The 72,089-nt window shown below is 39.1% G+C and overlaps 1 protein-coding gene and 1 pseudogene across 1 annotated transcript; both read right to left on the bottom strand.

The window, feature by feature from the left end:
• Positions 1-16,848: 16,848 nt before the first annotated feature.
• LOC149012108 (putative beta-1,4-xylosyltransferase IRX10L pseudogene) lies at positions 16,849-19,364 on the bottom strand (annotated as a pseudogene).
• Positions 19,365-37,313: 17,949 nt separating this feature from the next.
• On the bottom strand, positions 37,314-58,713 carry LOC149012107 (Polynucleotidyl transferase, ribonuclease H-like superfamily protein). The gene is made up of 8 exons (XM_089159858.1): positions 58,439-58,713; positions 58,272-58,343; positions 55,000-55,123; positions 54,817-54,904; positions 38,428-38,565; positions 38,264-38,351; positions 38,047-38,167; positions 37,314-37,652 (listed from the first exon to the last, which is right to left on the bottom strand). Exons 1-8 carry the CDS (start codon positions 58,521-58,523, stop codon positions 37,478-37,480), a joined length of 891 nt encoding a protein of 296 aa, XP_089015984.1. The 5' UTR covers positions 58,524-58,713; the 3' UTR covers positions 37,314-37,477.
• Between the last annotated feature and the right edge of the window lie 13,376 nt (positions 58,714-72,089).

The raw sequence follows: 72,089 nt of genomic DNA, 5'->3' as shown, positions 1-72,089 counted from the left end.
GACCATTCGCATATCAGAAGCAATAATTATGAATTAGTACGATGGTTGGTAGCTACGAAGGCCTTGGAGAAATAATGGCTCTCATTCAAGACGACGTCTTAAAGTTTCTCCAAGAAGAAAGGAAATTTTCTAAGAAGCCTGGGAATAACATTCCATACGTGAGAAGTCAATCGCACGGAATGGGGGCGTTGTGGGGAACCAAGGTCCCGAGTCCCCCCCCCCTCGGGAGAGATACACCTCCCACGGGCTGGTGCATCTCTTCCCTCATAAAGGGTCCCGAGTGCCTCACTAGGGACAGATGCACCCCCTTGGGTTGGCTGATCTCTTCCGAGAGGGGGGACTCGGGACCTTGGTTCCCACAGACGGCGCCAATTTGTTGCGTCCAGAACTTCTTCGAGGGCCGGATATTGAGATGACCACCTTAAGAGCTCTCCAGCCAAGTTGGAATAACTGGGATGCCTGCACACACAAAGAAAGCAAGAACGGTCTGGCCTAGTTTTGGCCGGGGAACCGCCTCCGATGCTCAAGTCAGCCTAGGCAACAATAAGAGTTCTTGAGAGAGTTCTCAAGAACGTAATGAGTAATTACTCAGATGAAAGTTCTCGTACATTTCTCCATGTAGGAGGTGGGTTTATATAGAGGTTACCTGGAGGCGGCGATTCCTTAAGTTTCGGATCGATAGTTGAGGAGTGAGTGGAGTAGTGGAATATCGGCTCCTTCTTTGTCGCACCTGATAGTGCCATTATGCTGACTCACCTCCCCAATTCTCAGAATAGATATGCTGAGTGTTTATGCATAACTAACTCTTCTTGACTTGGTCAAGAGAGTCTTCTGAGAAATGCTAGAGTTGGATATATATCCTTCTCGAGGGAGGCACTCGGGACCCTTCTCCAAAGAAGAGATGAGCCTGCCTAAGGGGGTATATCTGTCCCGAGTGATGCACTCGGGACCTTCTTCAAGGAAGAGATCAGCCAACCCAAGGGGGTGCATCTGTCCCAAGTGAGGCACTCGGGACCCTTTATGAGGGAAGAGATGCACCAGCCCGTGGGAGGTGTATCTCTCCCGAGGGGGGGGGGGACTCGGGACCTTGGTTCTCCACAACAGGCGGATTGTAGGGAGGAACATCATATCGAGAGTGGGACATCACCATGTGATTACAGTGATGGATGCCTTGCTTATCTATCGGATCTATATGGGGTTCGAGATCGATCTGACTTACATTGTGCAGAAGGTTATGATCGAGGTTGTCATGCATCCGGGTGTTAGGAGCCTTTTCTTTGGGATCCTTTTGACACGCATCTTCAGATATTTTGGTGTAGGCCTGGACGATGAGGAGAGGGTTGTTGGAGGTGCGGGGTATTCCATCACCGCGAGGACTATTGGGCTGATGCAGTTAGATCAGGTCGGTAGATCTCCCAGTCCAAGGGACAAGTCAGAGTCTGAGGATGACGATGAGGATGTTCCAGCAGAGGGACAGGTTGGGGATGATGCAAGGATGCGGGATGTCGGTCTGATCAGGGGATTCCTGCGTCACAGTCCGAGATTGGGGGTCCATCACAGGCTGCACTTGAGACACCGGATCTATATGACCAGATGCTGACTATGACTTCCATGATGGAGAGGATGGGGGTCAGACAGGAGCAGCTATTCGAGAGTTTAGAGGCCAAGTAGACTCAGATGTACGAGAGGATGGAAGCGAGTTAGACACGGATGTATGAGAAGCTGGAGGTGAGGCTTGCACAGATAAAGTCTAGACAGGATCAGATGCAGTCTCAACTCACCCAGATTACCGAGGATGTCAAAGCACCCAGAGATCAACGGCGGTCTCCTAGATAGATAGATCGTACTAGGATTTCAGTTTATGCTTTCCATATGTAATATGTTGTAAAACTTACTTAAGTTAATGAAAGTCACTTTTGTTTCACCTATTATTGTGCATTATTCACTTTTCTTTATGTTTCATTATGTGATCATTGTTAGATTGTAGTTATTGTATGTTATTCAACAATTCACTTATGCTTCATTAATCAAGTTTCTAGTCCGGGTTATCTATTATTCACTTCTAAGATTAACTAAGTCACCTTGGATTTGTGACTCAGAATGTTCCGTTATCGTTTTTGTGGTTGGGGCCTTAATTGATCGTCGGCTGTAATACCACTCTGTCACATCCACCTAGCCGGTACCCTATCTGGCATACCCAGGAATGTGATCCACAGCCCGAGGATCAAGGATCGGGCGGCCATGCCTCCCACATACACAATAACATAATCACAAACAATATAATCAATGTTTTAAGCAAGTAATAACTTGATCAAAATGGATAAGAAACAGATAATCAAATCAGAGTGCGGAAAATTATAAGGTATCAAGTACATATAAAGGTAATCTCAAAAGAGAGAGAGCAATCAAAAGTCACTTCCTCCTAAAAGTAACGGAAAGTGGTTAATTAAGTTAAGTTACAATTCCAGTATCAAAAAGTAAATCCATAAAAGTTAACATCACAAGTCCAAGTTCAAAAATGATAGAAAAGGGCCTAAGCTAGGGTCTCCTCCATCTTGTATAAGGTGTCCTCGTACGTACACACAAAAGAAACCAAGCACGACCTCTCCCATAACAAGGTCGGGCTAGTCCTAGTACAGAGGGTAATCACCCTCGACACCTTCACTATAATCTTCGTAATAGCCAGGACCTTCACCATAGTATGAGGGATCCTGCTTCGCCTCATAGTAGGAGCCATCAATGTCTTCGGTACCTGCAGATAAGTCTAACAAAACAATTGCACAAAAGGAAATGAGTTCAAAGAAATCAGCAAGGCGAGTCCTTCCACAATACACAAATCATACGATACAAGTCACAATACGATGAAAGATGATATGAGACAATAATGCAATATGATTCAAACTCTGAGTATGCTAATCTCTAAGGTAGACATGCTTTAAGCCATAGCACCAAACTTCTTTAGGTCGTCTGTCACTCCCCCTCAATCATACATGATATCTTGGGTCTGCCGAGGTAATTGAGTAAAGTCCTCATCAGAAACCATGGTTGGGGATTAGGTCATCACACTCTCACATCACCATTGGTATAAGTATTGGCACATGTCACGGCAAAGCCTAGCCCAATGCAAGTCATCTACTCAGTCGTATCAAGTCAGATCCGGATACTTCCCATAAGGCACCGACCAACTCGGTTCCGTATCCTTCACACTAGAGTCAGCGTATCCTATGGCTACAATCAACTCAGACTATGGACTCATCAACCCTATTGGTCATCCACAAATAGTAGACGGGAAGCTCTCACGTCCCCTCACGGATATGACTCCCGGTCTCGGGCTGCCCGTGAGCCCATGTCTAGCTATTTGCAACCCTACCAATAAATGGCCCCTAACGGGTATCCATAGCATGATCTATGTCCTCTCACGGGGTGGTTACCGGTCTTGAGTGCCCATCAAATCACACTATTACCATGGGTTGTTCGGTCTCAATACCCTTCCGATTCGGGTCTGATACAACAAGGATAGTCCTAGCCATACATCTAGACAATCCTATGTATGTCATCCAATGATCCGAGAAAGCGTCAGTGGACACCTTCGAAAAACATCCCATACTATTCCCTCCGATGTCCAAGGACATCCCAATCCCAAGTCATACTTAGTCATTCACAAGCTCAATCTCATCATATCATACATTATCAATAATTCATTATATAAACAAAGGCATAATATAACATGATCAATCATATATGTAATCATAAAGAATAATTAAGCATGATATTCCGAATGACATGTAACATAATATTACTTATATAAAGTGCATAAAACAGTCATACATGGCTAACGAATACACTAATGAAGTATATCTACTAAGTTTCCAAAGTAGAAGTAGATTCACATAATCAGCGTACTTGGGGTAACAACCGTCCTTATCTTAATCGAGTCGGAAATAATACCAAGAATACCCCGAAAGTCAGTGTTTGTACCCTAGACAATACATAAGCAACATTAGAGAAGAAAACAATCGAATCGGAGGTCAAACGAAGCAAATCGGCCAAGGACAGAGTTGTTATCATATCTTGATCGACTGGCTGGTCGACTGTCAGTCAACCAAGCAATCGACCAGAGCAAAGAGTAATAAGCATAAATGGAGATTTGGCCCGAAACTGATCTTTCGGTGCTCCGATCGATATGAAACTTGGAGGGGGTGATCATGGCAATATGAGGACACTACACACTAAGTTTTATCACGATCCAACGGTCCAATTATGAATACCCAAATCGAAACCCTATGTTCTATATGCTAGACATCAAGAATTGAATTGGAATTGATTGCAATTGCAAGAAATGATGGGGAATCAATTAAGGGAATGATAAGAACTAATTTAGAATCTTGAAGCAATAGTAATTCAAACCTAGTATACATTTACACATTAGTTTGGATTAAAGAATAGGTTGAAATGAAAGAAATCATGGAATTGCAATGTAAGTAATCATAATCATAGCAAGAATGAAGTGAGATTGATGGAAATGAAAGGGGAAGGTCATGTCCAAGTGTTTGGAAGGTTGCAGCACTTCAGCCATGGTCCCCAGAGTAGAAGTTAATAGGGGATTGAGTAGATTAGAAGGAGAATAAGAGAATACATACCTTGTAGTGATGATTGAGATGGAAAGCCAATGATTGGAGCCAATAATCTTCACAAACACCAAGAGATGGCCTAGGGAATGTCACTCCTCGTTTTCTGAGGTGCCAATGATTAGGGTAGACCTTCATTCACAAGTTCCAAAAAGGTAGGGTCAAAATGGTCAAGATTTTTATGATTTTTCGGAATTAATAACTGCTGGTAGACTGTTCAGTCGACCAATCGACCAAGGCTGACAGCAACCTTAGAGTATGGATTTGGAAGGCCAGACTGATCCGAATTGAGTTGGGTTTTCTCCTACAAGTCAATCAACAAGTCTAGTTTCATGAAATACCTTCGTATTGAGCATGGGAGTTCATTAGGTGCTTCACTAATTCAATCTTCTTTGATGCGCAGATTTTCACTAAACACTGACAATGTGCTCAAGTAAGGGGCAACACTATCAATGTCCATAGGCTTTGGATCAAGCACCAAATCTTCAACTATGAGGGTCCACAAGTCTCTTCTACCCCCACTCCGGGTCTTCGAACCTACAACAGTACAAAATCCAAGCCGAGTCAGGGTTAGGATAAGGCTGGATTTACAATCTTCCTATGGTATTGCTGAGTTCGAGCGGCTGCCTTTTCTCGAACTTCGTCCAATAATTCAAGGCTATCTAACAAACCTTGCTATTTCGCCTTTTCCTCGAACTCCCTTTCCCGAAGGGTTCCTGCCATTACCTCGACTGGTGCTAATGCTTCTGAACCATAGGTCAATTTGAACGGAGTCTCTCCAGTGGGTGTCCGGACAGTGGTTCGGTATGCCCAAAGGACATTCGGTAGTTCTTCTACCCATAAGGTTTTATTGGTTTCGAGCCTTTTCTTTATTCCTTCGAGCAACGTTCGGTTCGTCACTTCCACTTGGCCATTACTCTGAGGATATGCTACTGATGACATCCGATGCTCGATCATATAAGTATTACAGAAGAGTTCGAACTGGGGATTATCGAATTGTTTTCCGTGATTGGTTACAAGTATTTTTGGAATCCCGAGCAGGTGGATGATCGATTCCAGTACGAGTTTTTCCATCTTTTTCTCTATGATTGAGGCCAAAGAAATTGCTTCTACCCATTTGGTGAAATAATCGATTGCTACGATTAGGTATTCTCTTCCTCTTGACGCTTTCGGGAACTTTCCCATTAAGTCAATTCCCCACATTGCAAACGGAATTGGATTAAGAATTGACGTTAAGGTCGTGGCTAGCAGTTTTGGTACATTCGAATGTATTTGACATTGATTGCAAAACCGAATGTACCTCATGGCATCCTCTTGTAACTTGGGCCAATATAACCCTTGTCGGAGGATCTTATGTGCCAGTGCTCAACTACCCATATGTGCTCCACATATTCCTTTGTGAACCTTTGACAAGGCAATTTCGGCTCCTTCTGGTCCAATACACCTAAGTAAAGGTTCAGAAAAAGACCTTCAGTATAGCCTCCCATTCTGAATTGTAAATCTTGCCACTTGAATTCTAATGGATCGAGCTTCTTTTAATTCTTCAGGAAGTTTGTCATCCCGAATGTTCTCAACAATCGGGTCCATCCAGCATCTTTTACTTTCTATATAAGATACTTTGTTCGCCTTAGCACTCAGGAAGCTCAATTCCTCAATGTAGACCGATGGTCCTAAATTTTTCTCCTTAGTGTTGGCCAACCTGGAAAGTTCATCCGCTATAGCGTTCTCCTTCCTTGGTATCTAACATACCTTAACATCTTTGAATTCTTTTTGGAGGGTTCGGATCAGCTCTTGGTATTTTTGTAATCGAGGCTCTTTTATCCCATACTCTCCTTCCACTTGGTTGACTATGAGTTGGGAATCGCTATATATCGTTACTTCCGCTACTGCCAGAGCTTTAGCGAGTCGAAGCCCTGCGACAAAAGCCTCATATTCCACCTCGTTGTTACTTGCCTCGAATCTGAACCTCAAAGCATATCAAATAAAAAACCCTCTTGGACTTCTTAATAAGACACCTGCCCTGATCCATATTTATTGCTAGAACCATCAACATATATATGCCACATATTTGAGAGGGTAGGTTCGTTTTCTTCTTCGATCGGTGTCATAGATTCCATTATAAAATCGGCCAAGGCCTAAGCTTTTATAGCGGTTCGGGGTTTGAAGTTTACTTGGAATTCCCCCAACTCTACTGACCTTGCAACCATTCTTCCAGATAAATCAGGTTTAAATAGAACTTTTTTGAGAGGAGAATTAGTTAATACCTCAATCACATGAGCCTAGAAGTATGGTCTTAGCTTTCGAGCCACTATCATAAGTTCCAACACCTGCTTCTCGATCTCCGAATATCTTGTTTCTAGATCCAAAAGTACATGACTGACATAATAAATGGGCCACTGCTTTTTTTCGTTTTCTCGAATAAGGACCGTGCTTGAAGGCATTCGTCCGTCCGTCGAGCCTCTTTTCTCCCCCTTAAATCTTTCAAGGCTTTGAAGAAAGGTAAGCCTTTTTCTCCCGATTGTGAAATGAATCGGGCTAATGCCACTATCCGTCTTGTTAGGCATTGCACGTCCCGAATAGTCTTTGGAGGTTCCATGTTGATCAGGGCTTGTATCTTGACAGGGTTTGCTTCGATTCCCTGTTGGGAAACCCTAAACCCTAGGAATTTGCTCGAAGACACCCCAAAAACGCATTTCTTTGGGTTCAACTTCATATGGTATTTTCTTAAAATAGAAAATACTTCCTTGAGATCCGCAATGTGCCCTGCCCGCTGAAGACTTTTTACTAGCATATCATCTACATATGCTTCCATATTTTTTTCGATTAGATCACTAAAGATCTTGTTTACTGCCCTCTGGTAGGTAGGTAGCCCCCGCATTCTTCAACCCGAATGGCATGACCTTGTAGAAATAACTTTCCCGACCGGTCATGAAGGTCTTAAATCTCTCATCCTCCTTATTCATCAAGATATGATTGTATCCTGAACAGGCATCCATAAAACTTAATGCTTCGTACCCCGCGATTGCATCAATCAGAAGATTTATTCGGGGAAGCAAATAACAGTCCTTCGGGCATGCTTTATTAAGATCTGTGTAATCAGTACACATTTTGTCACATCCACCCTAAGGGTACCCTATCTGGATTACCCGGTGGAGTGATCCACAGCCCAAAAGATCAAGTTTAGGAACGATCATATCCATTTAACACCATAATTTAATCAAAAGCAAGAACAAATCAAAATTTTCAAATAACTTAATAATAAAAGTCAAGGAAGAATCACAAAGAGCATCAGAGTGTGGAAAAATACTAATAATATAATTAATCAAAATGTGAAATGAGGTGGAAACCTATTCTACAAAAACAACGGAAGGTAGATCGAGATAAGGTGTAGGTTACAATCAGTTCTTAAAAGAAGGGAAAGGAAAGGTAAACAACTAAATTACAGTTTCTTCTAACTTATACAATGTTTCCTAAATAACAAAATTATAAGAATCTAAGCCAGGCCACATCTGCTCTTGACAAAAATCAGTCTCGGACTACTAGTCTTTATCAATGTGTTCACCGCAACCAGTGTGGTACGAGTCACCAACTTGGTCTTTAGAGTGTTGACCGTCACAGTCAACAATAGTAGTACCTGCAAAAAAGTCTAACAAAATATGTTGCAAAAAGTAGTGAGTTCAAAAGAACTCAGCAAGACAGTCATTCCATAAACAGGCGCACCCCAAAAGGGGCCACAGACACCCCCAAAAAAACAACACCCCAAAAAACACACAGCCACGAACACCCGAACCAAAAGCCCAAGCAAAAAAAGAAAAATTAAAAAAAAAAAGAAGGAACGGCCCCGCCAAAAGTCTTTTTTTTTTGGAAGAGAAAGATCGAAAAAAGCAAGGGAGAGACAAAAAGATACCAACAACCCCACGAAAGGACAGGTAACAAGGGGGGCGGGAGCCTCCTTTTGGGGGCGGCAGCTCTAAAACATAAGCCATATGATACAAGCCATAACATGATGCAATATGATATGAAACACATGATGCAAGTATGGTTCTAACTCTATGAATGCTGGTCTCTAGGGTAGACATGCTTTAAGTCATAGCACCATACTTCTTTGGGTAAGTCTAAATCACTCAAACCGGTGGGAATTGGGTCCTAAAACCTTCCGGACAACCTTGGCTGGGGTTTCGGTCACCGCTCTCTCACATCACCATTTGGTCTAAGTATTGGCGCATGTCAAGGTAAAGCCTAGCCCAATGCAAGTCATCTACTAAGTCTTATAATGTTAGATCCAGATACGTCCATTCCTCGCCCCCGGCGATCCTTTACGGTATCCTTCACACTAGAGTCAGCGTAATCCCGGATTACGGACTCATCAACCCTATTGGTCATCCACAAATAGTAAACGGGAAGCTCTCACGTCCTCTCACAGGTTGGTTACCAGTCTTGAGCGCTCGTGAGCCCAAGTCTAGCTATTTGCAACCCTACCAATAAATGGCCCCTTTCAGATATCCGCAGTATGGTTTATGTCCTCTCACGAGGTGGTTACCGGTCTTGAGCGCCCATCAAACCATACCCTACCACGGATCGTTCGGTCTCAATGCCCTTCCGATTTGGGTCTGATACGACAATGATAATCCTAGCCATACAACTAGACAATCTTATGTATGTCATCCAATAACCTGGGAAAGTGTCGATGGGCACCTTCAGAGAACATCCCATACTATTCCCTCTGATGTCCAAGGACTGAAGCTTCAATAGAACACTCCCCAATCCCAAGTTATAACTAAGCAACCACATACTCAAGTCCAACATCTCACATAAATTTGATACATCATCATAATAGAATTTCAGTCATAATATTGAAATGATTCATCATAAGTATAAGTGACAATAATAATCAATCATTATAACAAGAATATATGAAATCACAATACTACTATTCTAATGCATGTATAATATTCCTATGATATTCAAAAGCAGTAAAGAGACCAAGTTCACTAAGTTATGAAAATCAAGGCTTAAGCATATAGCCTATGTATTTATGGCGATAACCATCCTTACCTTAATCTAGTCGAAACTAATCCCAAAGATCACTTAGAATAGCCCAAAAATCAGTGTTTGTACCCTAGACAACACACAAGTAACATCAGAGAAGAACAATCGAATCGGAGGTCAAACGAAGCAATTTGGCCAAGTACAGGATGTTAACATCTCTTGGTTGACTGTCAGTCGACCAAGGCAGTTGACCAAGACTTGTTAACAATGGGCAGAATTGAAGATTCGGCCCGAAACTGAGCTTCCGATTCTCCGATCGACATGAAATTTGGAGGGCATGATTATAACAATATGAGGACACTACACACTAAAGTTCATGACGATCCAACGGTCCAATTGAAAACCCCCAAATCGAAGCCCTATGTTCTATTTGATAAATATCAAGAATCAAATTGGAATTGATTGAAATTGTAAAGAATGATGGGAATCAATCAAGTGAATGTTAAGAATTAAATTAGAATCATGAATCCATAGTAAATCAGACCTAGCATACATCTACACATCATTTTTGAATCAAGGATAGGTTGAAATGAAAGAAATCATAGAAATGCAATGTAAGCAATCATAATGGAAATATATCATAGCAAGAACGTAGTTAGATTAATGGAAATGAAAGGGGAAACTCATGGCCAAGTGTTTGCAAGGTTGCAGCACTTCAGCCATGGTCCCAAGAGTAGAAATTAAAAGGAGATTGAGTAAATTAGAAGAAGAAGAAGAGATCCATACCTTGAGTTGATGATTGAGGTGGAAAACTAATGATTGGAGTCAAGGATCTTCACAAACACCAAGGGGAGCCCAAGAGAGTGTCACTTTTCGTTCTCTGAAATGCCAATGATCAGGGTAGACCCTCATTCACGAGTTCCAAAAAGGTAGGGTCAAAATGGTAAAGATTTTTGTGATTTTCAAATTCCATTACTGCTGGTTGACTGGCCACGACCAGCAGTCGACCAAGACATGAACAGCAACTTTGGACAGGGATTCGGAGGGCTATACTGGGTCAAATTGAGTGGGGTTTTCTCCTACAAGTCAATCAAGAAGTCTAGTTTCCAGAAATACTTTCGGATCAAGTATGGGAGTTCATTAGGTCCACCAACTAAGCTCACCTTCTTCAGGCTGCAGATTCAAAACTAACACTGACAATGCATCCAAGTATGGAGCACCATCAACCATATCCATGGGTTTCGGGTCAAACACCATGTCTTCCATAAAGAGGGCCCACAAGGACAACTTCCATCAATTTGGGACATGGATCTACACTAAGGGAAAGATCGGACATGATTTCCTAAGGCTCTCAAAGTAATAACACTGAAATCAAGGTCCAACTTCAGGGTCAAACATCAAACAAGTCTTTCTTCACCCAAAACAAATAGGGTGCCCCGGGCTAGGTTTGGGCTAGATTTCACATTCTCCCCCCCCCCCCTTAAAATAATTACGTCCTCGAAATTGGTAGAGTACGAGGCTTTCGAAAGAGATGGTGATACATCGCTTTTACCTTGACTTTCTTCTCCCAAAATATACGGAAACAAATAACAATAAGTCTTTTGTAAGAAAACAAGGAATAAATCTAACATGCTTTGAAATCAAATCGAGAGTATGATCATGGCTTCATGAAGACTTCACAAGGATCACGGCAAAGATCAATATGAAGATCATAAAACCTTAAGAATGAAAGGAGATTGTAGAAGAGATGGTTGCAAGGATGCAGCATCTTCTTCATAGTCTCAATCACAAAGAATAAAACATAGTAAGAGTAGATCAATACAACGTAAGGGAGATTCCTAACCTTTGATTGAAAAACAGGAGGTGCAAAGCTTGAAGTCTTGAAACAATTAGAAGGAGTAACAAATCATGAAGATCACACTTGATTTCTCTTCGAAATCATCATGTGGAGAATTTACAAGGCTATAGAGTGTATGGAGGTCCACTTTACAACAGCAAGTATAGAAGAATCAATCATGGGAATGACTTAAGATTACCCTCTCATCAAAGGGAAAATAGAAGGCACAAGAGGAAATAGAAGGGAGAAAAGATTAACTTCGAGGTAAACTTCTACTAAATAAAATTAGGCAACTCATATGACAGAGAATAAATTGAACAATGTATATGGTAGGTATGCATTTGGCATAGCAACAAGGTTAGGATTAGGTGGGGTTTCACACATTCTCCACTTCCCGTTCGATTTCTTCAACATCATGACATTAGCCAGCCATGTCGGGCATTCTATGGTTTCAATAAAGCTTGAATTCTTCAACTTCTCGACCTCTCCTCTTATTGCTTCGTGCTTCTCAATCGAGAAGTTTCGTCTCCTTTGAATTACTGGTTTGACATTCTGGTTTATCCAAAGCTTATGTTCGGCCACCGCTAGGTCAATACCTGGCATATCATCGGCTGACCATGCAAACACATCTACATTTTCCCGAAGGAAAGTCTTTAATTCTTCCTTGAAATCTTCTGGCTGCTCAGACCCAATATAAGTTGTTTCATTTCGTCTTGCGGTTGCAACAGAATTTGTTCTAACTTTTCCACAGGTTCAGGTCTTTGCATGGCATCCTCGTCCCAATCATCCCTTACCTCAATTGGTAAGGCCGTGGCCTTTTCGGGTCCAACCTTATCCCTGAGGTATGCAACATAACATTGTCAAGAAAGCCTCTAATCCGAAGCTACCTGGCCAATTCCCTTTTCGGTTGGAAACTTTATCTTCATATGCCTTGGTGAGACTATCGCGCCCAACTTTGTTAGGGAAGGCCTGCCAAGAATGACATTATAAGTAGGAAGGTCCCAAACGACTAGGAAATTTACCCAAATGGTAGCTTCCTTCGGGAAATTTCCCACCGAAAGGTCCAACTGGACCGATCCTTCGGCACCTGTTGACGAACCAGCGAAGCCATATAGATGCGTAGACGACGGCTTCATTAAATCTTCCTCAAATTTTAGCTTTTGATAAGCTTCATAAGATAGGAGGTCAGCCGAAGATCCTGTGTCTACTAGGACCCTGTGCACCTCTTGCTGTCCTATTTCCACTTTTATTACTATTGCATCATTGTGAGGAGTGCACACATCTCATTCGTCCTCATCACTGAACATGATAGGATTTTCTTCTAATTTCTTCAGCTTCTGGCATTCTCCCGAACCCACAAATTTGGACCTTGCCATCAATTTTCTTAACGATTCAAGTTTAGCTCCCCAGAATATCATAAGAATAGGGGATCGACTAGGCCCTGCGACTTCTTTCCCCTTCTTTGACTTGGGGGCTTCAACCCGGAGCTCTCTACTTCTGAACGATCCCTCTTCTCAGCGATCATTCTCTGCTCATTTTCCCAACCTTTAACAAAACTGGCCAAGTGCCCCTAGTTTATCAATCTCTCGATATCAGCTTTCAAGTGTCTACACTCATTTGTGTAATGTCCGTAATCTTTGTGAAAACGGCAGTATTTCTCCATATTCTTTTCTCCTGATTTAGCTATTATTTTTGGTGGCCTTTTCAAAATGTCTTGGTTCTTGATCCACATCAAGATTTCCGATCGGGGAGCGTTCAAGGGCGTGTAGTCATCCTGATTGGGAGAGCGCCGTCTCCAAGTCGATCGTGGCTTTCTTGCCCAATCGTGGATGGGCTGCTTCGTCTCTTGACTTCTTTTAGGAGCCTTCGGTTCTCCTTGATGTGTGTCAAGTATTTCTGTTTTTGACACCGTTGCACCAAATCTGAGTAGGTGGAAGGCATGTTTTGAAGTAGTAACTCTAGCAACTTTCGGTTCATGAGCCCAATGAACAAAGCAGTTTTGGCCACCTGCTTGTCCAAATTTTCGATCTCCATAGTGACTTTGTTAATCTTTTTAGATATTCCTGAATCGATTAGTTCTTCCCCTGCTTGATTGTGAATGGGGTTTCCTCTGTCTTCTTGATTTGAATGCCACTTTGGAAATGATTGATAAACTTTTTGGCCAATCCCTCAAAATCGACAATTCTTCCCGAAGGAAGATTTGAAAACCCTAATGGGCGCCGGGGAGGAAGGAAGACTCTTCAAAGAATTTCACAAAATTTCCCCCCCCCCCCCCTAGTTTGTTGGTAGTAACTAATATGGACAATGGGATCTCCCGAACCGTCGAATGACGTAAATGTTGGGAGTCGAAAATTATGTGGAAACTCAAATCCGGCAATAGCCTCAATGAACGGAGTTTTTCTGATGATCAAATAGATGTCATCGGCTCTTCGCCCTCAGGAAAGTTGTCCCAATCTTTGATTGATATTAGCCAGCTCCCGATCGATATGCAGCGATCGTCCATCGTCCTCCAGAATGGTCCCTCGTCCCGAACGTCTGGAGGTTGGGGAATGAGTGTGAACTCCTCTCGGCAATCTCGTTATGGATCTGGTTCGGCTAGCTTGCGGCCTGTCATGCCGATCGTCTCTCCTGGGTAGTTCCCCAGTTCTGAATCCTCAAGCTTGCCCTCAGGGATCCCTCTGAGCTTTATGGCCAAAATTCTGGCCTTCAGCCGGTTGTTTGTCTCCTTCGTTGGAAGGCGCTCGTGTGAGAGGTGTATGCCCATCTGCTTCTCTTGCACGTCTTCTGGCCTCCACTTGATCAGGAGCTTGAGGAGCAACTACTTGCCTAACCAATGCATGGAGCGTCTGTTGCATCTCCAAGAACTAAATTTGCATTTGTTCCAACTGCTATTGAAAAAGGATTTGGATGGTTTTCATGTTCGTTACCATCTACTCCCCCATCTTCGCGAACTTCTTGAGCTCGGCTTCCTTCAGGAATATCCAACATATCAATCCCTTCAGGAGGACGGATATTCAATTCTCGCTAAGCCACCGCAGCTGCTGTTGATCTGGTTACCATGACTTCTTGAAGCGTTTCCCACAGACAACTCCAAATGATGCATTCAGAAATTGTTAAGCCTCTTGATCGCTGAAGATGACCTACAAAACAGAGTTAGACGTGGCCCGACCGTAGGGGTCGGGAAGCCACCTCCGAAGCTTAAGTCAGTTGCTGAACTGATCACAAAGCTCTGACTAGTTGTAGAGCATAAACTTGAATGAGAATAGTAGGGAAATGATTCAGATACCTTTCATGTGAACTGGTCACTCGTTAATATAGATTTTACCTTCAATCCTCGATCGTCCGATGAGTTCGTGATCTTTGCGGGTGACCATCCGATTGTAGGGTTTTTCCCTAAATATTCGGGGGTGCAGGTAGTTACCGAACTTCTCACGATTCCCTCTCCGTCTTGATGATAGTTGCTTCCTATAAGTAAGCTCCACCTACCGCAAGATTCGGGAGGTCATTCATGGCAGGTAACAATAGTGCGGCGTCCTCATACGATCGTAAGATTAGGTTAAAGTGGGTCCCGATTATGGTCTATTCGGAACATAGGGTGCGAACCCGGTTCGATGGGTTTGGTGTAATTTTCTTCATATCACTTGCATAATTTTTTTACATAAGATTCAAACTCATAAGTATTTTGGAAGACGATTGGAAGTTATAACATCTTTGAGAAATGGTTGAAACTCTTCTATTAAATTCTAAAAGCTGAAAGCCACAACGCGGTTGTGCCCAATTGGTAATTTGCATTTGCAATGAAGTTGATAAGCTTGATGTTTAACGTGAGTGAATTTATATTGAAGAACATAAGGGGGTGAATTTATACTGTGCATGCTTCTCCTTGGCCATGAAGAACAGCTTCTTCTGGATGTGAGACATCTTGGATGATGTCCTATAGTAAGTTACAGATGTATCTCTTTCAGTCTTTTAATTTGTTCCAAGGCGGTCCAATTGTTTGGCTGATGCCTTCGCAAAGGAATCCCTTTGGATCACATGTCCAACAGTATGACCAGAGTTGAATCCCTGGTTGTAGAGTGTTTTATCAGCCCAAAATTTTACCGATTGACATCCTCTACAATTCACAATCGTGCAATTTCCTACAATAATCATTAGGATTGTGACATGTGCCAATAAATTATCCAACGATCACAATTAAAACCCATATTAGAAACTACCTGATGCGTATCAATTATACTTCTGGATCCGACTGAGCCTCCTCTCGTATTCGGGACAATGAGCCCGCAAGAAAGGTTAGATGCGGGCCGGCTTGTATGCCGGGTAGCCGCCTCCGATGGCCAAGTCAGACGACGAATAGAGTGAGGTCTCGTGCAAAAGCTACACAAGATTAAACTCAAAGTGCATTGGATGCTTACCGGAGAGGTGTGTCTCCCATCTTATATTGATTAACTTACCTTATATGCATTTGGTAAGTCTATCTGACAGGGGCTATCATATTTCCTGAGATCACGCCTTCCTGCCATTAGCCCCATGCAATCGTCGATGGAGTTGACTTTCTTAAGAGAGAAAGGTTACCATATTAGTTGAGTGTTCATTGTGCCTTGGTCAACTTAGTCGACTATATCCCAATAACATGCGAAGCCCCATCCGGGTATAACCCGATGGCCAAAGAGACGAGTGCTAACCGGGTAGGACCCGAACCCGGATGTGGGAACCCGTTCGGGTCCTACCCGGTTAGGTATGAAACTTCCGTATCACTACCTAAAATAAATCTCTAAAATTTCTTCCAAATTCAAAATTCTCCTCCTCTTTTTTTCCACAGCAGGTAATCACATTCGAAGGGAAGAGGATCCATCATGAAGTCTTTGTAGACTCCATTTTTTACACTTAAAACAAAGTCCTTCACATTATTAATGTAGGGAAGAAGAAATTGTAGTAGAAGATTAGTCTTTTCCTAATATGGGTTTTAATTGTGAGTGTTGGATAATTTTTTCCATGTGTCAAGTTCTAATGATTAAATTTAGGAAATTGTAAGATTGTGAATTGTGGAGGATATGAATCTAGTGTTTTACACGCTAGTAGTTTCATATTTCACTTCAATAATTAAATTTGTTTTTTTTTTCAATCCAGATTTAATTCTACTAAATTTAATGGTACAATTTTTAGAAGTGTTCAGCTAAGTAATTTACACAGCTGTTCAACTACCACCTTCCAAAAAAACTAGTGAAGCTCCCTTCACCTTTTGAAAAATATTATAATATAATATGAGTAAGATGCGTCACAGTTGTCTTCAAGCCGTGTGGGGACTACTCTGAAGAAAAATTTATTCTTAGATCAAACGTGCACTGTTTAGTTTCCTTGCGGCAGCCAGCAGTAATTGAAACAATCCTAATGATAGTAAATTGAATTGACTTGGAAAAGAAAAATGAATTGAATCATCATTATGGTGAATTAAGTAACAAGTATTGACCCAAAAAAATAAGAAAACAAGAATTACGTACAAGTAAACCTCTGTATCAGAACAGCTAAGCTAACACCAATCCAATAAGAATTTTGAGAGTGGGGATGGGAATTTACACAACAAATCGATTATAAGCCTGATAGCCCCAGAAGGTGAGAGTAGAAAAAATAAAGTTTATCAGATTTGTGCAGGTCAAAAGAGCACGATGTGAGGTTGCAGGCCATCTCTATCTTTCAACATGAATGAAGAAGACCCAGGTGCTACTCCCATGGCCAGTGATCCTCCTCAGGTCCTGAAGTCCAGTTCAATACTTGCTCTCCTGGTTTCAGATATATCCTCTTGTCATGTGGCAATTTACTCGCAAGCCCACTGAGTATTTGGTGATAAGCATCTCCTGGGCAACCATTTTCTGAGAAAAGCATAGCCCTCTTCATTGAAGGATTTGCAAGTAGCCTCTGTTTCCTAACTATTACTTCTGCTGGAATCGAAGTAAGAATCGTATCTAATTTATAAATATCCTTCTCAGCCACAAACACCCCGATTTCTTCCCATGGGATTGTATCTGAAAAGGGTAACACAATCCCATCTGCAATAAAAACCGGAATACAACCAAATATCATTGCTTCTACCAATCTGGGACTCCATGGAGCCCAACCCAGTGGACACAAACAGAATATCGTACGCTGCAAGTCCTCATAATAAGTCTTGGTATGCTGAAAAGAGATATCAAAGAGGTGATTGTTCTTGAAATTCTCCCATAAGGTAGCTCGAGCACCTCTCGCATAATGAACCTTTTGTGTCTCATTTCCACTATCGTAGAAAAGACCTCTGAAATACACGAAGATCGAACGAGGTGTGCTTTGAGGGACCAGGTGAGATTGAAGCCTCTTTGGCGATGCATATGGAGGGATTATGATCGAACCCTTTTTCATACAAACATGGTTTTTCTGTCCAAAGGTTTGAACTAAAGTAGCTCTTTGAAGCAAAGGAAGAATCCCTCGTTGAATGGCTTTCTCTTCTTCATAGTGGAAACAAGCGCCAAAGTCATGTGGAACAAGAAAAAAATGATCAGCCCCTTGTGTTCTATTCCAGTAAGGCCAATTCGAAGCTATCAGCTTGATCGCACTTCGCATCATTCGTGGAGATCTGTAAGACATTGGAAGACCCGTTGTTGTAAGATGACAAGTTGTGTAAACTGGAACATAGAACCAATCTGCCTCTTCTGGATTGAAAGTTCGAACTGGGCTGGTCAACAGGTAACGATGCATATAGATCTCAGCAGCAAACATGTGGGTAAGACATCTTGGATCTCTCTTCACTACATCTTCATTATATTTGCCTGGTAGTTCATAAACGAACACTTTCAATGTTTCAACTCGATTATCTTTCAACACATCATGACCTATGAATCTCCTTTCAACTCGATAACCTTCGAAGAGGTGATCACCTGTGAATCTCTCCATCTGTTGTTGAACTCGATAACCTTCGAAGAGGTGATCACCTGTGAATCTCTCCATCTGTTGTTGAATCAATGCATTATTATCAAAACGGATTACGGAAACAGAAACATAGACAAGAAGAAGTATGAATGTCCAGGTACAAAGCTTCATTAATTATCTTCTGCAAAAGTCAGAACCAAACCAAAAGCTCTGACGATAGAGAATCAATCAATGAAGGAATAGTAGTTGAGGAAAATAATTGACGGAAGAAAATAAAACTGGGTTTTGGTGGCTTATTCACGAGATGACAATAACAATAATTTTTTGTAGTAGGTTCGTTAGAAGGTCGCATGTAGGGCAGTTGAGGCGTCTGAGTCTTCTATGACAAAATTCCATTCCCCCAACTTTTGCAGCCATGTTTTTTCCTCTTTAAATCGTCATGGGCTGTTTGAACTGGTAAAGTCCATATGGCTTAAACCAAGGATTAAATACTGCCTTCGGCTTACTTCTATGCTATGGACCATGGAGACTTGAGAGATCGATTAGTCTCTCTCTCTCTCTCTCTCCGCCGTAGAAGTTAGAAATCGCTTTCATGCTTCTTAACCTAAAATAAAATGTAAAAAATAAGTTCGTTGTCACTGGTTGTCCTTTATTTAAATGAAGAAAATGTATATTTGCCAATATCAAAATATCAAGCCCAATTTTATTATTATTATTTTTTTTTATTGATAATTTAGTGGCAAACGCAAGGCAGGCATGACTCATACAAAGATCAACCATCCTATCAGGGATTGGGATGGTGAGACTTTAGGCACTCAGTTGAGGGACCTTGTTAAAAGGACTGATCAAACATGTCCTCATCCTAGACTATCAATTAGCAACTCCAACTTCGATTGTTTCTTCCTTTGTAAGGTGTAAATAAGCTCCAGTGAGTCAGACTCCTAGATGATCAGTAGAAGTTCCTCTTCTAATGTCATTTAGGAAAGCAGAATGAAAGGCTACAGCCAGAGAACCAAGGTTGGAGGATGCCCTATTTTGCTCTAATATAGCTAATATACGATCCCAATTAGATTCCCTGCCAATTACACTTATGTATATTCCAATCCAAGGAGACCTCCCTTGAATGCTAGGTATTGTCTCTCCCTTAAATGCTAGGGATTTCATGGCACTCAATTGTGAACCCAATTTTTAAGAACCTAGAGCAGAGGAATCCCATAGGGGTTGGGAGTAGAATTCAGAAGATTTGGGAATTGGGGAAGAAGAAGAAGAAGAAATGCATAGATTCGAGAGACTTAAAAGTTTTGGGAAATAGTATACTTTATTACCTTTTCATGACATACCGTAATCCTTTATATGCTAGGACTCTTATGGTAGCGACCATATTAGCCTTCACTAGCAATGGCCTATTTGCCACTAGAACATTCCAGCCCACATTGCTTTGCAATAAACCTTATTTGAGACCCTACCCTTAACCAAGTTCATAACACGCTCATGTAAAGTATAATCCGAATCACAATATATATTATGGCACTATTGGCGTGGATAGGCCTGAAAAGTTTCTCCCTCTTTCTAACCTGCCTACCGTCATCCATGAGGACTACCCTCTTGTGAGGGACTTACTCACCCCCCCCACCCCCAAAATAAAAAAAAAATTAAAATAAAGAAAAAGACTTTGCTCCTATATCTCTTCCCAACCAAAGTGCATTTGAGTTATGCATCATGCATCATTTGTTTCCCTAGGAAATGTTTTGTTGAAAGAGTAGAGGTCCCTCCTTAAGCCCATATCTATTTGCACTGGTAATGGATGAATTAACCAAAGACATTCAAGATGAGGTCCCCTGGTGTATGCTTTTTACGGATGATATTGTGTTGATTGATGAGACCCAAGTGGGGATTAATAGCAAATTAGAATCATGGAGATTAGCTTTGCAATCAAAAGGCTTTAAACTTAGTAGATAGAAGACAGAATATTTAGTTTGTAACTTTAGTCATGATCGGGCAGATGATGAGGTGGTGATACTTGACAATAAAGAGATTCCTCAGAGCGATTGTTTTAGGTACCTAGGTTCAATCATAAGTAAAAGAGGTGATTTGGAAGATGAGGTTTCCCAATGAATTAAAATAGGGTGGATGAAGTGGAGAGGTGGAGAGGTACGTCCGGGGTCTTATGTGATCGGCGTATTCCATTAAAGCTTAAAGGAAAATTTTATAGGACTGTTGTTCGACCAACTATGATGTACGGTGCAGAGTGTTGGGCTGTTAAAAAGAATCATATAGATAAACTTAGTGTAGCAGAAATGAAGATGCTAAGGTGAATGAGTGGCAAAACTAGGATGGATAAGATAAGAAACGATCATATTAGAGTTGGTCTGGGAGTTGCTCCCATAAGTGATAAGCTTAGAGAAAGTCGTTTGAGGTAGCATGGTCACGTTCAACGGAGACCTATAAATGCTCCTATACGGAGAAGTGATATAATCCATATTGAAGGAACTAGAAGAGCTAGGGGTAGACCTAAGATAACCTTAGGAGAAGTGGTGAGAAAGGATATGTATAGCTTAGGCCTTGTATCTAGCATGGCCTCGAACAGAACTGATTAGAGGGCAAGAATCCATGTAGCCGACGCCATTTAGTTGGGACAAGGCTTGTTGTTGTTGTTGTTGTTGTTGTTGTTGTTGTAGAGGTCCCTCCTTATGCATACAAATCCTCTCCCATTTTTACCCAATTTATCCTAGATTTGGTTTCATTTGTCTATCCCAATTCTAGTGAAAAAATGAGACCAAATCTGGGATGAATGGGATAGAATGGGGGAGATAGGTTTTAGGGCGTTTAGTCTTTCAACAAAGCACTTCTAGCAAAAAAACTAATTTACACTTAGAAAAAACTAAGACTTGAGAATACTTCAAAATTTTAGTTTCTACCCCCCCCCCCCTTTGTAAATCCCTCTCTCAGTGCCTCAAAGAGGGTTTTTGTATTTTACCAAAAGAAAAAAAAGGAGGACTTTTATAGAGAGCTTAATATAAATTTTTCTTTAACTGTTGCTACACAATCCCTTCAGCCGGTTGAACCTGCAAGGATGAGCTCAACCGTGGTGGTCGAGTTTTCACCTCCGACGATCTAGTTAGGAATCCGACTAAGGAAGACAAGAAAGTAATGAACAATAATAATACGAATAGTGATCGTTCTATTCAGCGTACCTTTCTCTTGTGCTCCCTTACCTTTTTATAGATTTTCTATGTATGAGTTTGAGTGGGACTCAAACCTTTGTTAGGTTGTGATCTGACTCTTAGTCATTGAGTCCTACTCAAACATGAGTAGTTGAGTCCTGACTGAATGCTGTTCTTTGACTAGAGTCTTTACCTTGTTATTCAACCTTTGTGATTATTCGACCGACCTTGACTTGGTCGATCTGACTTGATCCGAGCTGGTCGAACTAGGCTCAAACCGAACTGGTTTGGTTCCGATCTGGTCGAACTGGGCTCAAACCGAACTGGTTTAAGCTTATTTATTCTTTCCTTATCATAAGCCCCCCAGTCTCTGAAGTCCGAGCTTTCTCTTGTTTGAGCTTTAGAGATTTGGTGACCGAACATATTTTAACTTCCAACCAGTATAACTTTGGATTTTTTACAATATCCAGACTGATTTGGGAGATCTTCAAGCCTAACGTCACCTGACAGACTGCAGCTTCGTGAAACGAGTATTGACGGCACACGACTTTTGGAGGTTCCACCTTTATAGACACGTGGCCTTGCATTTATGGCCATTTCATCATTATTTTTGAATTTCAAAAGTCATGAATTTCAACCGTTTTTTCCTGTTTATCTTATCCCTTCGATTGGAATCTTTTCAAGGGCAAGCTGTTGGTGTCTTCTCTTGGTCGTTGGATGGAAATGTCTTTGGGGTCGTTGGATCAATGGGCTTTCATATTCTTTCCTTCTCCCCCTTTAGATCTGAATCTTGTACGAAATATAAAATCTCTTCCTCTTTCATTTCTCTTCATCGTTTTAGTCTGAGTTCTGGTTCATGAAGAAGGTGAATAGTGCTGCCTACATCTTTTGCTCCTCCCCTCTCCACTGAAGCTTTGTTTGCTGATTCCGTCCCCAGTAAGTTCGTCCTCTTCTCCTGAATCTTTTGATAGTTTTCGTTTTTGCATTCATGCTTTAATCTGAATGTATTTTCTTTTTCCTTTTCTTTTGTCTCTGCTTGTCATTTCTTCCCTTTATGCCACTGTAACCATAGCTTAGTGATGGGTGTTAAAAAGAAAGTTGTTAGACCCTCTAAGACTTCTTCTGGTCATTCATCTTCTGAGCATGAGACTGTTCAACCTGGGGACAGTGAGGCTTCTTCCTCTGGGTATAGTGATACTGAGAATGATACCTCTGTTGACCCATCCTTGTCTCCTAGTGTTCGTCCTAACCTGCTTAGTGATGATGAGTTTAGGACTTTAAGTATCCGTACTCGGTTTAGCATGAACAGAAGGAAATGGCTGGAAAGTCTTTCTCCTTCCGAACTTGCTTTTGAGAGAAGTCGTCCTAGGACCTCCGAACATGTAGATTTCGATCCTAGTAGTTCAAGTCCTAGTTTTTACCCTTCCGAACTGACTGAGAGTGATTTGGAGCTCATCCGAGCTCGGTATGCGATACCAGATGACTTCGTGCTTAGAGTCCCTGCTTTTCATGAGCGTGCTCACTGTCTTCCTTTGGGTGAGTTTGTTGTGTATGAGGATGCCTTTGTTAGTGGCTTTAGGCTTCTCGTGCACCCAGTCTTTGTTGAAGCTCTCAATCAGTTTGGGATGTTAGCGCCAAATAGTTGGCGCAACATAATCTGTTTTTGGGGCTTCTGTAAACAAAAAGATGTCGGTGTGACTCCGACCTTAAATTTGTTCCTTCAATTTTTTATGCATAAGAAACAGGAGCAAAGTCGTTGGTTCTATCTTTCCAAACAAACTGCTCTGCAGTCTGGATGGGAGGGTAACTTTGTTGGAACAGGAACTCTTCCCTCAAATACTAAGGGTTGGAGGTCTAGATACTTCTTTGTTCACCCTCCTTCTCCTTCTGATTTTCCGTCCTCCTGGCCAAAAAGTCCTAGGGAAGGTTCAAATACTCCTCCTCCCCTTTCATCATCCGAGCAAGAAGCAAGGAATCGTATTTGGATGATCCCTACTGAAGATCGGAACTTGCTTGCTGTAAATGGATTTTGTCCGGAATGTCCCATTATTCTTCATCATCGGGGTTTTTTGACCGATAAGATGTATGTTTTTGCTTTGTGCTTTGATTCATCCTTATTTTGCCAAGTTAACTTACTCGGGAGATGATGCAGTGTTGCTCGGTGAGGATGATCTTGTTGATGTTGCTGGCACTATGCTAGAGGTGGAGGCAAAGCATCCGACCAAGCCAAATAAAATACAGGCTGATCGGGCTTCTCCATCTAAGGATAAGAAGACTACTGTTAAAGATAAGTCATCTTCCCGTGTTCGGAAAGATAACCCTTCTGACTTTCCTCCCCGACCAACAAAGAAAGTGGCTAGTAAGAAGATGGTGCCAATTATTGCTGCACAATCATGTTCGTCCCTTCAGCCGGTTGAACCTGCAAGGATGAGCTCAACCGTGGTGGTCGAGTTCTCACCTCCGACGATCTAGTTAGGAATCCGACTAAGGAAGACAAGAAAGTAATGAACAATAATAATACGAATAGTGATCATTCTATTCAGCGTACCTTTCTCTTGTGCTCCCTTACCTTTTTATCGATTTTCTATGTATGAGTTTGAGTGGGACTCAAACCTTAGTTAGGTTGTGATCTGACTCTTAGTCATTGAGTCCTACTCAAACATGAGTAGTTGAGTCCTAACTGAATATTGTTCTTTGACTAGAGTCTTTACCTTGTTATTCAACCTTTGTAATTATTCGACCAACCTTGACTTGGTCGATCTGACTTGATCCGAGCTGGTCGAACTAGGCTCAAACCGAACTGGTTTGGTTCCGATCTGGTCGGACTGGGCTCAAACCGAACTGGTTTAAGCTTATTTATTATTTCCTTATCATTAACCAAAAGAAAAAAACTTAGGCTGATGCTTTATGGATATCAAGCCTTAGTTGATAACGAGGTATATCATTTGATCTAATAACAATATTGATTCTATAATATTTTTTTTTTTTTTAAATCAGATACACCACATAACTTTGATACTCTAGTAAATGTACAATTTTTTTAATTTTGATCGTCTATTATATTCTAGATGTTTTGCTCTCTATTTTTTAAATTGATGTAAATGTTATAAGAAATCTTATTATTTCTTAAAACCATTAGTGATATATGTGGACCTTCAATTTGAAAATATGTGATGATGTGACACATCGTATAGTGTAGTACAAAGAATTTTAGGAATTCTAATAAATAAAAATTATTATTCAAAAGTGGAATGTCTTTTACAAGATAACAATGACACCTATTTATAGCTAAGAAACCCTAAAAATATTAGAAGAAAATAAAACAAAGCTAAAATGACTAAAATTAGGAACAAATCTAACTAATTAAAAAACTAAAAGTGCCCAAAAAACCCACAAAACGATGGAGTCCGGTGGTTGAAATGACTCCTACCAGGTAAACCTAGGTATGGTTGCCATTGTGCTCAAAAAGCCGTTTATTTTGATATGTTGTAAGTCCCATAACCCTTTCTGAATCAAAAGTCACGCCCATTTCAAGAATTACTACAAAATCGTGTCATTCTCCTCCACTTGAGAAAAACTTGACCTTGAGCTAGGAACAAGGTCCGGATAAAATAACTCACTCAAAGCATGAAAAGGAGACAGATCAATGACATTAAAAGTATTAGAAATACCCATGCTACATGGTAGGTCAATAACATAGGCATTGTTGTTGATCTTTCTGCTAACAGTGTTTCTTCAGCTGTAACTTGCTATTGGTATTAGCTAGAATCCTTTCTTTACAAAGAAACACCATGACCCGATTGCCATTGTGAAATCCAGCCCTAACCTTAACCCGGAAACCCTGTTGTTTGTAGGTTCAAAAACCCAAAATGAAAAAGAAGGTAATTATGGGCCATCTTAGTGGAAGACATGGTGTTTGACCCAAAACCCATGGAAATTGATGATGGAGTTCAATACTTGGAAACTTTGTCAGAGTTGGAGAAGAAACTGCACATTGATGAAGAAGAGTTTGGTTGGTTGACCTAAAGCCTATTTGGACATGGTTTGAAGGTACCACTCTATGCTAGGAGAGTTCCTTGTCGAGTTGGGAGAAGCCCCATTGAAAATGATGAGGTTTGGACCTTGAAATCCCTGATTGGGGCTTGCTGACAACCTAAGTCAACTGGGCCAATTGACCAACCAATCGACCCCCAGTGCAGAGGATCTATGCAAGATCTTCTGTTTAGGGTTTTGATGCTCTATTTAATAAGACTAGGTAATTTTCAACCTCTTTTTTTTCTAAAACCTCTGGAGAACATGTGAAGCCTCTCTCAAAGCCTCTCTCAAAGCCTCTCTTGGTGTTGTGGAAGAACTATTTGCAAATTCTCAAGTTCTTCATCCTTTGTTCCTCATTAAGGTTAGTAATCTCTTAATCTTCTATTGATTTACTCTTGTATTGATTGTTCTTCATCTCTGTGATTATGAAGATGGTGTTGCATCCTTACAAACACAATCTCTGTAGTTCTAAATGAATCTCCATTCATTCCAATGATTCATTGATCTACATAGTTGATTCTAAGAAGAGATCATGTGATATCTTCATGAATGTATGATCAATCTTATTGTTTCGATTTCTCTAGCATATTAGATCTATTTTCATTTTAGTTATTATCTCTAATCTATTACCGATATTCATCTAGAGTGAATCCTAATTCTCTCTAGTTTCTCCATTGAATCTATGGATTGTTTTCATTGAAAACCTTGTTTTTGATCAATTTAGAAAGTCATGTTTATGATCATTGTTGGTGTCTAATTTATGCTAGTTAATCTTAGGTTACTATTCTAGAGTTTCCCTTGAATTTTTGGACTGTTTTGAATCCCAAAAGATGAGTTTCATATCAAAAATTCTTATTTCTGTTGCATACTGTTCATTCAGTTGACTGAGCCAATTGACCCAACAAGCTGCCCAAGCTGACACTTGTGGTTTTTGTTGTCTGTCTTGATCCGTTTGACCTCTATTCTTCTAGGGCTTATTCCTAATGTTGTACTTATGCTTGTTTAGGATTTGTTTGCTAACCTTGGACCTATTCTCTTTGATCTCCGGAATATTCTTCAAAGCTATTTAACGTAAGGACGGTTGTTTCCATAATAACCTAGATTGCATGATCTTAGTTTACAATTTGGGAATTGCATGAGATTACTATTGTTCTTACATTTTCTTATTATGATATTACTGTTGTAAGTACTTTAAGTACAGTAGACCTTGTTCATGTAATTATCTCATTTAATTGATCATTTTTATATGATTATCTTCTATATATTGGAGTATCAGTTGTGTATGTTATGACTGAATTGGGAATGTGATTGTTTAGGTATGATTTAGGAATGGGGAATGTCCTTTTGAGATTTTTGTCCCTGGACATTAGTGGAAGTGGTATGGGACATTTTCTATAGTGCCCTTGACTCTTTCTCGGATTATTGGTTGTCATACCTAGGGCTCTTTTAGCAGTGTTTGGCTAGGATGTCCCTGTTATCAGACCCGATTCGGAAGGGTATTGAGACCGAGTAACCCGTGGCAGCAATGTGGGTTTGTGGGCGCTCAAGACCGATAACCAACTCGTTAGAGGACTTGGATCACATTGTGAGGGGCCATTGTGAAACCCAAGCCAAACCCTAGCTTGGACACCCTATTTGTTTTGGATGAAGAAGTGACTTGGATGGTATTTGACATTGAAGTGGGAACCCATAGTTCAGTATGATATGTTTAGAAGGTCCTAGGAAGTCAATTCAGACTTTTCCCTAAGTTGGTTGTAGGCCTAAGTGTTGGATTTGACCCTGATGATTTAAAATTCAGTTGTTTGAAGTTGGAAGACCCTTTGGTCGATCGACCAAAACCATTGACCAAAGCAGCCATAAAAGCTGAAAATTGTTAATTTTGGAAGTTTTGGATTTAGGATCTCCTATATATTGCAACCTCGTGTTAAACCTAATTGTATCAATTGCTGGTGAACGTGAGAAGAACCCTAGTGCCTCCTCCTCAAGCCAAGGAGGATCCTCAAGCATTCCTCGTAGTCCCTACTTCGATTTCTCATCAACAAGGTTAGTAATCTAGCTCTTTCTTCTCTAATCTCTTCTCCCTACTGTTCTATCTTATTGTTTTCATTATGAAGAAGGTATTGCACAACTGCAATGACCCAACCTCTGATCTCCTTGTGTCTTAGAGTGAATCCCCATTCACTCTATGCATTCCTTGAAGCCAAATGGTGAATCTCCTTGAATTTGATTAAGATTTGATGGTATGATCTAATTCTACTATGTTTTTCTAATTCTAATTAGTGTTAGATGTGTTTCTCATTAGTTTCTATTGTTGATCTACTGTATTCAATATTCTTGAATGATTTTCCATTAATTTTAGCCTTCTATGTTGATCCATAGTTTTAGCCTATTATGAGTTTTGTTAGAATTCTATTCTATTGACCTTTCTAGCTTATTTAATCTTCATAGATACCCTTAGTATGTTTTTGTGGTGTTTTCCTTCGAATTTCAAAGTAATCGGACTTCAAACGAAGAAGATATGACCAATGTAGTGTATTCTATCCGTACTGAAACTACTTGGTCGATCCTCTTGGTCGATCCCAGCAACCAAGGCCATTGACCAAGGCTGCTGCTGACACAGCAGATTTTGTCTGTTTTGCCTCCGTTTCGACTCCTATCTTTTGGATGCATCGAACTAGAAGTTACTCTAAAAATAATCTTATTTTTATTACTTGTTTCCATTTATTCCAATCGAACTAATTAATCACTGCCACAAGTTTCTCTAGATTTATAGCTAGTGAGAGTGTTAAAATCATCAGAATTGTCATCTTCATCCATGTCGTGTTGGAAGTCATTGTCCCCATCTCTCTCTCTAGGCCTAAGTGTTTTTTCTTGTGTTTGTTTTGGATGAACTTCTTTATTTATATGTGAATAGTAGTGTATTTTATAATATTATTATAACATAAGTATTATTATCACATTCATAACAATATTAGCATTACATTCATCATACATAACTTCCTCTGCCTGATCATACCTTCTTGTAAATTATTTTAGGTAATAAACAATACTGTGATTAAACCCTTTAGTCGTATATGTCTATGGTGTTTGAACAGATCCTTGTTGGAGAGGCTCTAGCTGTAAGAGCGGCTATGGTGTTTGCTCTTCATTGTCGTGTGTCTCAGGTGCATTTCCAATCAAATTGCAAAGAATTCATTCGGCTTCTTCACAACTTTGACAAATTGGATTACCCTCTCTTTGTTGCCCCGGTGGTTGAAGATATCTTCCAAATTTCCTGTGACTTCTCTTCATGTTCTTTTGAATATATCTCTAGGAAGTATAATGGATATGCCCACTCCTTAGCTCAGAAGACTCTCACTTTAGCAAGAAGACTGAGTGGCCAATTTCTATTATGAACTTCCATCCTAGTGGAGGCTCATCCTTGTCTTGCTATTTGGAATGAAATTTCCTTTGCAAAAAAAAAAACCCCACAAAATAACCCCCCCCCCCCGCCCCCGCCCGGGGGGGGTCACCATATTTTTAAAACACTAAAAAACCCATCTCTTGACTTATACCCTTTCAAGTTATAGACCCAATAATTGTAGAGAAAAATAATCAAACGTCAAAAAATCAAAAAAAAGAAATAATGATGGAATAAAATTGTGTTATTTGAAACACGCAAGAGAGGGGAGAACCCAATGGGGGTTAAAAAATGTCACCATGGGATCAGCCCCCCCAAAAAATCCCACGAAGCAAATTGGAAACCAAATAACTTGAATTTCGTCAATTCTCATTATTTAAGATAAATAAGTTTAGTGAAGGGGGAAAAAAAAAATTTTTTAAATAAAAATAAAGTAGATGGTAATTGCTTAATCTGGTGGGGGACGCCTTAATTTTAATGAAGGACACAGTGGACATACATATTCAGACTTAACGGCTAATTAATCCAAAGAAGTCATAACTTCAAACTTATGTTGCTCGACACCTTCCCCACTCCCTGAGCATGTTGGCCTGTCGTCATGACTAATTTGATGAGATAAAAATAAGTAACAAATAAATAATGAAAATAAAAACTCGCCTAATATTTTTTTTTTTTATATATATTTTCTCTTTCATTGGTAGGTGGTCCAAAAATAGCAACGGTGGCATAATATATCACTTTCTTACTCATACTGGGTTGAGTGCTTGAATGTCTACTGTCTAGGATGCCAATATATGCAAACACGAGCGTGTTGATCTTCTGACCATAATTTATTTATTTATAATTTCATAATCTTTTCGAAGGATATCGCGAGATAGTTTCTTAATTAATTGGTCGCCACTCGCCAGCCTGGTTTAAGAAACTTCGTCTTCATCCGGAAGGACTGTTACCTAATCAACATCATACAATATAAAATATTATTATATCAATATAATATGGGGGAAATTATTATTTTATTTTATTATTTTTTTTTTTTTTGGGTTTTTGGTTTTTTTTCACGAGGAGGTGAAAACTTGCAGCACTAGGGAAGGGTGAACAAAAATTACTTGTCACCAAACAGAATTTTTTTTTTGGTAATGATACGGAGAAAATATAATTGAATCGGGTTCATCCTTGGTTCGACCCTCGGCCGTGGTCGGGACGAAAGGAATCGACTTACTTCCGAGCGGGCCGGGTTCAAAAGGTAGCTTGCTAAGGAAGTAAACTAACTCAGTAATAAGCACGCCCTAATCCCCTATGTTCAGAATGGACTAATCGTCAAAGAGACGGGTAGCAGCATTTGCGGAAGATGCTTATCGCTATTATATGAATAATTATCATATAACGATCGTATCAACAAAGGAGTTATCTATTAGACAAACCTCATACAGATCTATCACTCAACGAATCTATTCGTTAAGATCTGACGGTTATCCGAAAAAGGCTCAAATACATCCAATAAAGGAGATTCGAAAGTACACCCTATATAAGACATCACCTACCCACAAGGTAAAAGGACACATACAATCTGAATCGTATTCTCACTATTCATTCTTTAGCTTTGTGCTCAAGCAGAGCCGTTTATGATCAGTTCATCAACTGACTTAGCCTTCGGAGGTGGACTCCCGACCCCAGCGGTCGGGCCATATCTGACATTCGTTTTTGCAGGTCATTCACAGAAGATCTAAGGGCTGAGCAGATTTTGGATGCATCAAGTAAACTCAGCAAACATAATTTACAAAACAAGAAGGCAGATGTAATCACTAAATCTTAAGGAAACCTAAGCCAACGGTCCATTAAAAAGATTATGGTTTCCCTATCACATTCCTAAGAATATATCTAAAAGAAACAAGAATGAATAACAGATTATTATTACTTATTAAACAAGAATGAGTAACATTTATCAAACAATAACGGAGACCAACGGGGTTGGTCCAAGTGGTAAGTAGCTTGGTTCGCTTAAGCAAGGTTCAGGTATCGAATTCTTGTGGATGCAAAAAATCCCCACTAGGAGACTCACCCACCACAGCCAGGTGTGCGACACGGGTCAAACCACCTTATAAACAGGGGTTGGCTAACCAAAAAAATAAAAATTAAAAAAAAACAATAACGAAGTGTCATTAGCAATTGCATTTTTTTTTTATAAAATTACTATTAACCTCTCTCTTCTAATAGTGTTTAGAGGCCATAAAGTTAAATGTGTAATGTCAATTATGCCTTTTGTTAAAATTATTAGTGCTCTCTTATAATATAGCTTAGTTATTATCTTATCCCATGTATACTTTTACATTACTAATCCAATTGTAGACTTCGCCTCAATTTCTGATGCTCCCTCTCGTTAAACTTCACTAGTTAACTTTTTATGTGATATCTTTGTATTTTTCAAAAGTTCCAAAATAGTTTTAAATTTTTTTATTAATTATTTGCCCTAATATCATCTCATCAAATTAAAAAATTGCTAGTAAGGACAATATTGGTAAACCCATATTGTTTTACTTTTCATTTTCAAATGAACATAATATCATTCTTTGACTTTAAAATTCTACTAAATGGTAAAATAGACATTGCATATCCTTTTGTACTAGCTTTTAAATACCATTAGAGCCGAGGGGGCATTAGTAATTTTATTAAGAACAAGAATCAATTAGTAATTAAGCTATAATACAAGAAACATTAGTAATTGTTTCTAGATAATGGTTGCATTAAAGTTTTTGAAAAGTACGAAGATATCAAGTTATCAGTCAACAGAAGAGAAGGAGATGATAAAATGGGGCAGAAGCAAATGACAGGTTGTCTTAAAATCATTTTTCGTGTTGTTTAATTTTCTTTTTCTCGGAAAAACTTAAAGTGCTTCTATAATGACCCAAATGTCCTTCACAGGTCACAATGTTCTAAGTAGGTTTAGAGTGTAGATCATCTCCCCTGTCTGTGCTCTTCCGAAGGTTGTAAAACCACAAACTATGTGGAGCCTGCAATTAAAAAATAATAAAATATATTTTTTTTAAACCTCCTTGTACGCCCCCCCCCCCTTTAATTTGTGGTCAATAACCGTCGAGGAGCACAAAATGCTCCACGTTAGGAAGATGATCCGGACTCGGTAATTATAGGACCTTGCATAGCACGTGGAGAAGCTGGAAGAGTTTGGATCATCACCCTTGTCCAAGAGCACAAAGTGCTTCCTGACACATCTAAACAGGAGTTCACCAATAAAAATACAATAAAAATTAAAAAGGGGTGGGACCCACACCAATACCTGTGCCCCCATATTTTCTGGTCCAAAAGTGTAGGGCGTCAAGGTTACAAATCCGGACTCAAGCTCAAGAACAAGAGCAAACCCGCCATAATTTGGGCTATTAGTAGTTTTTGGCTAAAGTCTAAAATTAGATTAATACTTTCAATAAGTACGAGCAATAAAATGTTAATTCTGTTACTGTTTTTAATATATATATATATATATATATATATATATATATATATATATATATATATATATATATATATATATATATATATATATATATATATATATCGTATGATGAAAAGATGTGTGGTTTCTGGCTGGTCGAGAATTATGTAGATTTGGTTATCCTGCTGGTCAGAATATGTTAGGTTTTATTGATAAGAAGTTTCTTCCTGCTATGGAGCCCTTTTAATTATAATTATTTGTTGGCGAACCTCTACTGTTGGCATTTTATTTTAATGGGGGCGAGGATACCTAGAAAGAGGGATGTTCCTGAATAAATGAGCTGGTGGAATGTTTTTATTGTCCAATAGTATTATTTTTAAGTAATCACCAAAAGAATATTAATTTTACTTGGTCAAAGGTTTTTTTTATCATATATATTTTAAAAAGTTTAATATTAAATAATAATAAAAAATAAAATACATATTTTAAATCGATAATTGAATCAAAACACAATTTTGTCATTGTCTTATCTAAATGATCTGCATAAATTTTAAGATCCAACGGTACCAAAGGTTGGTCCAAGAAGGGATCCTACATGAGTAATTAGAGTGTGGACCACGGATTCAATAAGTGAAGTCTAAAACCATATTTAATAGGCCAACTAACTTGGTTTTAATATGAAACAGATAAAGTGAAATGAAATGAGGAAATGACACCTCATCATTTATTTATATCTCTTTCTCTCTCGTGGATGATAGAGATGCCAGGAGACCACTATTAGAACTTACCTCTCCCTATCTTTGTTGGAGTCTTTCTCGGAGAGGTGGGGAGACACTGTGTTGTGAATAAATCACCCAAGACCCGGTTCGTGTTGGCTCAACCGGGATCGACCAATTGTTCAAACCAAACAAGGGGTCAACCCGAAAGCCATACAATGATCTAATCTTGACCATCGGATTTAAAATGTTCAATTGACGGCTGAGAAAAGCTCAAGTTAACAAAAGGAATCTATAAATAAGGTCAGAATCATATCCAAAAGGCAACACACTCTAATTCACTCAATCGCCCTACACTTGTTTCCCGCCTTTAGGCATCCGAACACTTCCTGAGCTCCAGGGAGCTCTACAACCAAAAACATTCGACACTCGCTGACTTGACCGTTGGAGACAGAGCGCTGATCCAGCTGGTTGGCTCCGTTTCTCACAGTCTTTCCTCATTCTTGTAGATTAGAGTGGATTTAGGTTCAAATCGAACCAAATCGAAGGAGTTTGGTGTGATTCACGGTTCATAGACCCTGACGAATTCCGCACCAACATTTGGCGTCGTCTGTGGGAAAATACTTTCATAACAAAAGCTATGATTTAGTAACCTGAGCAACTAAAGGAGATGCTAGTGAACGAGGCAACAGAGACTAGTCAGAGAGAATTAAGAGGAAAAAATCCAAAGAGGAAGACGAAGAAAGCAACATTACCGCCACCAACTCCGGCGATGCTTACTCGTCAAAAACAAAAAGTCCTTGGAGATCGTTTGCCTCACCTCCTTGAAGTCCATAATCGACAGGAGAGACAACTTTTGGAAGAAGTACCAGATGGACCAGCGCGAGAGAAAGGATTGATAGGAAAAGAAGTAGAAGGAAGCTCAGACTCATCCTCAGAACCAGAAGCAGTTCAGCGAGACACGTCGGGATCCTCCTCTACCAAAACAGACGAAGGAATTGCCGAATTCCCCAACTGGGAGAGAATCTTCACCAACCTAAGGACCTCATCGAACTCTTCAGGGTCATCATCATTAGGACTGTACCCAGGAGACCGTTCTAATAATTCCTCTTGAGGATTGCTCATGCAAATCCTTCAGACGATCCCCCGTTAGGTTAACAGCTCCCGTATGGTTGTTGTCACACTCACTCGCATAGCCCTCCCAAGGCAGACGGACTTTCTTCCTCAAGTTCTTGGCCAGGTCAAACTTAAACCTGCGATCGGGACCTAAACCGTGTTTCTTAACCATGATTGAAAGAGAACTTCCTGGTCGGGAAAAACGCAGAAGCAAATGAAGACAAAGATTGATCGGGAGCTTGATCGAGAGCAGTGAAAGCGATGTACCCTTACAACAGAGAATAAAGGGGGAAACAACGCGATCAACAACCCAGATTACAAGACGTTTGAGTTACCCGAATGAGTCATTACAACCAATCGTATTGTTAGATAACGTGTGAGCACAAGACAGGGGCTAGGACCTGGGAAGCCCAACGGTCATATATTCACCAAGCAAGATCGGGAGATAAATTGTGAACATCACACCAAACAACTACCGACAAATTCTATCCCGCCCAATGATAGCTACCATCGCGCGAGCTAGGGGGCTAGTGTTACAGATAAGATGCATGTGTGCAAACACACACGTGGCTGATTGGATCGGATCTTTACTCAGGTAGTCACCCGGCTATATGGTCAAGACTTATCCCGGTCAAACCTAACTAATATAGAATGCTCCATTCACGCTTAAGGCAAAGAAGAAAACTCCGACATAAACAAAAGGTCTACCCCAGAAACAGTTGGGCAGATGAGTGCTCGGGACCCTGTCGGTTCTAAGGTAATACACACACTATTTAACAAGGTCTCAATCCTTAGGTTTGGACACGAACATTTTCTAGTTAATCCCTAAGCAACACTCGTTCAGGACCTTAATCTGATCCCTGACTGACTTAGACATCAGAGGTGGTTGTCCGGCATCCAAGCCGGTCCGCGTCTAACTTCTTTTGCAGATCTAATCTTCTTCATAGTCGGGACCTCAATCGGGAGTCAATTCACTTAGGTCAATACTAGGGTCAGATCTGAGACGCAACACGTGGGTTCTAGAGCGACAGTCACGATAAGATACATTCTATTTAACTCAGAAGGGTGGAAAAATAATCTGAAAAACAGAAAAATCTGCTTTACGCTGATAACCCAGCATAGAAGAAATCAAGCCACTATTATCACTGGGAGAAAATATTCACCATCATCTATCTTTATCTTTTGTATTGGTTGGTTAATTTCAGTTTTAGTCAGTTGATGCGATATTATTGGTTCAGACTACTTTGGATACCAGAAAATCTGAACTTGCAATAAATTTTTGGGGTAATTTTCATCTGGACCCCTTGAGGTTTGGTCCAGGTCGCTTTTAGTCCAGTTTAAGTTTCCTTTTGCATATGGCTCCCCTGTGGTTTTGAAAAATATTAAATAAGGACAAATTAAACAAAAACTTTTAGTTTAATAAATTTTGTGACGAAAATATCCTTTTGTCTTTTAGATTTTTTTTATTATTTTAATTTAATATATTAAAATAGGTATTATAAAATAAATAAATAATAAATATTCATCGGATTTGTAATCCGATCGAAATACGTTCGCCGTCGACAAGGTGGATTTGGAGATTGCCACCGGTGCCGCTGCCACCTCCGCCACCTTCTTCCCACGAAGGCTTCTTCTTCAGGCTCACATTGATCCAACAGTGCTGACTTTTTTTTGTTACAGATGAGGACGACGAAGAGTCCGGTACTGGGGTTACAGCAGGGGTGGCATAGAGCGTAGGAGACAGATGTGGCAACTGAGCGTGTCTCGTTTCCGTCGATGAATGTCTTCTCTCCGGTTTCAGATCAAGAGGTTTGGCAACGGATTTTTGACTTCCTGTAGCTCCCGATTCCAGCAACCTATCAAGAGCGATTGCAATTGTAAAGGTCGGCCAAATAACAAAGGGATCAAATCACCAAAGATATATAGGTCACCACGAAACCCTAAATTCGTTTCTTCAGGGTTCAAGAACAGAAAATCCAAAACTCAAGAATATATTGAGTTCCATGATGGAATCCGAGAAAAAAAAGGGGAAGGAACAAGATGTAAGGCGAGTCAAAACGGACGCAAACGATTCAAATTCACGCCGCCTTAATAGCTGAATCGAATTGAATCCCAACAGACGTAGAGTGGTGACCTGTAAGAAGAAGATATTCATTACAATCTGAAATAAGAAAGATTGTTAAACACAAAGTGATGGAAGAGGTTAAGAATGACCATTCCGTTTATTAAAAGGACAGAGAAGAAAATTCTATAAATATTCGAGGAATTACTCGTCGGCTTGAGACACAGAGAGGAAAGACAAAAGCACATTACGGATCTGCGTAGGTTCTGCGGTTGAGAACTGAAATAATTATAAGGCGGCAGCAACAACTACAACCATCTAACTGGTGAGTATCGTCCCTTCTTATTCCTTCATAGGAAGTGCAGAGGAATAGAAACTCATTCTGGAAGCTCTCTCTCTTCAACCGCCAAACAACAACTGTAACAAAAAAAAAAGCGGTTGCAAGTTGCAAGAATTGGCATTGCACCAAACAAGGAGAAGAATGGGAAGCCAAAGGAGAATATTATCTATTTTATAAGATCAAGGAACCCAGATTTAATCAAACTTGGAGAAACGTTGTCAATGTTGATGACAAGGGCATCAGGCAGGGTTTCACATCCAACTACTGGTCGCCGTGCTTTACCTGCAACGCTCATATATGGTCTCCGCAGGACAAAGTTAGCCTGTTGTCGGATCAATGTGAGCCTGAAGAAGAAGCCTTCGTGGGAAGAAGGTGGCGGAGGTGGCAACGGCACCGGTGGTGATCTCCAAATCCACCTCGTCGACGGTGAACGTATTTCGATCGGATTACGAATCCGATGAATATTTATTATTTATTTATTTTATAATACTTATTTTAATATATTAAAATTAAAATTTAAAAAAAATCCAAAAGACAGAAGGATATTTTCGTCACAAAATTTATTAAACTAAAAATTTTGGTTTAACTTGTCCTTATTTAATATTTTTTGAAACCACAGGGGAGCCATATGTAAAAGGAAACTCTAACTGGACTAGAAGTGACTTGGACCAAACCTCAGGGGGTCCAGATGAAAATTACCCTAAATTTTTGTAACTCACAATACAACCATAACCTTGTTCCAAGTAAATGCGGTCAGTTAACATGGATCCAAATGATGGAGAGAAAATTCTGACTTTGGTATAAACCCAAAAATCCACCAAGTCAAAGCGATATATATCTGTTTCTCAGAAATGAGTCATCTGCTCAAGTTTGCGCGCCTGGAAGAACATGCAACGACCTTTACCACTAGATACCACTTCCTCGCCCTTCCTCTTAGATCCAGTGAAACCAAGATGACTCAACTTTAATTGCCGTTTTCGACTACCAGAGCTTTCTTCCTCATCTAGCTTATCAGATTCCCTAGAACCACCCAAAAAAGAAAAAGAAAAAAAAATAAAAGTCAGCACGAGAGAATGGGTCCCTAGCAAAGGATACATCGACACCATTACTTCCATACTGTAACAAGGGCCTCCAATAAGCCTACATAAACAACCCAAAGTGCGCCATTGCTACCATGAGCTATGTTACATCAAAAAACTGGATGGAACAAAATCAATAAGCATCCAGCATATTTGAGACTGTTACAACTAGCTGTGAAGACCAAGTTTGTTGCCTACTTTGGATCAGGATGGTAAGCTAAAGCCAGTATAACATTATGGGCAATCAACAATGGTATCTCACCAGGCATGAACATAAGCACAATACTCACCAAAATAATCTGATACTGAAACCATGTGGAGTAGGCTAGACTCACCATAGGACTTCAACATTGTCCTTGACGTAGTTAGTGCATGTACCCCAACTGAAACGAACCAATGTTGGAAACCCAAATACTGTGTGTTTGTGATGTTCTAACCAAGCTTTAGTCTCAGGATCTGAACACAAGAATCCAAAAGAAAAACTTAATAGATAAATAAGAAAAATAGATGCATTTGACAAGATACTATGAAAACCCAAAGCACTCTATGAACCTCCAGGGTAACCCGATCCGAAGTTCTTATGCATGTTCTCTGCTGTTTCCTCAAGCACCCACTCATGCAAAGCTCGGTCCCTTGTCACCTACACGGTGGAACGAATATCTGAGATGGCCATTAAAATTCTAATGGAGGGATTCAGAAGAGTGGGGACAAATCACCTTGGCGACTATGCTTGCTCCACTGACAACTGAATAGAGACTATCAGCTTTCTTTGCAACAATAAACTTGACACCAGGAAATTTTTCAGACAATTTTGTAGTATACTTCTCAGTGTCACCGACAGTATCCACATAGACCTGGAGAATCATGTAGGAATATGCAGAAATGATTCCAGGAAAAAGGGAGAAAAATTAAAAGGTAAATATTATCCAACCGAGAACCCTTCATAGATCCCAAGATATTAATATAGTATAATACAAGAAGAAAAGAGGCCAAAATACTGTTCACGAGAACAGTAACAAACCCCAAAAATCGCCTTGGTAAGAATATTACTAGAAGATCTTGTCAGGCCCAAGACCAGATTGTATGATGACTTATCAGAAGTGAATTTCCCTGGGAGATGAAGGAGGTTAATCATTTTCTATTTTTGATAGAGGCTTCATCTTTTTATTTATTAAGCGGTTCTTTTTCTATTTTAGAAACCTTCCAAAAAAAAAAGTTGGATTTTATTCTCATAATTAGGATGCTAATATTAGATAAGTGGCAAAACTAGGAAGGATAAGATAAGGAATAATCATATTAGACTTGGTTTGAGAGTTGCTCCCATAAGTTATAAGCTTCGAGGAAAGTCGCTTGAGGTGGCATGGCCACGTTCAAAGGAGACCTATAAATGCCCCTATACGGAGAAGTGATATAATCCAGATTGAAAAGACTAGAAGAGCTAGGGGTAGACCTAAGATAACCTTAAGAGAAGTGGTGAGAAAGGATATGCATAGCTTAAGCCTTGTATCTAGCATGACCTCAAACAGAATTGATTGGAAGGCAAGAATCCAAGTGGCCAACCTCATTTAGTTGGGACAAACAGAATTGATTGGAAGGCAAGAATCCAAGTAGCCGACCTCATTTAGTTGGGACAAGGCTTGTTGTTGTTGTTGTTGTTGTTGTTGTTGTTGTTTATTCTCATAATTAGTAGTTTATGTTTTAGAAACCTTTCTCCCCTCCTAAGGTTGAGGAAGCCTAGCTAGTATGTGTTTTATTTTCTCTCTTTTGCTCCCATTCAGACCATCAACCGATTCTATCTGAAAGGGTGAGTTGATGCTAGGGTCTTTGCCTTACTGCGATTGCTCACTTATCAACTGAGCTACACAATTTGGAAAGATTGTTCATTTTCCCACTGAGCAGTGGAATTACTTTGTTAAGAATTGTTTGATTCATCAATAGGGGAACATTTCACACTATAGGAAGTTGCTCCTTAGTATGTCGTCATTCAACCAAAGGCTGACCATTGATTCAATTTTTGAAGCAACTGTGCTGGTTTGCTATTGCTACTGTTGGAAGGAGACCACAGGAGGCTGCTCTTGATCATTCCCCATCCAAGCTATTGTGTTACTGCCACTACTCCATTTGAATGGGCCTGCAGCTGCTCTGTGATTTGGCTTTTGTGTTTTATGATCATCAAAACACTTCAAGGGTAGTTGGGTCAATTCTAGTGCTATTTCCCTCAGAGCAATTAGGTCACTTCCCTAACAATCTCCTCTTTTTGATGATGACAAACACAAATGATTCAATAGAGAGAAAAATTATGTAAAAAGGAATTGTCTAATATTGATCATATAAGGTGACATAAACCAATATTCTGGGGTTTACATTGTAAGAATGTCGTCCTAGATGTAGGTCTACTCAAAGATCCTCTTTAAAAGAATTAACAGCCAAGGGTATTAGAATACCCTACTGTAGAAGGGAATGGGTTAATCATGGACTTCTAGGGTTAGGTTTGGCTGGGGGTTTTGAGAATTTTGGGGGCATGGGGTTCCTTTGTGATAACAGTTTTGAAGAGAATATTTCTTAAGGGAAAGGTTAGGTTGATATATTAAGGTAAAAAATATATAAAAACAAAAACCATGGAAGATATGGGATAAATTTCTTGAGATGGAAGCTTTGGTTTGTAGGCATCAGAATGGGCTGAAACTTGGAAAGAATGTAGGTGCTAATACAACAAGATGATTCACAACTTCGGTGGGGGTTTGGATGGCTAAACTGAAGGATATTAAGGTCCTTGCTTTTAGAGTCTCAAGAAGTACGAAATTGAAGAAATTAATAACAAGTTAATGTTGGACAGCCAAAATGGGGTCAAATTGGGATCTAAGGTCACTAGGGTTGGGGGGATGAGGCTCCTAGAGTTTTAACGGTTAGATTGGTGTAAATCTGACCTTGAAATTTGAGTCTCTAGAAAAGTTCAAAAATTCAAATCAAGAAAATAAAAAAGGGCACAATGGATGTGGCAAGAAGAGGGAAGGCTAGGGATGGGATTGAGGATGACATTCACTTACTTGGAGACGGTTAATTGCTGCAGTAGTGTTAAACTGTTGCTGTACACTGAAGAACTAAGCTGCAGATTGAAGAGAGAGAGCTCACACAACCGCCGTGGCCTTCCCAAGAAGCCACAACCTAACATGCCTTCAAACTCATTTAATTTCATTCAATTCAATTTGTGGTTAGACGGTTTGCATGTTTTATTTATAGCCTTAAATAAAGAACTCAAAAAGGAATCGAAATTGGAAAACCAATTAGAACTCTAATTGGATAACCAATTCTAAGTCAACTACTAATCAACTAAGACTGAGTCAAATAAAAAAGCTCCATAAGTAACTCTAGAAGACTCCAATCCAAAATCCAAGGGAAGATATGAAGTCTTAAAAATAAGAAGAATTAAAATGGACTTAAATTAGGGGATCCCAACATCTAGGAATCTCACCTAGACAAGGACTCTTAAATAACTTGCAAAATACGAATCAGAAAAATAAAGTAAAAATATATCTAAGGTCCAAATAACACCCGAGACTCAATGGTACCTAGACCTAGTTGTCTCAAATTTTGAAAAAATTACTAAAATACCCTTGATCGAATTAGGGGTCCTAGGATCAGTGGAACCCCTAGAAATAATTTATAGAGTAAATTACAGATTGCATGCTTTAGTGGGGCATAAACTCTAGGATGCACACTTTAGTGACCTAAATTACAGATTGCACTCTCAAAATTACAATTTGCGCACTCATAATTTCCCATCCAAGATTCTGTTAACTCAAGAGTGAAATGTTCATATTACCCTCAATTCATATTTGAGTGTGCAATTACTCAAATATCCTCTTGATGTTAAATTACGTAAATACTCCCATACACCTCATTTTAAAATTTTCAAGTTCAATTACACAAATACCCCCCCCCCATACACTTCATTTTAAAAATTTTCAGGAATACTCACTTCATTTTAAAATTTTAGGTTCAATTACTCAAATATCCTCTGGAGGGTAAATAACAAAATAAGAGAATCAATGAATTTAGGTTGATTTGGCAAAGAAAAGGGATTTGGGAAAGAATTCAAGATTGGAACTTGTGGTATTTGAATCTTTGAATTCCCATAAGAGGTATTGGTTGATTAAAGTGATTAGAAACTGAGAAAGGGGAGATTAAGGGTTTCTGTAGATGATTAAAGGATTAAGGTTTTTTGCAGATCCACAAATTCACACTGGGGGTTTCAATTTTGGTTTTGAAGCCTGAATTTGTCATTTGGGGTTTCAATTTTGGTTTTGAAGCCTGAATTTGTTTGTTGCTACTACCTAAGACTCGATGATGTATTATGTAAGGCTCGATTCACATCAAGCATGGTTTGATGAGGTTGTGATGATATATTAAAAGTGGAGGCTAGCTTCATAGGGATCAAAGACTGTGACAATGGCATCAGATCATCACTTTGGGCAATCAGGCCTCCCATTCCATAACTCGATCATCATCTCCACCATCGATGCCTCTTTCAAAGCTGTTCCTTGGCATCTCTTCTCCCATACTCTTGCAGTCTTTTGCTTCCCAAATTTTGATATTAATAATGTTAATCAATCAAATGTGAGGTAGTAATAGAGCCACGAGTCTTCGGTAGTAGCAGAGCAAAGAGAGAGAGCACCAGTTGGCGGAAATCGAAGGAATTAGGGCTTTCCAAAACCACGGATCCATGTGTAGAGGAAAGCTAGAAAATTAAGGAAGATTAATAGGTAAACATGTTAATTACTTGAAAACGAAGAAATAGAGATTAAGACGATTTATGAACAAGGGAGACGAGTACAGACTACAGAGTCGAGACGAGAGAGAGAGAGAGAGAGAGAGAGAGAGAGAGAGAGAGAGAGAGAGAGAGAGCAAGAGGCGTTTAGGTTGAGTGAAGACAACGAGTGAATTAAAGATGGGGGTATTTAGGTAATTTATCTTTCCAAGGGTATTTGAGTAATGAACTTGTAAATTTGAAATGAAGTGTATGTGGGTATTTAAATAATTTACCATCAAAAGGGTATTTAAGTAAATGAACGTTTCAAATTCAAAATGAGGAATATGGGGGTAGTTATGTCATTTGACTTGAATGAGGGTAATATGGACATTTCACTTATGAGTTAACAGAATTTTAAATGGAATGTTAAGAGTGTGCAACTTGTAATTTTAAGAGAGTACAATTTGTAATTCAGGGCACTAAAGCGTGCGACCTAGAGTTTAAGCCCCACTAAAGCGTGCAATCTGTAATTTACTCTAATTTATATCATAAGGTCAACTTGAGAATAGAGATTTAATTTGCCAATAAGATATAACAAGAAATATCGTTTGCAATATCAAAATCATGGCAAAGAACCATATTGGATCATGCACAAGGTTGTCAAGGAGACCATAGCAGTTGGCGCAATGCTTAGATGCTTTGGCGACAAAGCAGTACCAAGCGGCAATATGGTGACCAGAGCGGTTGGGTGCATTTTTTTAATGCAACTATCTTATGTTGCACAAATAATATACCAAATACTAACATAATTTTACTATAAGCTAAACAAATATTAAAGAATCATAATTATGAAAGATTGTCATATATAAAAAAATAAATAAAGCATAAGTTCATCTCATTAAAACACAAACATAAAATAGCAATTAGAAATATAATGTAATAACATTATAAAATATGATTGTGAACTATATAAAATTGTACATATGAAAATGAAACAATGGGAAATTTTTTGTTGTTGTATGGGGAAAAGAATATGCATGAAGTGGTCTACAATATATTCAATTATTAGCTTGTTGCTTAATTTAAACATCTAACTTTTTTATCCAAATTTTTTTAACTAAACAAAGAATTCTCAAATCCAAAACCGAACTTAATTTGTTTGCTTATTTTACCGCTTTTTTTTTTATTGAACCAATAAATTAATAGATCACAATCTTCCAAAAAATTCTTCATCTAATGATTCCCGAATACAAAATGAACAACTATTATATTCATATATGGTTTTATAGAATAAAATTTAATGTTTTAAAAAAATCCAAAATAAATTTAGGTACAAAATGTCAAAAAAAATGACCATTTTAGCCCCTATGCAGCAATACGGTACACAAGACAACAAAGCGGGAGCGCCTAGGCGATGCAATAAAGCGGTTGAAATCTTGATGTCAAAAAAGCAGCTCATCTCCTAGGCTGTTAAAAAACTGCCTAGGTGGATGCCTTGATTATAGTGATCATGCATAATGAACTGTGCATTATTTTTTTCTCCCCTTTTTCCTCTTTTATATTATTGAATCATATGTTATTTCTTCTCCCCCTTTCATCACGCCAAAAAGGAAGGCCCCCCCTGAATGGATGGAGTAGCGGGAATGGTGTATGCTTCCCCTCAAAAAGACACTTGAGAACCTTTATAGGCTCCCTCTCAATAGTTTACAAACATGGACAGAAATAAGCAAAAGTGCAATTTCAATATCCAAAATAAAATTAAGCATGGCATCAATGAGAGCGAAGGTGTATCTCAAGCAACATCCATAGGGTACTGTGATGGACATATTGCAAAGAAAGTAATAGTAAAGAACATTTTGTCAGAATATAATATATATATAAGACCATAGTGTCTCAAGACATCACAATATTTATAGACATACACTGTACTCTTCGCTGAAACAGTCAATCCATTAATTCACATGACTGATTACATGATAATAGCATTAAAGTAATCATAATCTATGGAGCATAGCACATCTCTTTGGATCACTTCTATATCCCTTCAACCTTTTCTTCTTTCTCGATCTTCAGCATCTCTCCATAGGTGATCTCCATCTCTTTCTATAGTTTGTCAAAAGGAACCTTTTATTGGGGAAATTTTTTCTTGTCCTAGTATCTCCATCTCCTGATCTGACCTGCCCAATCAGGTTCTTTCTCATTCATGTGCTTCTTAGTGTTGTTTTCCTCCATCTTTTGCTTTTTCTTAGTGGGTTCGTCCTTCGGTGCCATTCGAAGAAAATGAAACAAAAACAAGTTTTGGGAGAGGAGAGGAGAGGAACATAAGTGTCCAAAAAGGTTGGAATGAGAATTAGCATGCAATATCTTGGGAGATGTAAGGAGATACTAGGTTAGAATCTTACAAGATATGGAGGACCATCTCCCACAGTACTTGTTGAAGGAATACAAAAGGTTTTGGCGCGATATAGGCAGTGAATAAGATCTTTTTTGCATGGGTGGCCTATTTAAAAACCTATAGCATTCTGAGCCAGTTGACTGTTACAGCTGGTCTTCCGGAACCAGTTGACTGCCAGCAGCAATTTTCCCTTCTTCAGGGTTTTTGCTTGGGGGGTTTATAGGCAGCAAATAAGATCTTTTTGCATGGATGGCCCATTTAAAAACCTTTAGCATACTAAGCTAGTTGACCATTACAACTGGTCTTCAGGAACCAGTCAACTGCCAGCGGCAATTTTCCCTCTCCAAGGTTTTGGCTGCATAGACCCAATTCCCTCCTTAATTCAAGAAGCCTTTCCAATTGGCATTTGGGTTTCTACAAATTCAAGCTTTAGTTCCCCCTTTTGAATGCAGTCGTGAAGGAAATGATCCCTGATAGCAATGTGCTCAGCAGGGGAATGAAGCACTAGATTTTTTTTCTCAAGTTGATGGCACTTGTGTTGTCACACTTGGTTTGTCATAATCCCAAATCTATTTCGGAGGCATTGGCTAGTTCTGCTGATCTGCCACTATACATGATGAGTTGCGTGATCTTGAAGAAAACTAGAAGTGGGATGTGATCCTTTTACCACCAAGGAAGATTGCTATTGGATGTTGTTGGGTTTTCACAGTCAAAGACAATCCGAATGCCAACCTTACTCATCTGAAAGCTAGGCTTGTGGCTAAAGGGTATGCTTAAGTTTGAAATATTTCAATTATTTAGACACCTTCTCAGCGGTGGCTCATTGTTGTCAAAGCCTCCACCTAAGTAGCTAGGCGGTTTTTTAACCGCCATATTTCCAACAGCTTTTTTGACGTGCAAACGGAGGATTAGATTAGCATCTTGGACTAGAGGATCTTAATAGGTAAAAGCTTACAGTTGATAGATGTAATGAGAAAAAGAAGGATTAATATAGCTTGCATTTAAGAGACTAGATGGAAGGGTAAAAAAGCTAAAGAATTGGGCAAATTTAAACCAAGGAACAAATTTCGATCGAAACTGAAGTTTCAACCGGGAAAATGCAAGATTTCTAGAAACCAACAACTTTTTCTTCTTTTTTTTTTTTAATTTCAACCCTAGGTTTCGGGCCTTATATGACCTCCATTTCATTTGATTTCTTGCCTCATACCTATTTAAAGAATAATAAACACAATGGAACTAGTATTTTGCCCAAAAAAAACCACAAAAAATTTATCATTCAAGTATACTAACAACCGACTGGTTCCGACAAGTGCAAATTGTACTGCATACAAGCATAGAATCATCAACATACATGATTTGTTCGATAGAATGGTTCCATATACAACAAATTAACAAAATAAAATGACCAACTAAATCAAGTGATGGTGTCTCACATATATTAAGTTGAAGCCCATATATCATATATGCATATGCATTTTTTTCAAAATACTTAATTTAAAAAATAGTTATTAAAATCAGAAAATTAAAAAAATGGCAGCAATAATAAAAAAAAATAAATTTAACAACACACAATCATAGATCATAGTCCTAGATTAAACATATATTAATCTCAAGGCAATACAAGATCATTTACGGCATTGAATAAACCAAAAATAAAAAAACGGGAAGTTTGGAACTGTTAGGTATGGCTCATGCTTCACATTCTATTGCTGCCAGAGTTTCCTTTGTAGTTGTTGTGGTTTAAGAGGTGTTTCAAGGGAAAAGATAAGCAAAAGCGGTGTTAAAGGCAAAAGAGTTATGGAAATTAGGTGAAAATGGGATGGAAATCAACAAAAACTGAGGAAAAACAAGTTGGAGTGTCGAAACTTGTGAAATTTAGGTCGAAACCTACAAAATAGTCAAAATCTGCAAAATTTCAGGTGAAACGAACCACTTCGACAAAACATTTAAAGTTCCGTTTCAATTTGAAAAAATGCAGGCATTTTGGTCAAAATTTCGACCAATTTGATCGAAATTTAGTCAATGCTTTAAACTCTGGTATACTAGGGATAAAACAAATAAAAATGGCATAGGTATAGTGGACAAAAATTTTAAGAATGATGTGGTGGATGTTAAAAGAGTAGGTGACAAGGTTATTGCTATCATCAAGCTTGTAATAGAGAAAGAGATTGTAAATATAATTTGTGCATATGCACATCAAGTAGGATTGGATGAAAGTCTGAAGTTAAAATTTTGGGAAAATATGGATGGATTAATGTAAGGAATTCGTCAAGGGGAAAAGATTATCATAGAGGGTGATCTAAATGGACATATTAAGATCAAAGAGGCTATGAGAGTATTCATGGAGGTTATGGTTTTTAAGAGAAGAATGAGGAAGGGATCTCAATTTTAGATTTTGTTATTGCTTTTGATCTATCAATTGTAAATACTTACTTCAAAAAGAGAGAGAGGAGCATTTAGTTACTTTTAAAGTGGACATCATAGAAGCCAAATAGATTTCTTCCTAACTAAAAGGACTAATAAATTGTTGTGCAAGGATTACAAGGTGATACTAGGGGGAAGCTTAACTGCACAACATTGACCTGTGGTCTTGGATATGTGCCTAACATCAAAAACTTATTAAAAAAAAAGTGTAAGGCTAACTATCCTAGGATAAGATTTGGAACTTTAAAGGAGAGTACTTGAAATCCTTCACTAATGAAATGGCCAAACAAGGAAAGTGGGTTTTTGAGGGGGACCCTAATGCAATGTAGAATGATATGGTTAAGTGTATCAAAAAGGTGGCTAAAGATGTCCTAGGTGAATCAAAAGGAAAGCTCCATTCTTATAGAGAGACCTAGTGGTGGGATAGTGAGGTTTAAGTTGCCATTAGGAATAAGAAAGCTAATTTTAAGACATGACAAAGGACTAAGGACTAAGGATGTTGAGGATCTTCAAAGGTATAGGTTAGCTAGAAATGAAGCTAAGAAAATTTGCGGTAAAAGCAAGGGAGAAAAAGTATGAAGAGTTACATAAGAAGTTGGGCACTAAAGAAGGGGACAAATTTATTTATAAGATAGCTAAAATAAGGAATAGAAAGAGTAGAGATCTTGACCATGTTAGATTTATTAAAAGTGGAGATGGTAAAGTACTAGTTTGTGATGAAGACACTAAGAAGAGACTGCAAATATATTTCTCTAGTCTACTAAACGAGCACACTTCAAGTATCTGTGAGTTAGACGATTACACCATATACTAAGGCACCAATTTTTGAACAAATGTACGGAGAATTTCGATGTCCGAAGTAAAAAAACCACCAAGGAGGATGAAACTAGGCAACACACAAAGCCCAGATGAAATTCCAAAAGCAGTATGGAAGAGCTTAGGAACCCACGAGCTAGCTTGGTTGACTAAGTTATTTATAAAATTATGAGCACAAGGAAAATGCCAAATGAATAAAGGAAAGGATTATGGTTCCAATTTACAACAATAAAGGAGATATTCAAAAATGTAATAATTATAGAGGCATTAAACTAATGAGCCATACAATGAAATTATGGGAGAGAGTAATTGAGAACTATTTGAGACACTTAACCTCAATTAAGGCAAACCAATTTGGATTTATGCCAGGAAGATCTACGACGGAGGCTATTTACCTAATTAGGAGACTTATGGAAAGATATAAAGAGTGTAGGAAAGACCTTGATATGGTATTCATTGACCTAGAAAAAGCTTATGATAGAGTTCCTAAAGTGTTAATTTGGCAAGTACTAAAGAAAAGAAGGGTTGCAAGTAAATACATGGACATAGTTAAAGATATGTATAATGATTCACTGACAAGTTTAAGAATAGTGGAGGGACAAAGTAATGAATTCTCAATTATAGTTGAATTACATCAAGGATCAACTTTAAGCCCATATCTATTTACACTTATAATGGATGAATTAACCAAAGACATTTAAGACAAGGTCCCTTGGGTTTTTTGTTGATGATATTGTGTTAATAGATGAGACTCAAGTAGGGATTAAAACCAAGTTAGAATCATGGAAAGAAGCTTTGGAATCAAAAGGCTTTAAACTAAGTAGAATGAAAACAGAATATCTAGTTTGTAACTTTAGTTATGATCGGGCAAACAATAAGGTGGTGAAACTTGACGATAAGGAGATTCCTCAAAATGATTGTTTTTAAGTACTTTGGTTCAATCATAAAAAAAATAATAATAAATAAATAAAAATTTTTAAAAAATAATAATAAAATAAAAAAAAAAAAAAAAAGAGAGGTGATATAGAGGATGATGTTTCTCAAATAATCAAAATAGGGTGAATGAAATGGAGAGGTGTGATTAGGGTCTTGTGTGATTGACATATTCCATTAAAGCTTAAAGGAAATTTTTATAGGACTATCGTTTGACTAACTATGATGTATGTTGCAAAATGTTGGGCTATTAAAAAGAATCATGTAGATAAACTCAATGGAGCAAAAATGAGAATGCTAAGATGAATGAATGGCAAAACTAAGAAGGATAAGATATCTAGTTATGATCATATTAGAGTTGGTCTAAGAGTTGCTCCCATAAGTGATAAGCTACGAGAAAGTCGTTTAAGGTGGCATGGCCATATTCAACGGAGGCCTATAAATACCCCTATTGATGCAGAATTGAAGACATTTACGAAAGAAGAAACCCATTGGGTCAAGCCCATCAAAGGCCTAAAGTTGTCACTTGAATCAGCCCATGGCTTTCATGGGCTAGGGCTGTTTTAGTGGGTTAAAGATAGCCCACATATGTTGAACTTCATAATCTAGACCTAAGCCTAAGTCTAGTTTTTGGAAAGTCCATAAAAGGGGCTTTAGTTTGAAAATAAGAGAACTCATTGTCAAAGGAGTTCTCCTTTGTCAAGAGTTAGGTAGTAGTTGAATTATTAATAGGTAGGTGGTGTTAGCTAGTGGTTGGATGTTGCCATTAATGTTTATGTCTCTTTAGAATGTTATATAAAGAGACTTATGTAAGTGGTGAAGACACAACTCATCTATTGAAATCAAATTGCTTTGTTAGCATTCCTTCTCTATGGAGACTCCTTGTGTTTGATCAAGGTAGGTTGGTGTTTGATCCAATCGATCCACCTTGTGGTGTGAAGCCTGGGTGTTACTTTGTAGTCCTTATTGTTCTCTTAATTCTCTTATATTGTTCCATCCATTTCTTCTTTATAATCTACTGCTGTTTTGAAGACCTATTTAGTCCTTGTTCTTAAACCAATATCCTTGTTCTACCACTCCGGTTTTCAGCCTACCTTTATATCTGAAGTTTATTTATCTTAAGTCTATCAAATCTGAAGTTGATTCCCTGTGAAAGGTCCTATTTGGCAATTGTTTTGATCATTCAAATACAATACTACATTACCTATATGAAGAAGTGATATAATCCAAATTGAAGAAACTAGGAGAGTTAGGGACAAACCTAAGATAACCTTAAGAGAAGTGGTGAGAAAAGATATGCATAGTTTAGGCCTTGTATCTAGCATGGCCTCAAGCAGTATTGATTGGAGGGCAAGAATCCATGTAGCTGACCCCAATTAGTTGGGAAAATGTTTATTCTTGTTGTTGTTGTTGTTGATAGGCTAGGCGCTACCGCTCTGTCGCCTTCTGTGTTGTACTGCCACCTAGGCGCTAAAGCAATCACTTTTTTTACATTTTTTACATTATTTTTTGTATTTCTTTGAATACAAATTTTATTCTACAAAGCCACATATGCATTTAATAGTTATTCATTTTGGATTCAAGAATCAATGAATCATTAAATGGAGAATGATTTGGAAATCGGAATAAAGGGATCTATTAATTTATCGTGTTCCAAAACCCTAGGAGCTTGAATCTTAACTTTATAACAACCCTAATTTCCAAATTCCCAAAACCCTAGGAGCTTGAATCTTAACTTTAAAACAACCCAATACCGTATCTCTCAGAATCTTGTTTCCCTTATTCCCAAATCCCAAACCCTATATCTTCCAAAACAGCCCCAACATCACAACCACAAGGTTTAAAGAACCCTAATTTCACTATTGATTCAATTAAATTAATCCTGAAGACAGGACCTCAATTTGGGGTTACATCACTTCCCTTCATGGTGATCCAGAGGAGAAAGTCTATATGAAGTAACCTTTGGAGTTTGCTGCTCAGAAGGAGGGTGGTTTAGTATGTAAACTAAAGAAATGGATTGAAGCAGACACCCAGAGCATGGTCCTGTCACTTAACTTCTGTACTAATTGATTTTGGCCTAACTAGGAGTAAGGGACATCACTCGGTGTTCTTCCATCATTCCAGGGTTGGGAGCTCTTTCTTTTTCTATATGACCATATGTTGATGATATTGTTATTACAAGAGATGACTCAGTAAGTATAGATAAATTGAAGACTTTCCTCCAGCAACAATTTCAGACCAAAGATTTGGGTCGACTCAAGTTATTTTTTAAAGTACTGTGGTAGCATAATCCAAGAAAGGTATTTTCTGTTCCAGGACAGTATGTTATTGATGTGCTGTCTGAAACAGGACCACTTGGATCTAAACCTTTAAGGACTCCCATGGACCCAAATTTGGAACTGAAGCTAGATGACTAAGAAATTCTTGATGATCTTGAGTGGTACGTATCAAAGATTGGTAGGCAAATTGAATTATTTGATGGTAACAAGACCTTACATTGTCTTTCCTGTCAGTGGTCTAAATCAACTTATGCCTACTCCTAGGACAGACCCATTGGGATGCTGTTATTAGGATTTTGTGGTATCTCAAGAGTGCTCCCGGAGTGGGGGTACTATATACAGATCTGGTTATAAGCGCATGGTTCTCAGATGCCGACAGGGCAAGTTCTTCAATTGATAGAAGGTCTACCACAGATTATTGTATTTTTGTTGGAGAAAATCTAGTGTAATGGAAGCAAGATGCAAACTATGGTTGCAAGGTCAAGTGTAAAAGCAGAGTATCACATAATGGCACAGGTTGCTTGTGAATAAATGTGCATTAGATAGCTACTTAAAGAGCTCAGTTTGTTGATGACTCTCCTATCTTACTATGGTGTGAAAACCCAGTAGCTATTCATATAGCATTAATCCCTGTGTTTCATGTGTGCACAAAGCACATTGAAGTAAACTCTCATTTTGTTTAGGAGAAGCTACAAGCAGCATTGATATCTCCCAATCATGTCTGCATACGGGAGCAATTTGCAGATCTATTCACCACGCCATTGGCGATTGCACATGTTGATTACATTTGTAACAAAATGAGTATGAACAACATATATGCTCCAGCTTTAAGGGGAGTTCTATTTAGAATATGAGTTTGTCTTAATATTTTGAGTTGAAATTCATTTTGGTTTCTTAAGTTGATTCAACATGTAGTTTCCTCCAATAAATAAAGTTAGAATGATATGGAGTCTTCTTCAATTCTGTGAAGCTCCATGACCTTGTTGTGGAAACCTTTTTCTTTTCTTTTCTGTTCTTTTCTTTTTTTCTTTTCTCTTCTCTCCTCCCTCTTAATTCTGAATTCAATTAACAGAGACAACAAACGAATATTCTAAGACTTGATACATAGACAAAATAATCAAATATATCAAATTCACACTTAGTTTGCCACAATTTAGGACCATTGATCACTTACAAGATTACATATTCACTTCTCATAAATTTAGTTGAGGGCTGCTCTAAAATGAAATAAGGGCGTACCCAGTGCCGAAGCTCCCACACTATGGGGTCTGGGGAAGGGACTTTCTAGGCAGCCTTACCCCTTTTTTTTTTTTTTTTTTTTTTTTTTTTGCAGAGTGGATGATTCAAACCCGCGACCTCCAGCGCACAATGGAGAGACTCCATCATTGCGCTAGGCCCGCCCTTCTGCTCTAAAATGAAATACACTATCTAAATGAACCTGAGTGCGGTTCAATATTGAAAAACTCTCTGTGATATAACCAGGAGGATCCCCCCCCTTCCAAAGAAGGCCCAAAAGCATAGAGAAAAGAAGGAACCGCAGCCTAAAACCATGCAGCCCTATAGGAAGGCCTAACCACATGAGGGGCAAGTTGGTCATTTTACCACTCCCTCTTGTGTCCCTTTTGGTCTTGTTAGGTTCAGTCTAATTTTAGGAGTCCAAACCTATTTTTACTTTGTTGATTGAGTCTTTGTTTGCTTAGTTATGACAGTCACAGTCCAAGTAGGAGAGTCAGTTGGAATCTTATTTCAAATTGAATTCCTTCTTAAATTAGGAGTTTCTTTTAATTCTGCAATTCTTACTTATTTAGGAGTCCATATAACAGAATTCATTCTTTAATTAGTTTCATAGTTGGGTAATAGTGTGAATATGAGTTCTATTCCATATAGAGCTCCTCCTTGTTTGTTGATCATATTAGGAAATGCTTTATATAAAGGCTATAAATAAATCCATTCATATGCAAGCAAGTTAAGTTGATGGTTAATAAATATATGATTGTAGGATATTGAGTGTTTGAGAGTTTCCAGAGAAAGAGCCTACAGAACTTTGAGTTCATGAATTTCTGGAAGTTTAGTAATCAGCCCTCAACAACAGCAAGTATTAAGCCCCCACCCCAGCCCTACCTTCCATTTCCTTCCTCTCCCACTCACAACCCCTCCCCCATCCCCCAAACCCCAAGTTCTTCTAATCCCAGCCCCCCAACCATATCGCAACCCTTCCCCCTAATCCCTACAACAGTAAGCCCTCCCCTCCATAACCCTTTCCTTCCAATCCACTCTCCAGCCCCCCCCCCCCTCTTTCTCATTCTCTTCTTCTTCCTTTTCTTTTTCTTCTACTTGCAACAGCCTAGGAAACCAAAATTTTCCCCAAGCCCTAATTCCTTAGATCTCCTAACCCCTACTCAAACCCTACCCCCTAGAGGAAACAAATCCCCCCCCTCCCTTTCCCTACCTTCATCCCCCTACTCCAGCCCTAACCCTTCACCCTAAACCCTAGTAAACCCTTATTTTCCTCTCTCTTAAAAACCCTAGAAACTGTAATCTAGTTTCCTTCATATTTTACAAACCCTTGTCCCAACCCTATTCTACTTCCGGATCATCTTTCCCTTCCCCTACCATAGCTCCCCCTTAGAAACCCTAGAAATTGAGAAACTTAATTAGTTAAAACCTAGAAACCTAGAATTGAACCTAAACACTAAACAGCAAAATCCAGGCTTCAATCTATCAAAACCCTAACCTTAAAGCTACTGACCGAACCATATACCTCTTCATCATTAACCTTAAACTCCCCTGGTCCTCTAGAAACCCTAGCCGCCAGGTTTAGGAGGCATGTCCATCCAACCACAGGGCATTTTAGCCCTGAAAAAACTGTCGTCCGCCACTGAATTACCTTAGAAGACCTAATATTTGGGGTTTAAGAACCCTAATATTACTGCTGATTCAATTGAATCAATCCTGAAAACTGACCCTCAATTCAGGGGTTACATCACTATGTCTAAAACACACACAATACATGACATATAAAGAGGCACACGTGCAGAACATGAAACCACACAAATAAGCATAATTTTCATACAAAAGGAGTTGTCCACTAAGGCTTCAATGGGGAGCTAACATGAGAGCCAAACGACACACCTAATAGCATATACATGGAGTAGATCAATATAATCCTAATCAGTTTGGTATCAAATTCATTTTCTATCTCCCTCCCCAGCCTAAAAACTGAAAATGCGATCAAGAAATAGAAATCCAGATCTCACCCGTATCTAATACATATTATTGATCCTTTTGGATGAAGACCAGGTCAGATCTGGATCCAAATTGGACAACATGCATTCAGGTCCTTAGCTAGACCCATGGAACCAAATCAGAGATCCAATCAGCTACAAACACATTCATCAACAAATTGAAATTTATGGAGTATTCCATCATATTTGTGGGCTCAAAATCAATTAATATTTATTGGGACATAAATTACTAGGAATTCCATCCAAGCATAAATTGAATATACCTCAGTTAGAAGAACTCCCATACCAAGTACTTGAGCAATAAGACCAATGGCAGAATCATGTGATATTTCATTTAGGTTTATTTTATTTCTGTGTACATGGAAACAGGAAACTCTTGTTAGAACTTGAAAGGTAAAGAGCAAGCACCTGACACTTTTAGTTGGCACATGTTAACCAAAACTCACTTCTTTAACATTTTAGCTGAAAGCTCCTTCGGATCTATAACATCAACAGCCCACCCAATTGAACTATTAGACTTTAAACTATCAAATATTTCCTCCCTTTTTTCCGCTTTTAGAGTCTTCGAATCTGCAGGAAAGAAAAGAATCATCTGTAACAACTGAACACAGAATTGTTTTAAAAAAAAAAAAAATTTGGTGGGGGGGGGGGAAGCGGGGAGTGTGTGGGGAGACCTGATCCATACAAGGTTCAAAAGCGATGAAAATCCAATGGCATTTGTCTCCCATAAACTAGGATTTGACCAATATAGAACATTAAAGGTGAAAATGATTGACATAACCTATGCTAAGTAGTAGGATCACACTCAAATTGTTATATTAACCTCACAACAAGGATCCCGAAGTATGTTAAGATTTCAGAAGTTCATTGTACAATGTATACATCACAAAATTACTACATAGATGTGACAGAATGTTTAACTGCATCTTGAAATGAAGGCGTTACCAATAAGGAACATATGGCCAAGGGATTCAACTGATGCTTATGGCCCTACTCCAATCCTCAGTTTAGGCTCTGTTATGCCAACAACCCAGACAGTAAGGGTATGGTTCAGGATGATCTGATGATGCAAATAAGATTGTCCACTTGGACCAACTGGCTCTCAGAAAACTTTATTTTGGCCTATGGTTGTGTGCTTCTTGGGTTTATTGATATAATGAACCCAACTTATATGTTCATAAAGGGGGCGCGTAAAGTTAGTACATACAATTAGTAGTTGAATGCTTGAGTTAGATTAGGATTCCTAACAGGTAAATAAAGTTCTGGTTTCTTTGAACCCCCCCCAACCAAAAAAAAAAAGAAGTTATCCCAACTAAATGGGGTTGGCTACATGGATTCTTGCCTACGAATCAGCTCTATTTAAAGTTATTCTAAATATAAGGCCTAAGCTATGCATATCCTTTCACACCATTTCTCTTAAGGTCATCTTAGGTCTGCCCCTAGCTCTCTAATTAAATCACTTCTCCATATAGAGGCATTTACAAGCTTCCGTTGAACATGACCATGCCACCTCAAATGAGTTTCTCGAAGATTATCACCTATTGGAACTACTCCTAGACCAGCTCAAATATGATCATCCCTTATCTTATTCTTCCTAGCATTGCCACTCATCAATCTTAGCATCCCCATTTCAGCTACACTGAGTTTATCTATATAATGCTTCTTAACAACCCATCACTCTGCACCATACATTATAGCTGCTCGCAGTCCTACAGAACTTTCCTTTCAGCTTTAAAGAAAAATGTCAATCACACAAGACCCTGACACACTTTTTCACTTCATCCATCCTATTTTATTTCTTTGGTAAAAATCATCCTCTATGTCAAATTTTTTTTTTTAATGATTGAGCCAAGATACCCAAAACAATTGCTTTGAGCAATCTCTTTCTCATCGCCACACGATCAAGACTAAAATTACAAACTAGATATTCCATTTTGGTTTTACTTAGTTTAAAACCTTTTGATTCCTAAGTTGCTCTTCATGATTCTAACTTGATATTAATCCCTACCTGTGTCTCACCTATCAACACAATGTCATCAGCAAAAAACATACACCAAGGCTTCTACACCTTGCAGCAACATATCTATCCCTTTTTTCTTTTATTTTAACGTCTACTTGGATGTTGCGGCAGTTCTCAAATTTCAAAACAACAAAGAAAGGAAAGAGAAAGAAAGAAACAAAGAAAGAGAAGAAAGAAAGCAAGATAAAAAGAAGAGATAGAAGCCAAGATCTTAAGAAACCTTTCCAAGAATTCAAAGATACCTAACCAAGATCAACCCATATCAGCCCTTAACCCTCCCATACCTAGCCGCTAGATTTTCAATTTCCTTTTAGGTTCCAAATCCATTACCTCATCATCCAATTTGGGTTTGTTAAAACCCTAGCCCACAACTCATAGTTGAAACCCTAACCCCCCCCCCCCCCCCCAAGAAAAAGAAAAAAAAAAACCACCAAACGCAAGCTTCCTTTTCTATCCTAGGGTAAGTTTGCATATCTCAAAACCAACCTATTTAGTTTTGTTAAACCAAATCTTACCCAAATCTCTCCCAATACCCTACCCATCTCAAATTTCATCATCAGACCCATCACATAATAGTGTTACTTCTTCCCACCATCAACCCATCTAGGTTGATTAAAAATCTCTAATTCCCAGGTTTGGTTCTTTACTTGCTGGTACACAAAGGAGATGATTCTTGGGTAACCATAAGATCAAGGAGATACTTCAACATCTCAAGACCCTAAACCCTAGGTTACATCAACTGCCCTATAGTTGTCAATCCTGGTTACATCAGAAGCCTCTTACAAACTGTTGATAGTGGTATAACTTTGAAAATAGAAATTTTAGGCATTTGCATTATGGTCATTTTATGCCATCTGGAGGCTGATACAGGTATTCAAAATTCAATTTGAATTTTGACGGTCCCACATGTATGGTTAGTAACGCTGTTAAGTGTGGTGGGTTTTGGAGGGTTGCGCCATGTTTCCAATGGAAACAGAGGGGGCTCGTGGAAAAAATTCTACAAATTATAGAGCAGGACCAGCATAGTTGGAGTCTGTCAAGAATCTAAGATTGCTCCTATGTAACCCATCAACCCTTTTTGATCCAAAAAATGGGTTAGGCTGGTTGCATCTTAGCTTGAAGCTCCAAACTGAGTCATCAATCCAACCATGCTAATGCAACTACATAGAGAATAATAACCACAAATAAGGAAGCCAACAGAGGCAGCAGGATGAAAGAGAATAGTGGGCACAAGGTTATCAAGAGTCCGATCTCTTGGTGCAGTTAGCAGGCCTCAGCCTGTCCCTGGCCTCTCTCCACTGTATGGAATGTTGAATATTAGAGGTTGGATTATGTAGGAAGTAAAGATAAGATATAAATCTTTGCTCGAAAAGGTGTCTGATGTTCTCACATACAAATGCTGAAAATAACCAGTGACTCCATTTTCCATTTCTGACTAGGAAACTTCAAAACCAGTCACCACGAATTAGTATCGCTATAATATACTTCAATCCGTTTTCTTAGAAATCCTCACCACACATTTTCTTAGAAATACGAATACTTCCAGAAATTGATCAAATATCCCATTTCTCACCAGAAAATACACTGTTTAAAGAGGACGAAAACGTCATTTTATGATTTTACCGGATAGCTAGCTAGGATGAAATTTCTCCATACTTATTCAAGTAACTGGCACGAATGCATGAAATTAAACCAAACCTGCAAAATTCAGGGAAGCAAGAGTCTTTTGATAGGAGACCGCACAATACAGGCATCCATAGACCATGGGACCTGATGAAGGAAAATTGTAAAGTAAACAAATCAACTCACGAGAGTGAAGCAGAACATAATCAAAACGTTCAAGGGTGGTGAGTAAGGGAAGCAACCTAAAACAGGACCTCTTCCAGCCTCGTCGATCCCCATAAGGCAAGGCTCAGAAGCCCATTCGGGCAGTGGAGTGTGTGAACCCATATCCTTTTTCGCGCCTCAAACTGCCGCCACTTCTAAGGGTGTGAACGGGGAGAACCCTCTCTGATGAAATGGGCAGCTGCGTATTTCCGCGTCTTTAGGCATATATTTGCTTATTGATTTTTTTTCCAGCACACCTCGATGTTGCCAGACTCGTAGCTTCTGACTACTCCGTATTAGGCTTGAGAAAGATGATTTATCATCATTTCCCTAATTGTTGTCTGTCATTTGAATTATTTTCATATTATTTCCTCCGCATTTGAATTCTTTTTATTCATCTTTCCTTTAATTCGAATTCTATCATACTATTTCATCCTTCCATTTCATTAGTTTCCTAATTTAGTTTGATTGGCTTCTTTATTAAATCATTTCCATACAAACATTTCTATGTATTATATTTCCATACAAACATTTTCATGTTTTATATCTTTCTTTTATTGTTCATTGTTACCTAATAGTATGAGATGTATGCTGCCTATATATTTGAGGTTCTTTCATATGAAATTATTCAACCATTTTTCTTATTGAGGTTGTGTTTTAATAGCCCAAGTAGACACGATTAGAATTGCCTATACCCCTCGGGAAGACTGAAGAACCCCCACAGGATAGATATGAGAACCTTGGGGACCATTTGGCAACAATCTGGGTCTAGGTGTAAGTACGTCAAGTTCAGAAAACCATATTTGAAGAAGTTTTTAAAGAAAGACTAAGTCAAATGGACTTGTTATAGAAATAATCACCCAATATGCCCACAGCGAAATGTGGGGGAGTGACTGTCAAAGTAACGGCTCCAGTAGAGTCCCACAAAGGAAAGAAACATGTCTCCTAAAGCAACTCGCCCCACTCTTCAATAAGTGGTGAAATCAATGAAAATGCCACCGTGAGGTAAACTAATATATAAACCTTGCTCATAGGACTGACTAGGTATGAGGCATTACTCACTATCCCTTATGCTTTGAGAACCCTCTTAGAGCATTCTACTATTGAGCCTAGACTAACTTAAGCGTTGAAGGCAGACCCGACCAACATTAAGTCAGACCGCCCTAACTTCCTTTGTGAGTGCAAGTTTTCCAACTACTCAGTTGACATGAAGAAGGTCTAGACACAACAGATTAGTGTCGTCTATGGGAAACTAACGAAGAGCCATGGTGAGACAAACAACTAATCACACTACTCATAATACCAATTGAGTTACTACACAAGTTAGAGAAAGGGAAAGTGGGAATGGGTGCAATCAAGAAGGTGTCCAAGAATAGGTTCCCCTTCCTCTTAACCATCAAAACCAAAATCAAAAGCAACACCAAGAAGGGATTCTAGAGGTCACCACAAGAACCATACCAACTCCATTTGGAGAAGGAGGCTCGAACCAACCACCGATACCAGCAACAGTTGTCAATTTACAAAACATGCGGAGAGAGGTACAACAACCAATGTTGGAACACCAAGGAGTGGTGAGAAGCTTAGTCGACCAAGTGAGAATGTCACATCCCCCCAACTGGTACTTCCTGAAATACCTAGAGGTGAGATCCACAGCCTCGAAGATCAAGTCTGAAACAATCATCCAACCATTCCACACAATAGTACAATTAAGAACAATAATCAATTAATGTATTAAAGTAATTAAAGAGTTAAATCAAAAGTAAGGATCTCAAAACAAATATCAGAGTGCGGAAGTGATGTCAAATAATCAGAATAATAGAATGCGGATGAATAATCAAATTCTAAGGCATACAATTGAAACAACAAAGAAAGCAATCAAAACTAATCTATGTCTTCAAATTTCGCCTTCTTCTCCGATGGCTTGTACTCTTGTAATTTGGGATTGATGTCCCGTAGTCCCATCGGCGGGTAAGGCATCTTCTATCATTGTTGATCGGAATCATAAGTGCTCCACACCGGTACATGGATCGTACCATGAGCTACCGTCAACTCCCACTGGTTCCTCAGCTATATGGTACAAGGGAAGGATCTCTAAATAGTAGCTCAAACACCAGCCTCCTCTGGGAAGGTATCATCACTCTGATCTCTCACGGGTTGGTTACCAGTCTTAAGATTTCAAGTAAGGGGTCAAAGCATCCTTCTCGAACTATTACCATGGTTGGGGTTTAGGTTATCACTCTCTCACCACACCATTGGCTTGAATACTAGCGCACGTCAGGGATAAGCCTAATCCAATGCAAGTCGTCTACATAGTCACATCATACTATGTCCAGATACCTCCCCTCATGCTTCTCGCCTTCTTGGTTCAGTATCCTTCCCTATCTAGAGTCAACATCTCCTTCTCGGACTACGCCTTCCCTTAACCCTATTGGTCATCCACATATAATGGGTGGGAAGCTTTCATGTCCCCTCATGCTTTTCGCATTCTTGGGCGCCTACCAACCAAATACCGCTACTATGGGTCACTCGGCATCAATACCTTGCCGATAGGGCGATGATATGGCGGGGTATCTAAGCAAACATAACTAAACTTCATAGTTATGGCATCCAATGATCATGAAAATTGCTAAGGGACATCATAGGTTTATGTCTCATACCACCTCCACTAATGTCCCAAGATAGAAACACCTTAATGGCATCCCCCAATTCACAACCACAACCTAACATTTGCATTACAATATGATTCCACTCACATTATCATATCATAATTCATTTCAAATTCAAAGCAGTCACACATAGATCATATATACATAACTTCATTACTAAACTATATTCTAAAATTACAGAGTCATAGTAATCATGTTTAAATCATATAACAACAATATAGAACATGCATTCAAGTCCTATTACAATTAAGAATGTAACTAGGGTTATATGTAAGTGAACATCCTCACCTTGTTATCGATTCGAGACCTTTGGAAAATAGGTCAAAGGATGAGTTCAAACTTGTTAAAGAGTCCTAATAACATGATGATTCAAAGTTAGAAACAAACCCTAAGGTTTAGAGTTGAAAAGAGGACAAAATCCATACACTAGTCTATCAACACTAGGCTTGATCACCTAGGATGGTCGTCCGGGGCTGCCAAGGCAGGCCTCCAACGCTCTGTGTACAGATAGAAAGTATCCAAATCGATAGAAAACTTCTCGTTTAGGTTCCAAACAACTCCAAAATTAACTAGAAAATTCTAGAATCATGGTAGGATATTATCTAGCATGGTTTAAGGATCAATCATAACAAAAGGAATGAAAACCTAATGAATCCTATATTAGGTTTTCACCGAAATCATACCGCAAGATTCACGGAAGAGATAGAGTGGGATTCATTCTAGAGTAAAGAGGATAGAAGATAAAGGTCTGAAACCATCATAGATCATGGTCTAACATAGTTTGGAGATTAGACTAATTAAAGATGATAAAAATGTAATAGATCTTATACTAGGTCTTCTCCAAAATCTTTCCGTGAAGTTCACGGAAGATCTAGAACATAGAGGATAGTAGAGATAGGTCATAATAGCAAGTACAGACCTTGAAGAAGGTATAATAGGTAGAAACCATCGAAAGAGAAGAACTAGAATGAAGATAATGAATGCGAACATTTTAGAAAGTGAAACGAATGAACGTAAACCTTGACGGATGCTCCCACACCTTCCTTCACCCTAAAGAGAGTTCTCTAGAGAGTCTCTGATGGCTTTAGAACATAATGACACATTCTTGAACGAAAAATCATTAAATAGGGCTTCAAAAACCTAATATTCCCAAAATGCCCTTTTTGCCCCGAAACAGGTTGGTCACTCGGGGCTTCCAAAGCAGGTTGCCAATGCAGGGTACTTTTGATTAAAGAAAAAGAAAAAAAGGGGTTTTAATGCTCCGAAAGCCCTAGATTCTTCTTGGGTCCTTTTCTGAGTTATAAAAGGGTTTTACCTGGTTTTTTGGGATCTTCTACTTGTGTCATTATTGTACTCTTGATCCATCTACCAAGACCGTCAATGCTCAAGTTATATATTCCATAATATGACAGAACTCCCAACTTAGCATCATCTCCATCTACTTCCATTGGTTCAAAGTCAAATCCAATGGTTTTAATTTAGATGGCCCATAGTTGCCTTCCCGCACCTCTGGGTTTTCAGACCTATAATGTGGATTTTCGGGTTAGGGTTTTGCAAGATTTCACAGGGAGTCCCACCAGAACCCTCTCGAGAGACCCAAGAGGGGAGGTTATGTGAAGCTATTCAAGTGGTTCGTGCTAGACGATGTATGGAGAATGAGGTTTGAGGAGAGAGGAACCAACGAAGTAGTTCCAGGCAGCCAAACGAACGTGTTGGAGAAAGAAATCAAGGAGTCTAAATTCGAGAGCCACCTCACCAAGGCAACCATACTTGGGGGAGTGTGTTCAATCCCTTGTATGGGGTCAAGCAAACCCAAGTCTTACAAAGAAGACGCCCAGACAAAAAGAGTTCGTGAACAAGAGGGTGAAAGTCATGGAGGGGGAGAGAAAAGGGTCGGTAACCCTAAAGGGTCAATCAATTGCACCCAATCTCTTTCTTACCTTCCTCCCATTTTTCTAATCTTAAAAGCATTCGGTCATCTTAAGAAGAATATCCTGATGCAAATGGCCTTGGAAGAAGATTGGATGATTGGAGAGGAAGCTCGATGATCGAGACAAAGACAAAGATTATGATGTGGTTGATCAAGAACCCTTCTTGAAGAAGTCATGAGAATGCTTATTTCTTTCCTTTTGAGGGTAAGTCCAATCTTTGAGAACACATTAGCTATTTCAAATCAGTCATGGGAATAATTGGGAGAGAAGATGACTTGTTGTGTCAAACTTGTCACATCCCCCCCCCCCGCCAGTACCCTACCTAAATACCCAAAGGTGTGATCCACATCCTCGAAGATCAAGTCTCAGACAATCATAAGCAAGAATAAATCAATGTATTAATGTAATTAAAAAGTTAAATCAAAAGTAAGGATCTTAGAAGGATCTCAAAGCAAATATCAGAGTATGGAAGTGATGTCAAATAATTAGAGTAATAGAGTCCGGAAGTAAAGTAAACCTAACATATACAACTGAGAATAACGAAAGACCAAAATTGTTCTAAGTGTTCCAAAAGTATGTATCCTTAAGTAGAATATAGTTTCTAAACTCAAAAATCTCTATATCGAGTAGCCCAACTCATGGGTCGAGCTAATCTTGGTACACGCAGTCGAGACACAAACATTCTTCACTATGAATGTCATGGTTGCCAACACCTTGTACACCGTACGGACGACTCATTGGGGTCTCGTATTCCTGGATCTCAGTATCATTTGTACCTGCAGCAAAGTCTAAAACAATATTGTCCTAGAAGGGTGAGCTCAAAAGAACTCAGTGAGTAGTTCACATACAAATAACAATTACAATACAATTTAAGAACATAGCATTATGCAATATGATATGAGACAATATGCAGGAATTCAACTCACTCTAATGAATGCTAGTCTCTAATGGCCGACACACATTAAGATGGAACACCAACCTCCTCTAGGAAGGTATCTTCACTCGATCTCTCACAAGGTTGGTTACCGGTCTTGAGATCTTGAGTAAGGGGTCAAGGCATCCTTCTCAGACTATCACCATGGCTGGGGTTTAGGTCACCGCTCTCTTATCACACCATTGGTATAAGTACTGGTGCATGTCAGGGTTATACCTTGTCACATCCCGCCCTAAATCCACCAAGAGGGTACCCTATCTGGATTACCCGGGGGAGTGAATCACAGTCCCGCCGATCAAGTTTAGGAACGATCATAGTCACTTAGCACAATAATATAATCAAAAGCAAGAACAATTCTTTGTATTCAAATAATTTAATAATAAAGTCAAGAAAGGATCTCAGAAGGATCACAAAGGACATCAGAGTGCGGAAAAGATACCAATAAAATAAATGATCAACATGCGGAAATGAGGTGGAAATTTTCTTTACAACATTAGCGGAAGGTAGATCGAATAAATTAAGGGTTACAACCGGTTCCCAAAATGACAAGGGAATGAACTAAACTACGGTCTCGACAAATCAAATAAAAAGGTTAAAAAGGGAATGAGGTGATATCCCAACCCTAACACATAATGGGTTTTGGGGATTTTTGTCCGAAATTGGTCTTCCGGGGTTCGGATCGATCCGAAACTTGAAGGGATGATTAATAACAATGTAAGAACACTACCTAACAAGTATTATCATAATCCAATGGTCCAAATGAAAACCCCCAAATTGAGGTCCTATGTTCTAAAGACAAGAATCCTAGCATTCATGAGAAATCTATGTAATTGAAAGGGAAGCTAGAGAATTAGTTGGGGAATGGGTTAGGAACAAGATTACAATCATTTGCAAGCCAAAAATTAGGCTAATCATACTCCATATTTCATTATAGTATAAGAAATCAAGTTGTTAAGCAAAGAATCATGGTAATGCATATGCAAGGATCAAGATGCAAGTGAGGCATAGCAAGAATGAAGGAAAAGCAAGTATAAATGGGAAGAGACATTCATGGCAAGGTGTTTGCAAGGTTGCAGCACCTTGGCCATGGTCTCATCAGTAAAAGAAGAAGGGGAGTGAGTAGAATAGAGTGCAAGAGAGAGAATCATACCTTAGAAGATGATAGTTGGAGAAGAGAGACAATGATTCTTGTAGAAGATCATCACCCAAGCCAAGGAGGAGCCTAAGAGGAGCCTTTCCACGTTCTCAGGTGTTGAAATGAGTAAAATATGGTTCTAGGTTCGAGGTTTCACTTAAATAGAGGAAGGAATATCCAAAAGCATCTTTTTTCTCAAATCTGGGCTTGTTTGGTCGATGCCTTTGGTTGATGGTATTGACCAAAGAGGATCGACCAAAACAGGTTTCAGCAGAAAATCCAAAAATAGTTCAGCAACTTTAGACAGGGATTCAGAGGGCTATACGGGGTCAAATTGAGTGAGGTTTTCTTCTACAAGTCAATAAAGAATTCTAGTTTCCAGAAATACCTTCAGATCAAGAAAGTGAGTTCATTAGATCCACCAACTAAGCTCACCTTCTTCGATGCACAAGCAGGATTTGCCAGACATAGTTCAGCAACTTCGGACAGGTATTTGGAGGGCTATATGGGGTCAAATTGAGTGGGGTTTTCTCCTACAAGTCCATCAAGAAGCCTAGTTTTTGGAAATACCTTCGGATTGAGCATAGGAGTTCATTAGGTATTTCAACTAATTCACCCCTCTTTGGTGTGCAGATTCAAAACTAACACTGACAATGCTCTCAAGTGAGGGGCATCATCGTCAATGTCCATGGGCTTGGGCTCCGACACCAAATCATCAACCAAAAGGGTCCACAAGTATCTTTTTCCCCCCACTTCTGGTCTTTGGACCTACAAACATAACAGATTCCGGGCCGGGTCAAGGTTGGGATAAGGCCGGACATTATAGATCTACCCTAAGGGAAAGGTCTTGCATGACTTCCTAAGGCTTTCAAAGATAATAACACTGAAATCAAGGTCCAACTTTAAGGTCTAACATCAAACGAGTCTTTCTTCACCCAAAACAAATAGGGTGTCCTGGCTAGGTTTGGGCCGGATTTTACATTCCTAGCCTAGTGCAAGTCATCTACTGAGTCACATCAACCTAGGGTCAAATACTTCCACTCATGCCTCTCACAATTGGTTCGGTATCCTTTCCCACTAGAGTCATTGTATCCTATGGCACCAACCAACTCGAACTATGGACTCTTAACCCTATTGGTCATCCACATGTAATAGACAGGAAGCTCTCATGTCCTCTCACGGGTTCTCTACCGGTCTTAAGCTCCTGTGAGCCCAAGTCTTTATGATGCGACCCTACCAATGAATGGCCCCCAACTGTGATTGTGTCCTCTCATGGATTGGCTACCAGTCTTGAGCGCCCACAATCCACATCACTGCCATGGGTCACTTGGCATCAATACCCACGTTGATAGGGTGTAATATGACAGGGTTTCTATCCAAACACATCTAGACTTCCTAGTTATGACATCCAATGATCATGAAAAGCGCCAAAGGGGCATCATAGGATTGTGTCCCATACCACCTTCACTGATGTCCCAAGAAAGAAACACCCGAATCGTATTCCCCAATTCACAATCACAGCCTAACATTCGCATTACAATTTGATTCCACTCACATTATCATACCCCAATTTATTACAAATTCAAAATAGTCGCATATAGATCATATATGAATAACATCATTACTAAACTATATTCTGAAATTATGAAGTCATAGTAATCATGTCCAAATTCCAAAACAACGATATAGAACATGCATTCAAGTCCTATTGCAAACAAGAATGTAACTAGGGTTATGTGTAAGTGAACATCCTCACCTTGTTATCGATTCGAAACCATTGTAGAATAGATCAAAGTATGAGTTCAAACTTGTCAAAGAGTCCTAATAACATGATGATTCGAAGTTAGAAACAAACCCTAATGGTTTGGAGTTGAAAAGAGTATAAAACCCAGCCACTAATCTGTCAGCACTAAGCTTGGTTGCCCGGGGCTGCCAAGGCTTCTATGTACGGACAGAGAGTGCCTAGATCGATAGAAAACTCCTCGTTTGGGTTCCAAACAACTCTGAAATTAACTAGAAAATTTTAAAATCATGGTTGGACATTATCTAGCATGGCTTAAGGATAGATCATAGCAAAATGAATGAAAACCTAATGAATCCTATATTAGATTTTTACCGAAATCATACCACAAGATTCACGGAAGAGAGAGTGAATGGGGATTCACTCTAGAGCAAAGAGGATAGAAGATAAAGGTCTAAACTCATCATAGATCATGGTCTCACATTGTCTGGAGATCAAACCAAATAGAAGTATGCAAACCTAATTGATCTTATACTAGGTTTTCTCTGAAATCTTATAGTGAAGTTCACAAAAGAGCTACTAGAACTTAGAGAATAGTAGAGATTGGTCATAACAACAAGTGTAGACCTTGAAGAAGGTCCATACAGTAGGCAGAAACAAGCAAAAGAGAAGAACAAGAATGAAGAGAATGAATTCTAACATTTTAGAAAGAGAAACGATAAACGGAAACCTTAACGGATACTTCCACACCTTCCTTCACCTTGGAGACGGTTATCTGTCACATCCACCCAGTCGGTACCCTATCTGGCATACCCGAGTGTGTGATCCACAACCCCAAAAATCAGTATTGAGGAAACCAACCTCCCACATTTACAATAATATAATTAAGAACAAGACTAAATCAATGTTATACCATATTAAATAAGAGATCAAGACAATATTCAAAAGAATAATAGTATAATCAGAGTGTGGAAAAATGATACCAATATAATAAATCAAATGTAGAGTGAGGCAGAAAAATCACTCCACAATACATAGCGGAAATGTAGCTCGAAAGTATAAAGAAAGATTACAACCGATTCCCAAAAATGAAAGGAATAGAAAGGTAGTAATCAAAACTAAACTAGTGTCTCTTCAAGCCTATAGAGACACTTCTATAAGTAAAAGTCTTGGAGTCTAGATAAGGCGTAACAAGCACATGGGTATGACTAATCTTAATACGATACTCCTTCACCCAAGAATTCTTCACTTTCGTAATCACCGTAGCCAACACCTTGGGAGTAGTATGCATCATCTGCTTGCGCTTCATAGTACTAGCCTTCATGTTCATCAGTACCTACAGGATAGTCTAACAAAGATATTTGCAAAAAGGAGTGAGTTCAAAAGAACTTAGCAAGGCAGTTCATTCCATAACAACATAATAAAGCATGATTACAAAACAAATAAAGATGCAAGATGATATGAAACAGACAATGCATAAATGATTCTAACTCTATGTATGTTGGTCTCTATTGGCAAACATGCTTTAAGTCATAGCACCATACTCCTTTAGGTAAGTCTTAAATCACTCTCCCTCAACCATCTCGGTATCTTGGGTTCTCCGGTGGTAATTGGGTCCTACATTCCTCTCAGACATTCCATGGCTGGGGTTTAGGTCACCTCTCTCTCGCATCACCATTGGTTTGAGTATTGGCGCATGTTAAGGTTAAGCCTAGCCCAATGCAAGTCATCTACTTAGTCATATCAAGTCAAAGTCAGATACTTCCATTCCTCGCCTCTCGCGATCCTTTCCGGTATCCTTCTCACTAGAGTCAATGTATCCTATGGCTACAACCAACTCAAACTACGGACTCATCAACCCTATTGGTCATCCACAAATAATAAAGGGAAGCTCTCATGTCCTCTCACGGATTGCACACTAGTCTTGAGCTCCCATGAGCCCAAGTCTACCACTTGCGACCCTACCAATAAATGGCCCCTCACAATGTGATCCATGTCCTCTCACGGGCTGGTTACCGGTCTTGAGTGCCCACAAACCCGCATTACTGCCACAGGTTACTCGGTCTCAATACCCTTCCGAATCGGGTATGATATAATAGGGACATCCTAGCCAAACACTTCTAGACAAGCCTTGGGTATGACAACCAATAATCCGGAAAGAGTCAAAGGGAAGAACCATAGGAAATGTCCCATACCACTTCCATTGATGTCCAAGGACAGAAACGTCAAAAGGACATTCCCCAATCCCAAATCATACCTAAGCAATCACATTCCCAATTCAGTCATAACATACACAACTGATATTCCAATATATAGAAGAATAAATATTCATACGTGATCAATTTAATAAAGGAAATACACGAACAAGAGCTACTGTACTTAAAGTACTTATAGCAGTAATATCATAATAAGAAAATGCAAGAACAACAGTAATCTCATGAAATTCCCAAATTAGAAACTAAGATCATGCAATCTAGTTTATTATGGAAACAATCGTCCTTACCTTAAATAGCTTCGAAGAAATTCGGGAGATTAAAGAGAATAGGTCCAAAGTTAGCAAACAAACCCTAAACAAGCATAATTACAACATTAGGAATAAGCCCTAGAAGAATAGAGGTCAAACAAATCGAAACAGACAACAAAATCCATTACTGTCAGCTTGGGCAGCTTGCTGGGCAGCTAAGTCCAATTGACCTAGTGAACAGTACGCAGCAGAAATCAGAATTTTGATCCGAAACTCATCTTCCGGGATTCAAAACACTCCAAAAATTCAAAGGAATATTAGGAACAATAATCTAAGACTAATTAGCATGGATTGAACACCAACAATGATCATAGTCATGACTTTCTAAATTGATCAAAAACAAGGTTTTCATAGCATATAGTCCATAGATTCAATGGAGAGGCTAGAGAAAATAAGGATTCACTCTAGATGAATATCATCAATAGATCAAAGACAAGAACTAACATGAAATATATCTAACATGTTAGGGAAAACAAAACAATAAGATTGATCATACATTCATGAAGACATCATATGATCTCTTCATAGAATCAACTATGTAGATCAAGGAAGTGTTGGAATGAATGGAGATTCATTCTCAACTACAGAGATTGAAAAAGAGGTGTTTGCAAGGATGCAATACCATCTTCATAATCATAGCAATGAGATCAAATCATAGTAAGAGTAAATCAGTAGAAGAATATAATATTACTAACCTTTAATGAAGAACAATCGACGAAGAACTTGAGAATTTGCAAGTAGCTCTTCCACAACACCAAGAGAGGCTTTGAGAGAGGTTCTCCACGTTCAATAAAGGTTTTGGAAACAAAGGAGGCTAAGAAACACAAAGTCTTATTAAATAGAGCATCAAAACCCTAAACAGATCTCACACAGATTCTGTCAGCAGTGGGTCGATTGTCCCAGTCGACCTAGACTGACAGCAAGCCTAAGTCAAGGACTTCAAGGACCAAACCTCAATATTTTTAAATGGGCTTCTCCCAACTCATCAAACAATTCTCCAAGCATAGAGGGGTAGCTTCAAACCATGTCCAAATAGGCTTTAGGTCCGTAAACCAAGCTCTTCTCCATCAAGGTGCAGTTTCTTCTCCAACTCTGACAAAACTTCCAAGTATGGAACTCCATCATCAATTTCCATGGGTTCTAGGTCAAACACCATGTCTTCTACTGAGATGGCCCATAGTTGCCTTCTTCCTTCACTTCGGGTCTTTGGACCTACAAACAACTGGGTTTCCAGGTTAAGGTTAGGGCTGGATTTCACATTTATCTTAATAGTCCCTGACGTTCTCTGATGGCTTTAGAACATAATGACACATTTTAGAACAAAAAATCATTAAATAGGGCCTCGAAAACCTAATTTTCCCAAAACGCCATTTTTGCCCCAAAATAGGTTGGTTGCCTAGGGCGACCAAGGCAGGCTGCCAGAGCATGGGACTTTTGATCTAAAAGGGGTTTTGATGCTCCAAAAGCCCTAGCTTCTTCTTGGGTCCTTTTCTAAGTTATAAAAGGGTCTTACCTGGTTTTCTAGGACCTTCTACTTGTGTCATTACTGTACTCTTGATCCATCTACCAAGTCCATCAATGTTCAAGTTAGTTCTTCTTCCATAATTTGACAAAACTCCCAACTTAGCATCATCTCCATTTACTTCCATTGGTTTAGAGTTTAATCCAACTGTTTCAATTTGGATGGTCCACAGTTGCCTTCTTCCCATACTCCGGGTTTTCGGGCCTACAATATGGATTTCCGGGTTAGGGTTATGAGGGATTTCACATTATCCCCCCCTTAAAAGAAATTTCGTTCTAGAAATTAGAAGCGTACCTGGGTTTCCAAAGAGATAGGGATACTTCGATCTCATCTCATCTTCTTTCTCCAAGAAGCTTCCTCGGGGGTATGATTCTTCCACTGGATCTTCACCAAAGGTATGGTCTTGTTCCGCAACTATTTGTCTTTCTTGTCCAAGATTTCGGCTGGCTCTTCATTATAGGAGAGAACTGCACCCTAGACATTCTGGTTCTTTTTGAAGGAGATGCTCAGGATTTTCCACATATTAACATAGCATCGATACGTGGAATACATCATGCACACCGACTAAGGATGGAGGTAAGGCTAATCGGTATGCAACCGGTCCAACCTTTTCGATGATTTCATATGGGCCGATGTACCAAGGGCTAAGCTTTTCTTTAATGTTGAATCTCATTACACCCTTCATAGGTGATACCTTCAGAAAAGCTCTTTCCCCTATTTGAAATTTCAGATCAATCCTTCTTTTATCTGCATGCAACTTTTGTCTTGATTGTGTTGTCTTGATCTTTCACTGATCATATCAACCATTGCACTTGTAGCTTCTATCATCTCTGGACTTAGAATTCTTCTTTCAACAATTTCGGTCCAATACAATGGGGTTCTACAAGTGTGTCCATACAATGCTTTGAAAGGATCCATGCCTATCATTGATTGATAACTGTTGTTATAGGCAAATTCCACCAAAGCTAGATGTTCATCCCTAATTACCTCCCATATCCACTATACAAGATTTGAGCATAGCTTCTAAAATCTAAATTGTTCATTCAAACTATCTGTCGGTTTGTGGATGATGAGCTGTACTTAGATTTAGTTGAGATCCTAGGGCTTTCTGCAGACTATTCCAGAATCTAGAGGTAAATCTTGGATCTCTATCCGATACTATTCTCACCAAAACTCTATGTAGATGCACAACATTGTCCACATACAATCTCGCTAGCTTATCCATGGAATATGTGA

Source organism: Hakea prostrata, chromosome 6 (assembly GCF_041222555.1).
Source record: "Hakea prostrata isolate BN-2017 chromosome 6, UWA_Hpros_2, whole genome shotgun sequence".
NCBI lineage: Eukaryota > Viridiplantae > Streptophyta > Magnoliopsida > Proteales > Proteaceae > Hakea > Hakea prostrata.
This window is presented reverse-complemented; position numbering and strand designations above follow the sequence as displayed.

What these genes read in the sequence shown, in the direction of transcription:
- LOC149012107 (XM_089159858.1), bottom strand. Translation starts at nt 58,523, where the DNA reads ATGGGTTCACACACTCCACTGCCCGAATGGGCTTCTGAGCCTTGCCTT. An exon ending in TGGGAGTTCTTCTAACTGAG is followed by an intron (nt 38,566 to 54,816) that starts GTATATTCAATT and finishes ATGATTCTCCAG; the next exon opens with GTCTATGTGGATACTGTCGG. An exon ending in CGGATCGGGTTACCCTGGAG is followed by an intron (nt 38,168 to 38,263) that starts GTTCATAGAGTG and finishes TCTTGTGTTCAG; the next exon opens with ATCCTGAGACTAAAGCTTGG.